Source organism: Conger conger, chromosome 18 (genome assembly GCF_963514075.1).
Source record: "Conger conger chromosome 18, fConCon1.1, whole genome shotgun sequence".
NCBI lineage: Eukaryota > Metazoa > Chordata > Actinopteri > Anguilliformes > Congridae > Conger > Conger conger.
In genome coordinates, this window is record NC_083777.1 from 13,709,817 (window position 1) to 13,781,905 (window position 72,089).

Consider the following 72,089-nt stretch of genomic DNA (forward strand, 5'->3'; position numbering starts at 1 on the left):
GCTTAAACAGAGGAGTTCATCTCAAGTGGCTGTGGTTATCATTTTAGTCTTTGGGTTTGTCAATCCTCTGCCTCCTTCTATGACTTCCTAAATATTTAACCTTAAACTAACTGCTTTTTTCAAAGTTAAAACAATGATTGTGGGATTAATAGTTGTGGGAGATAGAAATGATAACAGCCAAGATAATGTCTCCGACATTCAGTTCTTCACTGAAACTGAAACTTACTGAACATACTCTGAATAGGCTACATATTGGCAACACAAAGACAACAGATTTGTGTGTGGCCCCTGTTTTTTCTGTGGAATTGATTAGTTATGCCAGATTTACACCAAGAGCAGCATCCCACAACAGTCTGGTCAGAAGTCACTGGCAGTGGTATGACTCACTAGTTACTTTTTTCTTTTCTTTTTGTTACATCTGCAGCAACCAATCAATTTGGAGGAGGGTCCTCTCAACACAACAAGTCATTTCCATTCAAAATGGAGGAGATAAATTCCCAGCGCAGTCAGGAATTCATGTTGCTGCACGTATACAGAGAGAAAATGCAAAATGAAGGAATACAAGTGAAATTGTGGGCTTATTTTTTAAATATTTCATAGCTACTATCATTTGTGGCTTGTCATAATCACTTTGTGTTATGCAGGGGAGAACAGAGGACCCAGAAGCAGACAGGGGTGCAGAAAAATGGCGATTTAATATCAAAAGGGGGCAGACAGAGCAGAGTCGAAAAACTTGCCAGGGTCGAAACCAGGGGGTCCGTGCAAAAAGGCAGAGGTACAAAAATCCAAAAAGCAAAGAAGAGTCCAGGGAAGCAGGCAGGGGTCAAAACCAGAAAACCAAATAAACTAGGGCAAGGACTCAGGGGCAGGGGCAGGGGCAGGGGCAGGGGCAGGGGCAGGGGCAGGGGCAGGGGCAACAAGGAGGCTAGAACTAGGGGATGGAATCAAGGGCTCGGGAACAGAAACAGGACAAGACGAACTAGCCGCATGCAACTGAAAAGGACAGGTATAAATACACAGGGGAATGAGACAAACTAGGCGGGGCATGGGAGTGAGGGCGGTCTAACAAATAAACATCAGGTGAGACACATGAAAGGGTAATAGGACAATAACGAGGGGGAAACGAAAACGCGGACTGGATTCACAATGACACATGTAATACAAACGGCTCCGGACTAGAGAGTAGACAATTGCAGAGAATCAGGAGATGCAGAGATAGAGAGAGACAGGTGCGAATACTTCGCTGAAACTAAGCAAGTCATCAGCGATAGAATAGGGAGGCGGAGTTACAGAACAGAATTGAAACTGGAGATGCGTTAGTAAGTTAGTTAAGTGATTTAAATTACAAATACCCAAAACTAGTGAATGTTAGTTTGTTAGTTTGACAAACATATTAGTGTGTTAGTATAATTAGTACTGTACAAATTCTATGTTAGTTGGGATTAGTATATTAGTGCTATGTACAAACATGAAATGGAGAGAAAGCAGGAAGTAAGGAATGTAAGATTGGAAGGAAGACTGAACCCCGGAACTACCGTAAACACCCGAATAGTGGGGCACGCAGACAAGGGAGTGACTGGGCTAGAAAATATTCAGACTCAGACATCACAGGGGAAGACAAGTGCAAAGACTAACGAATCTAAACAGAACACCAGACATGAATGTGAAAAATAATAAATTACAAGAATGATGATAATAAACAATGATAAACGGACACACAGAACACAGGAACATAACACTTTGGCTATTAAATCATCCCTAAGTTCATTTGCAATTTATGTTTTGTCTTGCATTGCTAGCAACCTAAACAAGCTAAAACCAGTTTTACCCAGCTTGCTATCATGGTAGCTATTTAGCTGGTTAACTACTGTAACTAGTCAGCCTTTGGCTAGATATTTTCCCTCAATAATTTGCTCAATAGGCAAAGATATATTATGTGCCACATTCAACTCCATCGCTAACAGCTCACATTGGAAGCTAACTGACTGGTGAGCTAGATATTTAGCTAGGTAGTTAAACATCCTATCCGATACATTACAAACATTACATTACATTACATTATTGGCATTACATCTTATCCAGAGCGACGTAAAACAAAGTGCATACCCATAACCAGGGATAAGTTTGCTGAAAGACCCTAGTGGGAAGTACAATTTCAACTCTACCTGTACAACAAAGATAAGGTTAAGGGCAATTTATTTATTTTTTGAACAAAGAAACAAACAACAGAGCAAAAGTAACCAAAGTTAACTATCCAAACACTGCTTGCAAACGTACAAACGTACACTACTTACAGATGCATTTAGGTTAATCTTTGTATTGTCTCATTTTGTATGTTTTTTTTTATTATTGAGAGGAAGATTGTGGGAAATTTGATCCATTTAGTTTGCCAAAAATGCATTTTGAATACAAATGGATGCGATTTAGATCTAACAATGCCAGCTACCAGATTCATTGCTTCTCTGCAAAGTATTTTTTAAGGTAGGAACAAAAATTGTTAGCTAACGTTTGTGGCAAACAGTAAAAAGTTTGAATATGTTCACTAACATTTGCGATCTTGAACGCACCCTTGATCACACCATGACAAGATACTAGTTAAGTAGTTATATCCTTAATCTACGATCGGAACAAGTTCACATAACAGTCTCTAGTTCGTTTGGCTCTCTCCCTAAGCTCTGAGATCTGCCCGCCCAGCTCCCCCATCAGCCAAAGACAGTGATTTTAGTGACTTACTCAGTGTCTAATGGCTACTTATCAGGCCAGCATTGTGTGAAGGCTGATAGGCTTACCGAAATGCCAATCAAACAACCACAAATGAATGACCGTATGTACCTACATCAGCGAGTCGTGAAGCCATAGTGAGCCGGTGAACAAAAAGTGACCGAAAGGAGTGAACAAACGAAAGAGCCACTGAGCCGGTGAACTAGTTTGTGACTGAAAGGACCAAGTGAACGAAGAGCCAAATGAGCCATTGAATGACTGAACGAATGAGCCATGAGCTGGTGTTGAACTGAAAGTACAGCACAGTTGAGCCATAAGATGTAACGTTAATGCCGTGAGCAGGCATTCAACGGACCAGCTGAACAGTTAGGATATCACAGATAATACATCGCAAAATCTGTAAGGGAGCGGGTGTGGGAGAGTGACTGGATGGGATCACAAAGTTATCCACGATAAGTCGGATAACCGCTGATATGATCTAGGAACCCCTCACTTTTGTGGAGCCACTAGAGGAGAGGGGAAAAACAGAAAACCTGAAAGAAACTCCCCGGTGAAACGCCAACTGAAACAAAACCGTAAACTCAGCCAAACGGTATCTACAGACTAGCCTGGAATTCCTGAAAAAACAGGCAAGTCTTGTTAGAAAAAATAACTGAAAAGGGAACCAAAACTCTGGCGTTTCACCAACAGAAAATCAACATATGCAAGAATTTAGGTCAAGGATACAAAAGATTCCTTCGAAGCAGCGGAAGAATCTCAATAAGGCTATCTCTGGGTTCTTCCCGAGACGCGGAGGAAAACCCCCAGAGGCTAATTCTGCCTCTCGCTCCTCTAATGTGAGCAGTGTTTATGAAACCAAAGTAAATAATCTCCAGGTGAACTGTCTGGGTGCAATCCAAAAAATGAAAATATTGTGTTAGTTTTATTATCCTCGGATTGATAGGCTAGGCTACAACAGGGCAATAAGTAGTGTCAACGAATGCTGCCTAAAAGAGGGGTAATGATTATGGTTATTTAACCAATTACACTTTGGTTGTGGTTTACACGTTATACTAAATTATTATTAAAAGGGGGAATGTTAAATCAATTCTCCAACTACACTGGGTGATATTCCGAGGGAGCCACACGCAGGCGGCTTTTTACCAATTCAATTAAATGCTACGAATGAACGATGAACTGAGTAACATATGAGACTCATGTAGGTACTTTCCGGGAGTACAAATGAACGAACAAGTGAACCAGAGGAACAAATATTTTGAACGAGAAAAGCCATAATATCCGGTTCACCTAAATAAACAAACGTTCCCATCACTAGAAAATAGCAGCAGGCAGTCATTTTTACTCATCTAAGGGGCGAGGTACCAGGGAGGAACTGGCCTATCATGAAACTGTTAACTTTGCTATGCATTTGTCACTGATGTACAGCTACAGAAGCCAACATAAAAAAATAAAAATAAAAATAAAGCAGGCCAATTCTCTGATCACGGATAATGATCCAATTAGTCGTACCAACATTCATGATCGGAAAAAAGTAAATAATCATTATGGGTACACCATTATGGGATCATTACGGATCACCCCTATATCTTACAATCTTATATAAAGTGTGACTCGCTAAAAATGACTTGCTTCTGTTATACAAATTAGATAAATGAGACCACTGACTTATCTTGTTTATATAACATAAGTAAGTCATTTTTACAATTTCTTGTTTATACAAGACAGTAAGTCGTGTTCTCATTGATATGAGATAGGAAGGCATTTTTGCGAGTTTTTTGTTTAAGATTCAGTTTGGTGGCCAATTGTACTCTGTTTATTTAAATTGCCTGTGCATATTGAGGAAACACTGCTATAACCCTGCCCACGGCGACGGGGAAGAGACATGCCAGATCATGATTCCAGGGCAATCTGGGGCACTCGTGTGCACCAAACCTCCCCAACGAGTACTTCCTCTCACCCTCAGAGCAGCAGGCCAATTCTGCCGCTCCCTCATGCTTCAGTCATACTCAGGTCTGGCAGGACCAACCCTGGTCCTCAGTGTGCAACTGCATCGAACAAAAGTCCAAAGCTGAGTACTAGTTCTCAGTCATAAGTCATTGTTACAAGCTATTGTTTATACAAGGTAGGAAGTCATTTGTAAGAGTTACTTTTCTCATTCGTGCAGGAAAACTAACTCTTTATACAAGGTAGTATGTCGTTTTCAGAAGCCATGTGCTTCAAATAAGCTACAGTACAGAGCTGACTTTAGACATAAATGACCCAGGATTCAAAATGCCTAAGTTAATTGTACGGACAGAGGATGCAGTCACGATTTAGTGAACATGGACATTATTTTAGCTAGAGGTAAGGTAGTACATTTAGTCAATTTCACTTCTTTCTGGTGGTGCTGGTTTTGTTATTTAGTTATTCACTTTTAAACATGTTTACTAGTCAGTTAGCTGGGTACTGGGATAGTTCTGTGACATGTGTGGGCAATTGCCATAGGCTTGATTTATTTGTCGAAGTTGTTCACCATGATGTTGCGGTGGATTTTTTTGATTGCTGTTAATGTAGCTAGCTAGCTAACAAGCTTTTTTCTAACAGTTGCTGTACTATAACGCTAAACGCTTATCCTGTTGTTTCTACATGCATATATAGTATTTTAACTACAGTATCTGCTGTAGCTAGCTTGCTAGCAATCTGAACTGGTGGTATTTGAGAAAGCAGGATTACTGCGCTGAATAAACCCATAACGCCCCAAATATTTCAAAGCATGAATGGTGGCACTTTGTATGGATTGAGCTTTCGACCTGGGTCAGATTTACTGCATTCTCCGGTTGGAGTTGTTAAAGAGTACAGCGTTTTAATGTTCATGTTAATGAATACATTTTCAGCTCTTAAAATGGCAGGTGAATTGAAATAAGCCAGTTTATTGTAACGTTAACCTTAGGTGGTGGTTGATAGCCTAGCCGGCTACTTTAGGCTTACTGTACTGTAGTCTACGCCAAACATCACCCGATAGCAAGGTATGGGACAGTTTAGTTCCGACATTACTTATTTTGAAACGTACCGAGCCCAATGTATTGTTGAACATTAACTGAAGCTCCAGACCCATATCTACATGATTGTGTGCATTGCACTGCCGCCACACAATTGGCTGATTAGATAATCGCATGAATATGTAGGAGTAATAAAGTAAATGTTCCTAATTCCTAATAGTTCCATAGTGTGTCACATTTCTTTTACATTATTTCTTAATCGGATGTCAATGTTTCATCTTAAACCTTCGTAAACATCTTAAGGGGAAGATGTAGAGTATATACTTCATAATGGACATTTATAATTGAGTGGTTTTTGGACCCCTAGATTTTCAGACTTTATGCTGATAAAAAGATAGTAATCACCAGTTGGGAATTATGCAAAAGTGAGTTGCATAAGTCAAAACAGTTATCTAAACATTTTATTATTTACAGCAATGCACAGCATTGTTTTTGATAGATTTGGAGATACCAAGGGACAGCACGTTACACTTCTTACATTTTACTTCTAACAGTAGTTCTGCATATCACTCTCAGATTTTGCACACTTGTGGTCAAGGAGTTCACAATTCTCAAAATTTACTTTATAAGTTTATTTCCTTCCTTTTTTTTGATTCTAAGTATTTCATTGCAAAATAAAAGAGAACAAACTCTTACTTTAAGAAAGTATATTAATTCAATTTGAATTCTAAATAATGTGTTAGCTTTGCATCTTGAACTACTACAGTGTAGAGGAAAGCCACTCATCTTAGTAGAACTATACAATTGTGGTTTATGAAAAAGTTTGATAATTAATATTGTCAACTAGTTGTTTAAGCTATTTGTGTCCTTATTTCAAAATTAGACTCAAGAAATCTGCTGTTGTTCGAAGTTATTGTTAGAAATACATTTAATAATCAATTCCAACTAAACCAAACACATGGGTTATAGATTTTGTGTATGAAATATATCTTTTTAATACAAACTGCCTTTTTAAGTTCAAGGACTACTCCTGTTTGCTGTAGGCACCTGCCCCAATCAATAGGCATCCCCACCATTCCCCAGAGGTAGCTGTGTATGAGCTATCAAAATTTCACATTTAAGATTTACAGCGTACATAAAATGCGGCTTCCAAATACGAACACGGTTAGGGAGATAAACTGATACATAAATGTTGAATCAAGTGAATAAAAGCGCATAAATGCCCTGGAAGGGGTGGATAAATATCTGCGGAGGATGGAGTCTGAAAACCTTGCCCAGATATCAACAGCATGTGGGAGAAAATGTACCCTCAGCAAAAAAAAAAAAACCTCCAACCAATATGGAGTGGTTTTAAATGTCTCCCTCCTTATAATTAGGTTATTCACTGGCATGTCACTGGGTGCCACTGACATTTAAGTCATAAAGACCAGTGCCATAAAAAGCTGGATTTGACAATTTTGAGCCCTCTTCATGAATTATTTTGCTGATATAGGCCCTCGATTTAACTTTTTTCCCTTTTTTCCCGAGAGTTAATCAATTCCCATGGCCCTAACAACATGAGAGCATTTGATTCACCTCCTTTCCTAAGATTCAATCATTCCAGGGCATTACAACATATGCCACAAAACTACTTAGTATAATGATACTGAGGTGATTCTGCCCAAACATTCCACATTATTGGACAATTTGGAAAAGCCATTGTGGGGTCACATTCCTGTTCATTACATTTTTAGTTTGACTCGTCATGTACTGAATTTATGGAGTAATTTGGAAGACCCTGTGTACATTCATAATCATGGACATTGCTGTTTTGATATAGTGTTAAGTTAACATACAATCAGTAACTGATTATATATAATATATAGTAATGATTATATATAAATTATAACATCATATGAGTTCAATTGCATGCATTTTAAACTCTCATAGCAAATCTAATTGTGAAATGCCTCTCTTTCGCTCTCTTCCTTCTCTCTTGTTCCTCTGGATCGGTGGATGGAAGGACGGATGGTCAGTATGATAATGCCAGTGTTTAGAGTAGGTCATATAATGTACAAACAGTGAAACATTAATGATGGATTCATTAGAGAAAATGGTCTGAGTAACATTACCTTAAAATATGATCATTGGAAAAATATTCCTCAAAAGATCATTTTAACACATTTCTCTCAGATATGTGACTCCTTGACTGTTGAAATCAGAAAATTACTGACACCATTAACATGAAATGGTTTTCTATGGAAACTCAATATGGAATATTTCACAATATATGAATGCAAGGCAAATGCCCTTATTCATAAAATTACCTTTTCAAGTTCCAGGACAAGGGAATTAAAGAACTCTGAAATAGATTCTGAATCAATAAACCTCCCGTTGAAAAAAAGTTATGGCACATTGCGATAAGATCAACCATGAAGTGCATTGCAAAGGTAATGCGATTTTAAGAAAGATTCCGCCGCCATGTATATTTTCATTACCAAAAACATTGAGCCATTTATGCCTAGAAGTCAGGATAATTATTAATAGCAAAGAAATTTATGGTGCCAGATCTTAAACTAATGTGAATGATTCCAGGTGTTACTAATGGCTCCAGTGAAATGTGCCTATGCAGGAGGCCCCAGCTAAATCGGAGGTAATAGCCTTTCACTTAATCTCAACGGAAGAAGAGCAATTTAACTGACATGTGATTGGATTAATGACACCTTGCTTAAATGACAATGAATGGGGTGACTTGGAAGTCATTTATTTCGAATGCATTAAACCTACTTTTGAAACAGGGCCTAAATTGAAAAAAAGAAAAGAAAAAAAAACCAAGACTTACTCTGCTTGCTATTTTTTCATTCTTTTGTGGCGAACTTTACTTCATTCTGAGGTAGAGATCTTGGCAGGACGTCTTGCATTTAATGTTTCTAACAATTTGATTCTCCAAGTGAGCTTTCCTTTGCAAAGTATTTATTTGACTGTCTCAGGCTGTTCATTATTCACAATTAATAAATCATTCCTACGAATAAAGACGTGTAGTTAATTTAACACATCTGTCTTATATTTGGGCCATACGCTATGTAGAAAATCGGCTTTAATGTGGAAAAAAGGTTGTTACCTGTTCAGCCTGTACCATCATTGTACAAAGTCATCATTAATGAAATATGAAAAAAAATAAGTCTCTATATTCATAATGAATGCAAGCAGTTGACCATATCCTGGTGATGGTTTATGAATTAATTGAAAGAAAAGTAATTCAATGACCAGATTCAAAATTAATTCAGCAACCAGAAGCAATCAGTGGTATCACTCAGTCAAAAATAGCTATTTTCATTGGCAGGAACCTCTTAGTTTTGGTCATCATAACACAATACAGCAAACAAAGCAGACCCTATTGAGATAAGGAGTCAGATTAGTTTGGAACATTATTATTTTTGTTTTAATTGCATTTTACCCAAAGTACTGTATCTGGCCAAAATATGTTTTTACTATAAATATATTCAACCTACATATATTCCTCTGCTGTATTTCTAACAGCCTAACAGCCACTTCTCCTAATTAATGTTAATCTCCTAAGTGGCAACTTCAGATCAGGGGTTCATAGGAAAATAAGTGGTATAACGTGTGCTATGGCTCTGGTACAAACAAATCTGCAAGAGAAACACACTTCCTCCAGCCCTTCAACACACAGTGGCCTGTAGTCTTTGGAAATGGTGACTGGGGTAAAAATTGTGTTGTAGTGACTTTGGTGTGCCAACAATTACACAAGCCACAGATGAGGAATAAAAATGAGTTAAAACAAAGTTGCTGCAGTGCAGCATTCTACACACTCACTTCATTGCCTGGTTTATGGCACTTTGGCACTTAGGTATTATTTAACGATATTTCATATGTTCTTGTTTTGCATACATTTTGAGTAAAATGTCTTACAGTAAGCAAAAACAAACTTTGTCACCTGCAGCATCTTGGCTCTGTGTGTGTATGTGTGTGTGTGTATGTGTGTGTGTGTGTGTGGTTTTGTGAGCTCCGTAGCGGCCTGCTGCTTTGGCAGGACTGAGGGACAATTTGGGAGGTTGGACGAGATGAAAGACAACACAGGGAAAAGGGGATCAAAAGCTGCATGCATTTCTGTGCCTGTGTTAGTTCTCTGTCACATGCATACTGCATAGCATTTATATCAGGGTCTTTGTACAGGGAGACTTCCAACAGCACACTCCTTATTATTCTTTCTTCAATAACAAACTTTTTTTTCTTTCGTCCTTTTTTATCAAAGACCAAGGGATCACAAAGGTGAAAGTGTACAGTGGTGCCTCACGTACATTGCATGCGTCTTTCTGTGCCCATCATTTATAACAGAGGAAATGCTAATAATAATAATAATAATAAGAAGAATAATAAGTATTGTATCAGAAGATACATCCAGCAAAATTATGCAAAATCAGGAATCTATTTAAATAAAAACAGAATTACCCAAAACCCAGTGATCTCTAGAATGTAGGATGCACACACACACACATACACACACATGCGCACACACACACACACACACACGCGCGCACATGCACACACTCATCGTGGGTGGTCAGTTCAGCCACTCAGCCCTATTTGCAACACGCAGCACTTTGGGCTGGGAAATAATTGAATGACAATTTCAGGCGCGCTTTGATCATTTGAGATTCATAAGGCTGCTCGGCGTTCTGGCAGCCTGCGCTCCTGTAGCTGTTAAAGATATCACCTGAGCGCTTCCGGCCGTGTCCGTGGTAACCTATAAAAGCTAACGGCCCTGCCGTTTACCTGGAGGGGAGAGTGATTCAGGGCCGCCGACCGCGGCTGCCGCTGGGAGTGACAGGCCTACCCATCATGCTCCGGTAATAGGCTGTAACAGCTGGGCCGGGACCCCGCGTGCAGCCAGACCAGACGGAAGTGGCCCTTGCCGCAGACGCCGGCCGGGGCTGAAGGGATACGGCGGGGCCTGTTTATTACCGCTTGTTTCTGCCTTGGCGCAAACCCGTAACGATCTCCCGCCGTCGGATTGACAGCTCCCCTCTCCCACGTCCCCGCCGCTTTCCCAAAACGGACAAACGCCAAGCGCTCAGTCCGCTGACCCATCCCCCTAACCTTTGAAGACTTCCATTTTCTTCTCGTGACAAGCTAGCGATAAGTCCCCCTCCCCCACCGCCCAATGGTGCAACTGAGCTATACTGTTTTGAAGAGAACATAAAAGAAAATCACTAGTGGCAAATTTGATTCTGTGAAGTAAGCCCTGAAATCGAATGACATCTGTGCGCTTACACACAACACAGCCGATCAGCAATGCTAATCTGAACAAATGTGCGAATGCAAATTAACATCAATACTGTTTAAAGGTGTTTGCTTTCTCAATAAGTTAACAAAAGCATTTGCTTTAATTTATCGTATTTAGTGTCTCAGCTTCAGAAGTAACCAAGCCTTCTTCTCGTTCTTGTTTCAGCTTACTGAACTGTGTTAATGATTTCTCCTGCAGTGCTGTGCAATTTTGACAAGTGACATTACCAGATACCAGTGCTGGGGAAATGTCAGAATATGGGAGCCAATATGTCTGAAGTTAAAATAACAGTTTTTTTGTTGTCGTTGTTTGTTTCCAGTTGTCCTCCAATGTATACAGAGCATTTTCTCAGGATGCATTGTATGGAAATCGTGGTTTCAAGACATGGAAAGGGAATGCAGTGAGATATCAAAACATTCTGTTACATTCCAAGGAATTAGATCAAATATTATATACATATGTCAAACTTATTAGTATCCACATTGACTTGGAATAAGAAAATGTATATGCTTTGCTCTAAATGTGGTGTTACAATCTCAATGTGCACATACACTCACGTGTATGTGTTGCTGGCAGTCTAACAGTCAAGCAAGTAGCTAACCCAGCAGCTAATTTGGTAAGGTCGATCATCTGGGATATACAGTGTATCTAAAGATGAAATGGTTATGTCAGCTACTGTGTAACAGTAAGCAAGATTACTTTAGTGTAATTTTTTTATTTTCAAAATAATAAAAAAGGAAAATGGCCCAGTACAAAACTTTTGGAACTCTGTCATCATTGGAAAGCCTGTTCATTTCCCTTTACAATGATACAAAATTTCCCAATTTCAAACAGGGTATTCCAGTCCACGTCGGCTGACCTGCAACAAATCCTGGTTGCGGAATGCAATGCCATCCCACAGCAACGCTTGACCAGGCTGGTGACCAGCATGAGGAGGAGGTGCCAGGCTGTTGTGGCTGCGTATGGTTCTTCCACCCGCTACTGAGGCTCCTGACTGTTTGTTCAATTAATAAAGCATAAAATTACCGATATGTCTTATTTGTTCCTTGTTACTGATAGAGAGTTCAATCATCCAATCCCCCTAACAACTCAAAAAAATAGTCAATACCAACAGGAGAATACACTGTTTGACATTGTCAGGTCAATTTGGCACATTTCACTTGGGACCCCACCCACATAATCAGCTGCACTGCTCATTACACAAATGCTTTCCAATGATATCAGATAAAATGTTAATAATACAGGCACAGCAGAGATATGATCGATCAAACTTTTTTTGAGGAGTTTATATCAGCTTGTAAACACGTCCTCTGGCCAGTCTTTCAATTTTCGCTTTTGGAATTCTTCTCCATTCTTCCTGGGAGAACACCTCTAGCTCAGAAATATTCTTCGGCCTCCTTGCATGTATGGCATGTTTGAGATCTCTCCACAGATTTTCAATAATATTCAAGTCTAGGGACTGTGATGACCATTCCAAAACCTTCATCCGTCTTTCCTGGAGGTACTTCATACTTAATTTTGAGGTATGCTTGGGATCATTGTCTTGATGTCAACTTCAATGTCTGGACTGACCTTTGAACATTAGCCTCAAGAATTTCTTGATATTTGGTGGAATCTACTTGCACAATAGTTTTTAAAAAATTAAAATAAAATGTGCAGAAAGGTCTCATGATTAACTTAATATTTAAACCAGAGGTGCCCAAATGTTTGAGCCCCACTGTAATCACACAATAAAAACATCTGTCAATCTCTATCAATTATTCTTCATTAATTATTTGCTACTGATGTTTCTGTACCTATATCAACAAAAACTTGGACAACTTTTAACCATAATGGTATTCAGTAAAGAATGATAACATCAGATAAGAGATGATCATATTAAATTTTATTTACAATGTCCTTATTCTCAATGTTTGTGAAATGCTAACTGAAAAACTAGACAGTGAACTTTTCATCCAACATTTTTTCAAGATATTACCAGTTATTACCAACATTACCAGTTAAACGAAGCATCTAAAAACATTGTTCTTCAGTCTTTTATTATCAGAATCAGAAGCCCTATATCTGACTCAAAGTTGCTGGCTGAACTCACGTAAAAAAAAACAAAAAAAACAACAACTTACAGACTCTGAAATCAGAGCGCACATTCCTTTACCTTCGGAAGGTTGCACCTGATTCATTTGAATTCTTCTTTGTTTGCTGAACACCTACAAATAATCCCTAAAGGCATATTCGAGCGCAAAGCTGGGTTGCGTTTTGCTCTGTCATGTTACTCCCGGGGCTCTCGTGAAAAAAAAACTCTTCTGTCTCTCCCCCAGGGGAGCGGGAGACCCCCCCCCCCCCCCCCGTTCTTTGGGGAACTGAGTGCTCCGACCAATCACAGCACTGCTGTTCCTCAGCCCCGCCCTCTTTGGGAATTTGTCTCAAAAGACGGGAAATTGCCATTGATTTATTCTCAGAAAACAGCGAGCGTGCTCTCGGGAGACGCCTGGGACGAGAGGGAAACAGCGCTAGACTTCCACACAAAGCTCTTTTTAGAGCAGGTCTCAAAACCATCTGAATTATAATGTCACATACTTTTTCTTCTACAGTACTACTGCACTGGCTGTTCGCATTGCTTTTCATAACTGTCAGTAGGGGTTTCTTTACCTTCACCAAGCCTTTTTCACTATGAAATATCATTTTTAGTTATTATTAATGCTCAAGTATCAATCATTATTAATTATTATTATTATTATTATTATTATTATTATTATTATTATTATTCTATTCATAATAATCATAATAATAACAACAATAGTCATCATCATCATCTTTGCAGTGAGAGAGAGAGAAAGAGAGAGACAATAGAATTGCAATTAACCTATCTAAATCTGTGTTAATCCTGGGTTTGAGGTAGGCTACTCTATATCAGAACAACACTCTCCATGATTATGAATCCAAACGGTGTCTAATTGCTCCATCGATTAAATACATGACTTGTCAAAGTGAAAATGTAAGGAATAGAAACATGCAGTGACCCCTGAACATGCAGAGCGTTGGGGTGGGAGTTTCTGAGAATGTCTTGGGGCAGCTGTGGCCCACAGGAGTGCAGGTCTGCTACCCAGGGCCGGGGCTTCCCCCCGACCCCAGCCTCCTGCACAGGGAGGCCCCGTAGAGAGTTCCTACAAAGCCCCTCCTGAGATGAGGAGTTATGAGGAGGGGCCAGGGTCAAACATCTGTCTCGTCCATTACAAAAGAGAAAAAAGAAAACATGGACCCATCCAAACATCAGGCTTAACCCACAAAGAACAGCTTCTGTCCCAAGAAGAGAAGAGAGTGTCCTTGGTGCATAAAATAAACCTAAAACCTCTGTATTACACTTATGCTATGCTATTTTAGTTTACTGAGATGACCTTGCCACAATGCACGATGCCAATGGCGATGACAATGCACAGGGAAGATGAATTTATGCACGGTCTTATTTTTTGCCTCTTATTGTAGATAACCATCATGACTCAACCCTCTTACTGTGTCTTCATTTTTCATCCACAGAGGATCTTTTTCCTAAATCCATTATATTTCATATTGTCACAATTTTGGTGAATTCATATTAAGAAAATATTCAGTGAATTGTGTGTACATGATGGCCAAAAAAAGAAAAAAGGTTTCTATGCCAAAAATGGCTCCATAAGATCAACTTATTTCTCGTATTTGACAATAGTATACTCAGTGTTCAAAGCACACAGTCACAAGAGAAAAGAGCCTGCAGTTCTCTCTAGGAGATAGAGAGGAACACCGAGTATGGCAATAATTTAATATTTTATATTTGCTAGATTATTTATCCACAGAAAGACGTGTGTTTTTTGCTCATATAGCGAGATGCTGATATAAAAGGGGACTGTAAGCTGACGCTTTTAAAAAATTCACATGTACGCATCAATGTTTAAAGGGGCTTTATATCTAATGAATTTAGATTTAATTTGGCATGGCACAAAATCCATTTGCACAGGTTTTAATTAAGAATGCAGTCCATGCAATTAGAATTAAGGGTAGAGCCTTCATCAGCATGTCCTGGGAGAACCGCAGTCGAAAAAATTATGTTAATGCCTTACACCTTAGCAGTGCACCCTGAATGCTGAAAACACTCGCGGAGGACATTTTTTGTGTTCTTCAGCAGACAATGGAGACAGTTACAAAACCTCTCATCTTAATCCAATTTCGTTGCGATTTGAAGCTCTTTCGTTCCTTTGTTTACAAAGTGCTGTGATGCGCGGAACACATGTCAGGCTTGTTTATAAACGTGACGGTGAAAATCACGTTAATTCAACTTTGTGCCGCCTCGTAAAAGCGCAGTGTTGCTAAGGTTACGCACATGCCATTTACTCTCAAATTAAGCACTTTGGTTTCTTATCCCGAGCTTGATCCCACTCAGTAGGCAAGCTATCATTTCACCTAATTTCTTTGTAAATTTCTTTCCCAGATTAAGCTACTTGGAAACACTCTATAGAGCATCTGTCTGAAATGGCTTACTCTCTTGCATGTGGGAGGGGGGGTTCCCTCGCGCATGGAAATCCGTGGAAACTGACATGAAAATGCCTGCATGGAACTGAGCCAGGTCTTTGTCATTGATGTTATCAATGTATTTACGGCAGTTTAATCTGTAACCTTTTCAAACGGGCTTCAACTACCGACAGGAAACGACTCTAAGATTCCACCAGAGCAGTATTTTGAGCTTAGTATTTCATCAGTTATAACAAGTCTGCACTTTAAATCGGGATTATATAGTATCACCAAGACCTTTAATGGTTTTACATGTGTAAGGTTTAGCTCCCTTTTACAGATCACACTTCTTATGAAAGATACGACAGTATTATTCAACTCAGATGGCAGGCTGGCTGATTATGAATGATTATAAAACACATGTTCTCATTTTCCGTCGCTGTGATTTGCCAACTTCGGAATACATGTCTAAGAATTGGGAAAGGTCAGAGACAATTCTCTCGGCAAGTATTAATCTCCCAAGCAATATTGAATTAATAACAGGTTTCACAAGTTAATTTGGTTTCTTGATGTATCTATCTCTGTGGACCTCATTATGAAAGCTCAGAGGCAATATTACACAGAGATATTAAATTTAATATACTGTACACATGCTCAGTGACACCATGCCACTGTGTCTAAATTTAATTCCATCCATGCATCTTTGTATTTGCTGGCTGTGACATGCATCGGAAGCAGCATAGCCTTGATTGCCATGCAAAGCTCACGATTTGTCAGTTTAAAGGCCTCGGTATCATTAGAGCTGTTCCCCACAGAATTCTCCTTCTGTTGTTACTATGGAGCTGGGCACTGAGCACGCTTTTATTTTCGCGAGATTTCTCCTCATTGCTTTTGGTCCTGCGGATGCCAGTACCCTTTGCAGAAATGCCGTTATAGTCCTTGGAACAGATATTTATTGAATAAGTACATCATTTCTTTACCAATTCATTTATATTTGTGCTTGTGTTCTGGCTCCTCTACAGCGTTCCTGCTACCTTCCTGCATATAAAAGGAAAACAATGTTTCAGCAGTAATAATTTGTCCATGTTTGTATGTAATAATTAATAAATGAATCTACAGTAATTATGTTGCCTAATAAACGGAATGATATAATTTTGGATAAGGCCGTCTGATTTGTATAACAGTGTGTGCGTTTCTACATTTTGACTGACGCACATGCTTAATGATTTTAGACAAAGGTGTAAACCACACTGTTTATAATACGTAAACTATCATTTGTTGAATGTCTGTAGGTTATTACTCCATTATATATTTTCTTTTTTGTTTTATATTAGCATTCAGATTTCTTATTCATTTTTCATGTCACTTACTTGCATATCATTGTAACCTGTGAAGAGAAGGGAAGGAAGAAGAGTGCAGTTATCATTTATAAGACTGCAATAACAGCTTTTACTGAGGTCACATGTCTCGTGTACTTTAGTTTTTGTTGGCGAGCAGTGTGCACTTGTTTTGTTGGCGAGCAGTAAACACTTTTGTCTAACGTTTGAATAGAACGACACCGGACTCAGAATCCCACTGTCTGTTTCCATATGATAAACGTCAACAAAGGATTACAGAGAAAAAAGCCCAACTGGAAATCTGGACCCATCACAAACACTGCTCCCCCTATGGGGGTACTAATACTTTACAGACAAATGTACAGGATTTACAGCGCGTGAACATCAAATACAAACATTTACTGCCCTTCTCATTTGGATCAAATTGACACATTTTGAATTCCTTTTAGCCAAATGAAACCCTTTCATTCTGCATTATGTTATAAAATTACTTTACATAAGATTTATGACATCGTTCAGGTGAGGGGAAGTGGGATTATTTGCTATTACGTGGCACAGTCCTGATTCCCCCAACCGCTCTCCTAAAGAATAAGTACTGCTTACTGTTTGCTGAATGTACAAGCGTTATCTCTGACTGTCCTCATCTATCTATTTGTCAAATGAAGTTAGTCTTACTCTGAGTTATTCTACGCTCTGCATCAATACAGCAAGGGTGAGCTGTTCAGTTATCGCCACCGCGGACAAAAGCCTGAGAGCTAGAGGAATCGGCTGACACTATTAGTGTAAAGCACTGTTAAACATGGGCTTGCGCTATACGTACGCACACATGCAAACTTGCATACAAACACATACACAGAAAAACACACATGCAGATACCCACACGGGCCCCATGAAATGATCTCACATTGGGGCACACCAGGCTGTAATTACTGTAACTACTCCATATTTTTTGAGGGCCCCTGTCAGTCAGGCCCTTTGAGTCATCCTTCTCCTCCAAAACCAAACCCCCCCCCCCCCCCCCCCCCCCCATTGAGATGTTCTTGCCAGAATGTTCTAGGTGTGGAAACCCCGTACTATAACAGCAGTTTTACATGCATGTCCTCCAGTGTGTGCTAAGGCACATTTCTGACTGCTGCCTGAAACAACAGCCTACAGGTCACATGTGAGATATTTACAGATATTTACTTACTGTATTCACTTAGAAATGTATAACCATGACACGGCATTTGTTTTTTTTTTAAATGATTTAGTAATGGGGCCATCACTACATTATCTATGGGACTTTCAATTATAGTACTTATTTGTATATTGATATGACATGTGTATGTAAATATGTTTTAACTTTTACGTGTCTTTATTCATGACAGGGATGTGTGGGTTGTGGTTTTATAGAATATTCTATTTGGCAGTTGAAAACTTTATTTTTTTCTTTTCACCCCAAGATGAATCTGTTTTCTAAAAACACAAATTACTTGTTTCCATGAAGAGACTAGATTGCAGGAATTAGCAAACACGATGCTCAGTGTTCATCAGGGCTGGTTTCCACACCTAAGTCTGATGTGATTCACAGTAAAGCAATCACTGAAGCAATCATCATGCAATGGCGAACCTAATATTAATTTTCAACTGATTTGCTCATGTTGAATCTCACACACTGTAGTAAAACTTGATTAAGAAGCCCATAGTTGTGTACGTGAAACTATTCATGATTGCAAACAGACCCAAGTTCCAGTAATTGGAATCAGCAATGGACTAACTACTGTTTATGTATGCAGCAAAACATTAACAACTACTTGCGCTTGTTTTCTATGTCATTCCCAAGGTATAATAATTAGTGAATATTCATTATTCCAGTTGTGCAAGCTGCCCTGCTTCCGTTTCTGATATTTCATACTAAAGGTATTTTATTTTACTTCTAGGAAAATGTACATGTAAGGTCAAGAGCAAACAAATATTTGTATCAGGTACAGTCATGTTCATAATGATACATTCCAAAAAATGTCACTTGATGTAGAGATGTATTTTATGGTTGACAGCCTTTAGATGCTCATCGTAACTTGGTTCGCAATGTGTCCCTGTGTGTCTCATGGCTGGAGACTTTGTTCATATTTATTGCATTTACATATTATTTGCATGTCTTGCATTTAATTCATTTTACATGTGATGCATGTTGATAAATTCTTCTTCTAGTCTAGCTGTTAAAAATGTTTACCATTTACATTGCATTGCAGGGTGCTACTTGCAGAGGATTCAATATTCAGTAATTAATGCCTAATTAATGTCTCTTTAAGAATGGACACACAATTTAATAAGAAAAATGAGAATGTGAATTTTTGTTTGTTGCTTGTTATAAGACGACGGAGCCACACAGTGTTAAAGAATGTGTCACTGAAAGGAGGAAATTGGTTTGTTTGTATCTGTAACCTTGATAAATAAACCTCTCTTTTTTCACTAACTTCTCAAGTCAGGGTATGTTTTTTTCTTGAACAATGGAAGTTTCTCTTTATCATGTGCATTGAAACACAGGACACTCACAGGGTTCTTTAAGTATGTTGGATATGGTCAGTAAACAATGGTGCATGTGTAATTCAAAATACAGTAATACTTATTTGTAATTGATTATTTGCAGTACTGATGGAAATATTTTGCACTCCGGTACTCTTGCTAATGGTCTCAAAATAGTTAAATCTGTTTTCAGGAGACCCTTAGGTCCATCTAGAATTGTACAGTATCTTTGTCTGTGGTGATGTTTCACTTGGGCTGCAATACCACTGATCTGTATAAGCAAAATTGACCCAGCTGACACGAAATGTTCTCACAATGTTTACTGGAATGTTTTGTGAATGTTATAGCACTGCTACAATATGGTAGCAACATTGTTAAAATTTTTCGGCGCACAGAGCATAGCCAGTGTTTAATATACCAAAAAGTGAACATTTAGTTAAGAACTTAAGTATTGCTTTGCTTGACACTGGGTGTAATCTGAAAATGTTACATATCATGTCAAAGTAAATATCACTTTTTGGGTGTTTAATGTCCTAAAAAAAAAAAAAAAAAAAAAAAAGAACACTAAGTTAATGTCTAAGAACATAATTATTGCGTTTCCTGATGCAGACTGTCATCTGAAAACTTGTACATATCAAGTGCCTTAACGACTTAAGGACTTTAAGAACATGTTATAATATGTATAATAACACTTGCACTGTCATATCACCCATTGATGCATTTATATGTTGCATAAATTTCCTCACAGAATTGGGAAGGTCTGACTGTAAGCCTAACTGAGTCGAACTACAAAATCCACAGCAACACAGCGATTACACAGTGTACACTAGCCACAGGAGTAGTGAGTGGATTAATACAGCCCCCCTCCATGGACCAGCACCAGCACTCCAGAGAAGATGCCGGAATCCCTACCGTTCCCAGCAGGGTCCCGTCCTCTTCCTAGGGAGGGTTTCTTGACACCAGATTTTCTCATGTTGAGAAACAAATGTCACAGAGGGGAGTGAAGATGAACATCCACCCAACTGGCCAATCTTCAAATACACTGCACTGTAATTCCACCATATTTACACATGTGGAATTCTATATATGAGTCCTTATTATTTCTATTCAGCTATGAATGGGAACTGTATTGTGCTTTGAGAAAACTTGTATTACTTCTGCAGGGTCATTGCACGGAATCACAATCCATTCCATTTGTGTTTAGGAGATAAAGTACTCTCAGTGACCACTATATTCGGTAGACCTGTACACCAGCTTGTTAATGCAAATATTTAATTACCCAATCATGTGGCAGCAACTAAATGTATAAAAGCATGCAGATGTGGTCAATAGGTTTATCTCTTTTTCAGAGCAAATCAGAATGGGGAAGAAATGTGATCTAAGTGACTTTGACCATGATTGTTGGTGCCGGACAGGGTGGATTGAGCAGTGAGCATCAGTTCTACGGGCAGAAACGCGCTGTTAATGAGAGTTGAAAGGGCCAGACTGGTCCAAGCTGACAGGAAGGTGACAGTAACGCAAATAACCACATATTACAACAGTGGTATGCAGAAGAGCATCTATGAACACACAACGCTTCAAACCTCTAAACGGATATGCAACAGCAGCAGAAGTCTAAAAAAGAAGTCTAATAAATACCTAATAAAGTGCTCACTGAGTATATGTCCAACAAGCTGGCTGGACTGACTCAATGAAGAGAGATGTTCAAACAAGAAAAAAAGGATACATGACTATTTGAATAGGCAGCTTTCTTAAAATATTAATGGTAAATGAAATCATGGAGTTCAACGTTAACAGCCATGAGATTGCGAAAACCATATTAGCTATGAAACAGCCTCTCTGTAACAAGTGTATGATGAAATTTTTAGTGGTTTTTGTCTGCAATCTAAAGTGGTGGGCCAGCCAGCTATTAGAAGAGACTAGGCTAGTCTAATGTAGCGACAATTCAGGCATGTATGGACAACCTGTCCCTAAAATCTCATTTAAATAAAGTCATTTAAATAAAAGCATTTTTTTATTAAATGCCCCTGCCTTTCATTGAATATAACATCTGTGCACAAATTATTTATGTAACCGGCTAAATAAAATATGACTGGGCATAGTACAGTGATGTTGTTTTACTATGAAAAGCATTACAGAAACGTGCACATGAATAGGTTCTGGAAGGGACGATTATCTCCATTGATTGTGCTTTTCTTCAGCATGACTTGAGGTTCAGCGCTTTCCAGAAACAATTCCGCCCACGTCTCTTTGTCAAATGTTGTTGAATAGCATACTCGTGTCACACTTTATGACCCAACCAGCATTGTGCCTGTGTGGACCAAACATACAGGTGAGTTAGTTTCAAAGTATGTTTGGCCTTTTTTGTAAAACACCTACTTTTTAGTGTGGGATCATGGATGCTAAAGCAGCATAATTCTACTTCAAATACTAAGCATGCATTTCCCTAAGAACAAGTATGCATGTCCCCAAGAACTAGTATTTCCTTTAATTTAGTGAGATGCAGTGAATGCATGATCACGCAGTGCAGAAATTAAAGCCAGGAAATGTGAGCATTTTCATAAAACAAGCACACTTTGAAAAGTGGCACACTTTTCTGTTTGGACAAATGTGTCCATCACATGTAGGATACTGGACACATACTGTATATATTACTGTATATCTTGTGACAGCTGGGATGTTTGCCCTCAAAAAAGCATTTCATCTGACATTGAAGATGGAAAAATGAAGGGGTGTACCAGTTTAATCAAAACGGTGGTTGGTCAAGTGTCCCTCAGGAACATTTGTTTTCAATTCTTAGCCAATATGTTGAACTTCATTTCAATTACCAGATATTGTCATTTGAAGCTGAGAAAGATACACCATATCATAATGCAATATGAAGGGTGAAAGTCATAGCAGCTGTATCATATCCTCCCCAGGGCTTCGTTGGACAGGGACTCTGGACAGGGGGAAGTCAGTGAGTACCCTCGAATCCACCTTTGACCCATTCTTTTTGGCTTTTGGTTTTAATATCAGTCTCTCAGTGTAGTGCTAGTAAATCAGTGTTATAAATAAAATTAACTTTGAACCCCCCACTTCCCCCTGGTGTACAGCTACCCAGAAGACAATCTGTGTTTGGACCCCTCACTTCACCTCTGAAAAGATTACCTCTTGCCTGTGGATAGTTGTTTTTCTTGTTTTTTGGCCACGGACAAAAAATTTGAAACATTATCACGATGCAATATTGAACTCATCACCTGTGTTCCACCCTTTTTCAATGCCTGACAGGTGTGTGTGGACCAGGACTGTGTGGTTGGAAATGCATTGGTTGTTGAATGTACCATGAGAGCTCCAGGGGATTGGCCTCATGGTAATCAATGGCTGTACTGTACCATGCCTTAGCCAATGGCAGAGCCAAAGAGCTGACAAATCACAATCTTCCACATTTGTGGTGTGTTGAAATACAATGGAGTAAAGTGAGTGAAACTGAACTCTGTTTAAGTCATTGCAATCGAAGTGGAGCCTTTTAACCGACGCCTAACACATACACACACACCACACAAACACACACTATAGCTTTCCATGTGCCTCTGACCACCCACCCTCTCACATAGACAGAGCTGAATTTGCTGTCACTCAACAGAAAGGGCACCCTAGAGTTACATTATTGACAGCGAGACAGAGAAACTGATTGCATTAGGAATTGTACAGTTGAACAGCCTTTCTCCTATGCCCCTCCAGCCATAAAATGTTGGTATTAATTCAACTTTGGATCATTAAAATAAGAAAGGTTACGGGCTGAGGTGGGGAAAACCTGCTTCTTTGCTAATGAATACCTACCTTGCTTCTTCCCCAGTGTCCTTGGACTGTCATCGCCAACCTTTTGAAGCTGTATCTGATTATCCAGGCAGCAATTAATCATAATTAAGCAGGCCGGAGACTTGGAGAGGTGGATGGAAGGTGGCTACAGACCTGGCATTCGTCCTGAGCAGCTCCTCTCTCTTTCAGCTGCCGGACGGTTAGAGTAAAGAAATAAGACGCAGGGGGAAGAAGGAAATGGGGAGATGTATGGGGGCAGGAAGTGTACAAGGGGACATATTTCCCCATTCACCCACACCCCCTCAAACTTCCCAACCCCCTCTGGACCTCTTCTGTAACATTTTCTCTACTCAGATCCAGCACACGTGGATGTTTGTTTTCATTTGAAAGGGATATCAGTAACAAATGAAATAATACTTTTAAAATATATGTCATACGCTCTGTGACTCCCCTGGGAGGGAAATGCGGCTCTTCCAGGTTTGTCGCCATTCTTTGCCACATGCAGAGAGACAGCGCCCCCACACCAACACAAAATAAATCTTTGCCCTTCCCCCTCATGGGTTCCAGTCAAAAATAACAAACCAACATAATAAATTAAAATAATAAAGGCAAAAGAAAGCAAAACCGAGTGACAGCTTTTCAGACTGCTGCTCTGGCCAGATTTTCAGCAGCGTGGTCCTGCTTTTGCTGCACTCTGAAGAACAAACTAAATAAAATAAAATCCAGAAACCTGGCTCTCTCTGAGTGTGCTCCTGGTCTTGGCCCCGTACTGTGGCGATGAGCAGAACTTTAAGCACCTGGGCTGATTATTTAACGCAACCCAGGTGCGTGTTATCTCCACCAGGAGGTGGGGCAGAGATGATCATTACATTACATTATTGGCATTTGGCAGACGCTCTTATCCAGAGCGATGTACAGTTGATTAGACTAAGCAGGAGACAATCCTCCCCTGGTGCAATGCAGGGTTAAGGGCCTTGCTCAGGGGCCCAACAGCTGTGCAGATCTTATTGTGACTACACCGGGAATCGAACCACTGACCTTGCGTGTCCCAGTCATTTACCTTAACCATGATTGGGTCATTTACCGGTTTCAAACACAGCCAATGTGATTTGTGTTTGTTTTTCTTTGCATTCAGGGTTAGCTGTGACTTACACATTGGTGCAATGGAGCAGTGCATCGTCCGTCTGCTTCGTGTTTAACTCCCTCTGGTGCTGCTAAGCTCTAAACAGAACAGAACAGTGAATTAATTATTTCCTCTTCACTCTTACATGTTCTTGTTTTTTTACAGCAAATCAAAATCAAAACTTTTCAGCCACACAGAGCAGCCTGCATTCTGACTACGACTGCAAGGACTGGACTGTGGCTACTGGATATATATCCAATTCGATGATGTACAGTGGTGTGAAAAAGTGTTTGCCCCCCTTCCTGATTTCTTTTTTTTTTTTTTTGTCACACTTAAATGTTTCAGATCATCAAACAAATTTAAATATTAGTCAAAGACAACACAAGTAAACACAAAATGCAGTTTTTAAATGAAGGTTTTTATTATTAAGGGAGAAAAAAAAATCCAAACCTACATGGCCCTGTGTGAAAAAGTGATTGCCCCCCCTGTTAAAACATAACTTAACTGTGGTTTATCAAACCTGAGTTCAATTTCTCTAGCCACACCGAGGCCTGATTACTGCCACACCTGTTCTCAATCAAGAAATCACTTAAATAGGACCTGCCTGACAAAGTGAAGTAGACCAAATGATCCTCAAAAGCTAGACATCATGCCGAGATCTAAAGAAATTCAGGAACAAATGAGAAAGAAAGTAATTGAGATCTATCAGTCTAGAAAAGGTTATAAAGCCATTTCTAAAGCTTTGGGACTCCAGCGAACCACAGTGAGAGCCATTATCCACAAATGGCGAAAACATGGAACAGTGGTGAACCTTCCCAGGAGTGGCCGGCCGACCAAAATTACCCCAAGAGCGCAGCGACGACTCATCCAAGAGGTCACAAAAGACCCCACAACAACATCCAAAGAACTGCAGGCCTCACTTGTCTCAGTTAAGGTCAGTGTTCATGACTCCACCATAAGAAAGAGACTGGGCAAAAATGGCCTGCATGGCAGAGTTCCAAGATGCCAGAAAACATCTTGATGTTCCCCAAGACTTTTGGGAAAATACTCTGTGGTCTGACAAGACAAAGGTTGAACTTTTTGGAAGGTGTGTGTCCCATTACATCTGGCGTAAAAGTAACACCGCATTTCAGAAAAAGAACATCACACCAACAGTAAAATATGGTGGTGGTAGTGTGATGGTCTGGGGCTGTTTTGCTGCTTCAGGACCTGGAAGACTTGCTGTGATAAATGGAACCATGAATTCTGCTGTCTACCAATAAATCCTGAAGGAGAATGTCCAGCCATCTGTTCGTGACCTCAAGCTGAAACAAACTTGGGTTCTGCAGCAGGACAATGATCCAAAACACACCAGCAAGTCCACCTCTGAATGGCTGAAGAAAAACAAAATGAAGACTTTGGAGTGACCTAGTCAAAGTCCTGACCTGAATCCTATTGAGATGCTGTTGCATGACCTTAAAAAGGTGGTTCATGCTCAAAAACCCTCCAATGTGGCTGAATTACAACAATTCTGCAAAGATGAGTGGGCCAAAATTCCTCCACAGCGCTGTAAGAGACTCATTACAAGTTATCGCAAACGCTTGATTGCAGTTGTTGCTGCTAAGGGTGGCCCAGCCAGTTATTAGGTTTAGGGGGCAATCACTTTTTCACACAGGGCCATGGATTTTTTTTCTCCCATAATAATAAAAACCTTCATTTAAAAACTGCATTTTGTGTTTACTTGTGTTGTCTTTGACTAATTTAAATTTGTTTGATCTGAAACATTTAAGTGTGACAAACCTGCAAAAAAATAAGAAATCAGGAAGGGGGCAAACACTTTTTCACACCACTGTAGCTGGCTCAACCCTAGTCTTTAGGAATGACTGATCAGAAGCCTCTGCCAGGCCGGTCTCTGGACCTCTGTCCTTCACAACAATGACGTCTTGAAACGTCTTGAAACGACTCCAAACCGGAGATTAATGACGGGGTCAGCAACTTCTCTGACCAGCAGGGGGTCAGCAACTCTTCTCGATTGGGTTTGAAATACTGCCAACCACTGACAGAGGTCATCTTCACTGTAGTTTTTTAAACAGTTTTCAAATAGTGATGTCTTTGCATGACAAGGTTTGGAATGGTTTTAAAAATGAATTCCCACTTTTTGCAAACGGTTTCCCACTGTTGTAACTATCGGTCTGCACTTGACATATTGAAATCTGATGCAGTAATTCAGATTCAAACTTTTTTCTTTTTATTTGCTGTTTTAACGACAGATGGAGCACTTCTGAATTGTTGCTAGGTTACGAGTATGTGATATCTCTGATACAATGAATCAGCCAAACGTAAACAGTTCATTTCTTCAGCACCATTCCCAGTGTTGGTTGCCAGTCCACTCAGACTGTCCTGCTCTGCCCAAGCATGACCCGAGGACACCTTTGTTCGAACAACAAGGACAGCAAATTAATGAGGAGGCCCTGCCCATTCCCTCGCCTGACTGGGGATGGACCCGGAGACATGTGCCGTAATTAGCCTGATTATTACAACCCCTTCCTCAGAATATAAAGGCCTCATTATCGGCCTTCTTAAATTGTTCATTATGATTTCTGTTTTTTTTCCCCTGCTGCCAAGCCTGAAGCCTTTTCAAACATTAGAAAAATGATCTGGGGTGTACTTATGGCTCACTTGTGGTTAGTGGTTATTGGTTCACAGATTCAGATCCCCCTTGTTAAACCCCAGTAGTATTGCAACATATATCCAAATATGCTCATGTACTATAATTTCAGTGCAAAGCACATACATACTGCATATGTCAAACAAGTATGACTGCATGACAATAAAGTAAAAACAATAAAAAAATAATCAGAATCCCATCTTACTGCCATTTCATGGGACTTGGATTGACTGTTAGTGCTTCATGTATTTATAACAATGGAAAAATACATATTTCTTCACCTATATTTTCATATCCAACAGCACTGTATGGATTGAAGAAACTGGCAGTTTCTCTGTCTGCAATTCCACTGAGACATTGCCTGTCCACACGCACTGCCATGACAAAGTACACTACAATGACTACTATGAAACTCATTTTCGACTGGACTAAGATTTTGGACACCTTCCCTTTACTGGAAAGCACTCTGCTGATGCCTACAGCACCTGCCATGACTGCGGCCGTTTGCTCAGGTGCCAAAATAATAAAGTTCCGACTGCATGGCAGGTTATGAAAGAATATTAACTGTGGGAATTACCAGCTGAGACTTCTCAGCTGCATACATGATCAAATGAGCCCTCTTTCAAAAGAAGTGTTCCAGGTAGATACGTTATATTGGCTAGGGACATGTCTCCAGAGTCATACCATCTCAATCATTATTGTTTGAAGTGAGAGGGGTCACAGCTGTAATGGGTTTGGACAGATGTGGATTGACCTCGGCCTTTTTCTTTTCTTTTTTTACCCTCCATTGCTTTTTTCAAGCCATTTAACATTCATTGCCGGTAGTGCCTTTAACAGTTATGGAAACAGGGACCTTTTTCCTCATTCACTACCTGAGTCAAACACACACACACCGCATTTAAGTGAATAACTATTCTCTGTGGTTTACTACGACGAGGATGGATCTTGGGTTTGTTTTCATGAAGATTGCAAATGGCGAGACGCTGTCAATCGGCAGGGGAACTGCAGACGTCGCGGTACTTCAGGTGCTTTCCCCGTGCCTGTTCTAAACTTCGGCAACCCACTGAGTTGTTAGGTGGGGCGTCTCGGCGGAGTCCGAGAGGAACTAGCAGTACCGCTAGCACTGCTCGTTTGTCCGTAGCTTTATTTTTCCTGTGCTAATGCCGTGTCACATTATCATCTTGTCACCGCATTACTTATTCATCCAGTGATGACATTTTTTCTTTCAACTTCGCATTAAATATGTAGTCACACACCATGAAGCAACATTATCTCTGCTTTAATATCTATCACCCTGTTGTTTCGAAGACGCATAATGGGGTGACCACATAAGGTAACTCGCCGGAAAGTGTAGCGGGGTACAACCTGGTGAAAGCAAGGCAGTGGTCGTTATTTTACCTGATGGCTGGTATTTGGGTGCATATGTCAGTAGCTTGTGCAAGATTGCCACCATTTCCCATTATAGCTCAAGTAGGCTGCACTGACCCACTGAATATTTTCCAATTATATAAACTCTTTTGCATTCCCCAGTCATAACGCCGGAGCTGCATGATGTATGAGTGTAAAAATATGCTAATGTTAGCGTCTCAAGAGAGGCGCTAGTGACCCCCGTAGGTGGCTACTTGGCGGTCAGGTTTTGAACTGTAACTTTGCTCTTGTTTGAACATTGAAGGGAGCCAGGGGGGGTCACACCACCAGCACAGAGGGTCACATCGCGAGCAGAAATCATAACCGCCAAGGGCCACACTGCCCACAAATCTATTAGACCACTTTCAGGAGTCAGAAACGCAGCTCGATGTTCATACAGTAGCAACATAAACACCAAGATACATCACGCTCTGTGAACTTTTTTATGAAAATTATAATAAGAAAATGCAATAAATCACGACATCACGTTATCATCATCTACTGTTTTTATTTTCTTCTCTATACAAACTGTTAAATTTCCATACCATATATGATTTGTATTTCTCCATGCCATTTCCATCTCTTCCTCATTAATTGTTCCCTCTTTTCCTTTCTTATGAAAAAAATATATAAAATGTATTAATATGTCTAGCTCATTCCCCCAGGTTTCACTGTCAAATTGTGATAGCAAATGATTTCCAAGATGTTAAAATTAAAAGGACAGTTCATTAGTCTAAATCGGCCTGGATATTTTAAATAAGCATTCCCTTTTACAGCCATATCAAGGCACTAAATGTTAATATCCCATGAAATATACTGTTTTAAAAACTCATAATTTTCTCATCAGCATACTGTACACACCTGTTAGCCAAACAAGATTCAGTCTGTATTAACTGGCTTTGTATGTACCTGTACGCAACTCAATGCAAATTCTGAGTCTCTCAGAAAACAAAACAATTTCACCAGCCTTTGAGAAGAAAATAAATCTCTGATAACATGTGAAATATCAAGCTGTGTGAGTCTTAAAAGTTAGGTTTAAGAGTGAATGTATTTTCATCAACCAATTCCAACCAATTTTTGTAAGAAGTGTATTAAAATATGTCAGGTTACATCAAAGCAGACTCTGGAAATCAGTGGTTAAAGTGCATGAAAACTCTACTACAGTTCTAATTCAAATGCTAGTTTTTAACATTCACAGCCGATAAGATCTTATACTTATTTTAATAATTAATTCTGAGTGGCCCACTCTGCTTGCCAATCAGTTGTATTGCTTGCTGGAAATATCTTGTTAACGAGATGGGATTTTTCAAACTCTGTATTTTAGTCTAATCACAAGGACACAGATAAAAGACGTTATTCAGATATGAAACATGATTATTAATTATTAGGGCCCATGTTTTATCTTTCCCGTCAGCCTGATTTTCAAAAGTGAAGGAAAAATGTCAAGAAATTACATGTCTCCTCCTTTTGCCTGACAAAGATTTCCATGTTATTTCTTCCAAGGCCTTGGAGCCTTGGTGTTCTAGCTTTAGAAGTGTCAGTGTATTAAATCACATCTGCAATGAGCTCCAAAATGTTTGGGCCAAAAAGTCATATTTTTGTCTAGATATGACTTTCTACTCCACAATTTTAGATTGTAATCAAGCAATCCACATGTGGTTAAAATGCAGATTCTCAGCTTTGTTTTGTACATTTTGGTTTCACCATTACAGCATTACAGCACATTACAAAATTACAGCACATAGCCTCATTTCAGGGCACCATAATGCTTGGGAGAAATGGCTTCAGAGGTGTTTCTGGTTAGTCAGGTGTGCTCACTTGCTTCCTTATTGCAGGTCTAAGAGAGCTTTCAGTAGCTGATCTTGATTCTATTAAATTAATTTCAATTTATTTTCGTATAGTGCTTTTCACAGAAGACTGTCACAAAGAGACTTTACAGAGTAACACAGAAGAGAATTAAACATATCAGCCCTAAGCCCCCAGGCTTTGCTAGGTTTTTTTGTTGCCTTTGGAATCTGTTATTGGTGTTTGTCACCACAGTTGTCCCAAGAAAAGGCGAGAAAGTCATTTTGAGGCAGGGATGTCAGAAAGAACACTCTTCAGGAGGCAGGCGTGTAGGCAATGACTACTTGCCACAGAACTCTTCATAAACGCACATACAGAGGCTATACTGCAAGATGCAATTCACTAGTTAGCCACAACAATGGGTTTGCACAACAAAGCCAAGTTACTGTTTGCAAAGGAGTAGCTTAAAAGCCCTGCAGAAATCTGGAAAAGGAGTTGCCAGATGAGCCCAAGATTGACTTGTAGGAGTGATGGTAAAAGCAAAGTGTGGAGGCCAAAAGGAACTGCCCAAGATTCAAATCACCCTGGTAGGAAGCAGGAGCTGAAGATGGCAGCAGTACAGGCCTGGCAGAGCAACACCAGAGAAGATACACAGTGATGTCTATGCATCTCAGAATTCAAGCAGTCATTGGATGCAGCGAATATGTAATACAATATTAAGCATGCATAATTTCTACAAAGTGAAACCAGAATGTGCACTTTACATTACATTACATTAATGGCATTTGGCAGATGCCAGATACAGTTGATTAGACTAAGCAGGAGACAATCCTCCCCTGGGGCAATGCAGGGTTAAGGGCCTTGCTCAAGGACCCAACGGCTGTGTGGATCTTATTGTGGCTACCGGGATTAGAACCACCGACCATGCGGGTCCCAGTCATGTACCTTAACCACTACGCTACAGGCCGACCACTTTAACCACATGTGAATTGTTTCATTACACATATTTGATCCAAATCTTTAATAAGTGTTTATCCCAAACATTATGGGTCTCACTGTACACTATGTAAAAAAAAACAGGGATTCAGCACAATTTTTGTTTTTAGTCTCTCCCTAAGTTATCCCGGCACTATTAGCAAACATACATTAATCATGAAATGAAAACTGTGAGCAGCTCGGCTCTACTGACGATACAGGAGACTTATGAGTGTGCAACTTAAATACACAAACTGCCCCAAGGGTATCAGACACAGAACCCTGGGTGGTCGGTGAGTCTTGCGAAACTCTCCACTGAGAGGGGCGGTTCTCCAACGACCGTGTAATTACAATTTGTGAGAAACATCATAACAGACATACACTAAGACTGAAATATGTACAGTGTGCTTCTTGGGTCCACTGACAATGCGGGAGACTTAGGAGCAAGCAAGATAAATACACAAACAGCCACATGGCTCTCTAACATAGAACTCCAGGCTATCGGAGGTTCGCAAATTAGTTTGTATTTAACCTTAGTGTAATACTTATGCCATGAAGAGCATAAGTATCTTGGGCAGGAGACTTATGCGAAAGTAACCTACGTACACAACCCGCCACAATGATCTCCAACGCTGATCCCCGGACTATCGTGGTGCACAAAACTCTCTCTGATAAGGGTGTTTTCTCCGACAGCGGCACATTCAGACAGCACCAAGGGCCATTTCCACATACGGATAGGCTGAACAGTAACAGTGTCTTATTCTTTACACTTGATCAAAGCTGTAGGGAGTCTGAGCCAGTCTTAATTACAACAGGGCCTTATCGTAGAGCTCCTTCCTTCCTAAAGGTAGCTTTTAAATAAGGTAGAAACAAACTACGTGGATGAACAGTAAATGAGAGCAAGTGTGTCTGACATTTGTGCACAAGATAAAATGTGAAGGTGAAAGTGTGACACAATCATCACTACCCTAAGGTGACGAAGGGTTGCTGCGTGTTCAGCTCCCGTACCCTTCACCACAACAGGTAAATGAGTATCGTCAGACAAATATCTCACATAGTGCACAAATGAAAATAAAAGACAGAAATGTGCAATGGAAAATAGAGAAATAACACACAAGCCCAGAGTCAAAGAAATGCAGGGTTTAAATAGAAAGACACGCAGCAAAAAGGTAGTGCCTGGAAATTAATCAGAATAGATACACAGAACCTTCACAAAAGTATCAAATTGTACCAGATGTATTCTGAATTTTCTTTAAAGTAGCACATTTTCTTTCTTTCAGTTTATTATGCAATGGGGAAAATAAATAAATAAAATCTAACTGCCACAAAGAAATGTACTTTGTGAATATCTCTGGCTCGGCTGTGCAAACACATTTTATGTTCTGGGTATTTATATTGTTGTATGTAGACAATACGCTACATTTTGTTTTGGGGTGAATGTTATTTCCGCTTTAAGTCTGCAGTTTAAGTTTTGTACTGTGGATTTTTGTCCTCTGGAACAGCTATTAGTGCTCTTCCAAAAAAAAGAAAAAAAAGAAAAGTGTGAACAATAAAGTTTAAATTATGCACTTTTTAATTAAAAACCATCCCAAATGCATTGAATCTAGGTAGCCCAGTTTTGGGCTGTCATTCTTAGAAGCAGCGTGTTCGGTGCATGCGCTGTACTGTGCGTTCCGTACCTTCTCATTTGAGTGTTCCCAATTCTGAAGCCCACGTTCCATATTGCTTGGAGCCAGGGGACGAACAGCAGCGAATTAAGAAACACTACAAGACCAGCTTTTCCAGCTTGTTAAAGTGAGAAAATAGACTTCAAGACATCTGTATCTGGGTTCAGTTATGTACGATTCCCACAGCATGGCATCTGTGTTTTTATTGCTTGGATCTTTTCTTCTTACTGTTTATGAACAATACAGATATAGAGTTCTTCATAACCCATATTTACAGGTTTATGAGGAACATTTCTCAATTATTCATATCATTAATATTTTATGTATTTATTTTTTTTGTGATGTGTACACTGCAAAACCAAACAGATCTGTTTTATTTGGAGCAAGTTTTAGTAGGCTCCACCTCTAACATGTGACCGCTTAACTTCCTCCTTCCGGCTCTTTTCGGCGCTGTCGCAGGCAGTTACTGCACCTTTGTCGATTGCCCTCAATTGCAGTTTGCTAAAATATAATGCAATATTATTTTAAGGCAATATAGGCCTTTTATACATAAATGGATATTGTATTTGTAATTATATTTCTAAAACTGTTCTGCCTTTCTGAGAGATTGGAACTCTCTTTGACAACATAGGAGAGACAATGTTGGAGGTGATTTTCACTGGAGAAGAGCTTCTCAAAGAATCAACCCTTAATTGAGAGCTCCAAAGACCATTATTTTGGAGAGATGTTCATACCACCCCTACTAGGCCAGGAGAGATTAAACGAGTGCTGTAAAGGCCATTATTTTGGAGAGATGTATACCAGCCCTTACTGGCCAGGTGAGATTCATTTCCGACAGGCAACATACCCACCCAGCTTAAATATACATAAAATATTGAAGACAAAATATGGAGTAAAATGTGAAGAAAACCCTACATTACATAAACACTGCATTCATGAAATGTGATGACATTCTTTAAATTGCATTTGCAAAAGATGTTATTTTTGCACAGGCTCACAGGGGGGAAAATGCACCTCTAGACTGGGCTTTAAAAATCTGGCAGCATTTTGTTTCCACGATTTCCAGTCCTTTTGAGCTGAGGATTGTCCTTATGCCCAGCTAGATTGAATGCAGCTTGTTTGTTCGAATACCCATATCGTGTCTAAGTGAGTTTTTCCCATTTAAAGAATCTGTGTCTTTAGCAGCAATTGGTTATACATCTTGAATAATTAGGAGATATGGTAATCCACCCTTATCTATAGCACTAATAAATTCATGCATTACAGTCCCCATCTGCCTCCAGTGACAACTTGTGTGGGTTTTCAGCTTGGTCTTCTGTTGTAATTTGTTTTCTCTTTTTTAAGGAAGTAGCATGCAAGTACCGTCAGCTGAGAGACAAAAAAAAATAAGAACGAAGTCCCTTGAAAACCCGGAAAAGTAAAGTAATCTCCTTTAAACGGTCAGGCCTTCTGGCTTTGTTCTGAAGTGTTGAAAGGACAGGTCTTTAGCAGTCGGTACAGGGGGCTTTACCATGAAAACTATTTACCCTGGCTCAAAAAGAGCAGGTTTAGATAAGTGGTGTGAGGTGGAGGATTACCCCTCTAATCCCCTCTGGTCACCACCTCAAAGCCAGGCAGGCCGATTGAAGCCAGTTCATCTGTAAGTGGACCCCGGTTAGATCCTGTACTTGACACTCGTTTCTCTAATGGGATTTGATATCTCTTTTTTATTCATCTTTATGGGTGGCTACAAAGAGGAGGAACCACAGATTCTCAGAGTCAATGTACAGTTATGCTGAAATGGGACATAATGCATCTTCACCTTATTGTTTTGGCGTCCTGGGTTCCTTAACTTTCATTGGCTCTGGTCCTCATGCTTACAAATGCCAGGAACTGTCTCTGAAGGCACTAAGGAAACAATTGAATACGCCCGACTAATCAGAAACAGCTGAGAAGCCAATTGTCCAATTACTTTTGGTCCCCTAAAATATAGCGACTACGTATTAAAATATATGTAATTCCTACACAGATTTATTTTTATATTAAATACCCTCAAATTAAACATGACAGTCTGCACTTTGACCTTGGATTCATTGCTTCATTTCAAATCCAGTGTGCTGGAGTACAAAGCCAAAAGAACGGAAATGTCCAAATACTTATTGCACTGTACATGCAAGTGTGTGTGGGCGTGCGTGTGTGTGCGCATGTGTGTGCGTGTGTGTCTGCATGTATGAGCATGTCTGTGCGTGTAAAACCTGTTTAAGATCTACATGACCGGGGCTTTGACCTGCTGTAGTTCCAGGGCTGCACAGTTTGCTGGTAACCAGGGCGGTCAGTGTCATCCAGGGTGAAAAAGAGGGTGTTGCTGAGCTCCTTAACAACCTTTCTGCCGTCCTGCAAATGAACCTGCGCTCATTAACGAAACGGCCTTCGCCATTTATCTTCTCCTTCCGAGAGCTTCCTTAAAGCCGCGCTGATATACAGAGCACCCTAATTGCCAGCAACGTACTGTACATTTGCCACGAATAATGAATAGAACTGCATTACAGATGCCTTTAAAGCAATTCATTATGTTTCAACACAAGACATGGCGCAAGGGGAGGGAAATCTATATTTTTGTGTGTTAAAACGCAGCGCAATTGAAATTCAAAAAGACACTCACCGCGACATAACAAATTACCCCGGACCCGGCATCGCATACTCAAGGACAGAGACCTTGAAAAAGAAGGTACCCGTGTGCTTTTTATAGAACGTGCTGGAAAAAGAGTGTTTACCACGTGGAAGTGCTCTTTATTTCCTCTGACAAACTTTTCTTAGCCCATTCTGCGGAAGGCAGCGATTCTCTGGTGGCAGTTCCGTAATACCGCCTCCGGCGAAAAATCTTCCACAGACATCCGAGAGACACACCTCTCGCGTCTAAACCCTGGGGTTTGAGGCAGAACCCATGGTAAGAGAATCTTCTCATGATCCTGAGTTCACAGGTGTGTAAGAAGCAGGGACGTGGCAGTTGTCTCGGCATGTAGCTTTGTTACTTAGTTGCATAATTACATACGATGGCACACGGCTTTACAGCATCTCTTAGCATGTAGGATCGCTTCCAGGTGAGAAAGGTTAAGCGTTAAAATGTAATTAACGGGATGACACATATAAATCTTTCACACTTAAATAATTTACGGGTTGGAATGTGAATTTGTTTAAGAAATGTGCTGGGAAACAATATGTTATGGAATTAATATCATGCTATGGAGAATTGTTTTACACAAATGTCTTTATGCTTTATAAAAGTTTGCCATCTTTATTAGGTTATTTCCTGAAGTGTCAAAAGCTGGAAGTTTTTTGTAAAGTTTGCCATATCACTTGGCCTCATGAGGATTGGAGAAATATGTTGCCTGGTGCATGCAGCATCCTGAATAATGACAAATAATGCACATAGATATATCTGCTGTATTTCATTATACTCATAATACCTTTTATATTCATCCAATATGTCTATCAGTCATTTGCAACAGTTTTACATGAAGCCTAAAGATTAAAAAAAACTATGTGGTTTCTCCAGATGTGAGTATATGGCTTCTCTAGCTACAAATGTATGGTTTCTCTAATATGAGAGTCACTGTGAGTGTGCTTTCTCTTGTTGTGAATGTAGTCTCTCTTATATGAGTGTTACATTACATTACATTACATTACATTACATTACATTACTGGCATTTGGCAGACGCTCTTATCCAGAGCGACGTACAACAAAGTGCATACCCATAACCAGGGATAAGTTCGCTGAAACATCCTAGAGGGAAGTACAATTTCAACTGCTACCTGTACAACAAAGATTTTTTTTGAGAACAAAGAAACAAACAAACAGAGCAAAAGTGACCAAAGTTAACTATCCAAACACTGCTTACCTAGCCAACTAAAAATACCGATACACAAAGCAAGTCACAGAGACAACAATTAAGGTTCACAGGGAGGTAGGGAGGGATGGGGAGAGGTGCTGCTTGAAGAGGTGTTCAGCTTGCGCTTGAAGGTGGGGAGAGATTCTACAGTTCTGACCTCAACGGGGAGTTCGTTCCACCACCGTGGAGCCAGAACAGACAGTAGTCGTGAGCATGAGGTGGAGGTTCGGAGAGGGGGAGGTGCCAAGCGGCCTGTGGAGGCTGAACGAAGAGGTCTGGCAGGGGTGTAGGGTCTGATGATTTTTTGTAGATAAGCTGGGGAAGACCCTTTAACTGCTTGGAAGGCTAGCACCAATGTTTTGAATTTGATGCGAGCCATGACAGGCAGCCAGTGGAGGGAAGTAAGCAGGGGGGTGACGTGTGAGTATTGTGTGGTTTTCCTGGCTGTGACTGTGGTTTCTGTGGCTGTGACTGTGTAGTTTCTCTAGTAATGAGTGTGGTTTCTCTGGTTGTGACGGTGTAGTTTCTCTGGTTCCGAGTGTGGTATCTGGTTGTGAGTGTGTTATTTCTCTGGTTGTGAGTTTGTGATTTCACTGGCTGTGAGTGTCCGGTTTCTCTGGTTGTGAGTGTGTGGTTGTATTCACACATGGGCTTCAGCAGCTCAGGGAAAGGATGGGCTTTAGTTTCCTCACACACTCTTATTTACAGTCACATTAACAACACAAACAACATACATGTCTCCTTGCTGACCCTTCCCTATTCCCTAGGTTTCCATGTGTCCTCCATGTTCTCCCTGTAGGTGGAGATGTGGGTGGTGCACAGCACGGTATATGCTGCCTTAGGAGCTCCGGAGGCCCCTCTGTCGGTTTTCCTGTCACCTTGTGGGGCTGATGGTCTTCCAGCCCAGCAATGTGCAGAGTTACCCATCCTTAAAGACTGTGATAGATTGAAAGGGATTCCTCTGTACATTTCCATAGCCTGCTAGGGTGTCCAACAGAGGCCTGAGAAGGCCTACAGCAGAGCTACCCCCACTCTCCTTCAACCCCCCGCCTCCCCAAACCCAACCCCCCCACTCCTCCTCATGCCTACACCCCCTCCGCTCCACTTATTATGGAGACTAATAACAGCGGGCACTGTATTAATATGTAAAAGATCAAGAGATTATTGATTAGAATCACTTGCCTAATATCCCCTTGTCTGTCATGTAGTTCAGCAGGCCTTTCATGATTTATTATTTCTTTTGCGCTCTTTATGTGTGTCAGTCTATTTAAATATTCATGGCCGAGCCGCTTTGTGCCTCCGCAGCTGAATTTCTAATTAAACTGTCAAAAGAAATACAATATGGCCCTAAGCTCGGCTATCACAGGGGTCAGTCGTAACGCACAGGGGCTGACTAGGCCGAAGGGTAATTAAAGGTAACTATGCAGTGTTTACCTAGGCTGGTACCTGGGGTCTGAAACAGGGGCTTCTTGGACTCGGAGCAGTCCAGCCCGGTCTTTGAAGCACAGAGAAGTGCCAGGCTGTATCATAATGATGAGGAGGGAGCGAGGAGCCAGCGCTGTGTAATAACACAATCAGCAATTATAGCCGGGAAACGGGCGAGCAGCCGGGATTTTAGCTCATTAAAAACGAGCCGCGAAGAAAGTTTTTTTTTTTTTCTCTTCCTCCTTTCCCTCTTTCTCCGTTCCTGTCACTGGCTCTTGTCTTTTGAATTCAAATAGTTTTTGCTGTAAAAGGTGAGGGGTGTGGGGGGGAGGTGTCTTGAAATTTAATTCAGGAGCGGAGAAGCTAGCCCTAATTAGCGGTGCGCCACGGCTAAGATGTGAATGACATTTGCCGTAGCGTGCGGCTAATGGAGAGGAGAGGGAGTGAGGCCTTAAGTTTATCATTGCTCTGTCATTTCATTTCCTGTCCTTACCATTAGCTTAGTTCTTCTGTCAAAGTGTGGCTGCCAACTTCTCTTCTTTTTTATTTTGCATTTTTGTATATGAGGGCACTTAATGAGAGGTGTATGATGAAGTCAAAAACTGAAAATGAAAAATTGAATTGTCCCATCTAGAGAATCTGTCAGAAAGAAACTACTAATAAACCATCCTGATTCCCAATTTCTCTCAGACTCCCTCTTGCTTTACACCACACACATTGTACCAGTAGTTTATTTCCCATTTCTTTTATGTCACATTTTTATATTGTGAAAGGACTCATAAACTACAAAATAAATGTTTAATTTCACATTTGTGAATGTTTATCCACAGAAAATAACTAATACTGTAAGAAACAAATTTTGCAGTCTTTTCTCTGGACATGGCAGCATGTAAGTGCCAGTGACAGGCAACACAAACATGGCTCAGGCAGTAAGAGCAGTCGTCTGGCAGTCGGAGGGTTGCCGGTTCGATCCCCCGCCCAGGCTGTGTCGAAGTGTCCCTGAGCAAGACACCTAACCCCCAAATGCTCCTGACGAGCTGGTTGGTACCTTGCATGGCAGCCAATCGCCGTTGATGTCTGAGTGTGTGCATGAATGAATGGGTGAATGAGAAGCATCAATTGTACAGTGCTTTGGGTAAAGGCGCTATATAAATGCCAACCATTTACCAAAAGGAAACTTGCCTCAACATGTAAAACACTCAGGTTTGTAAATCAATGGAGATGCAGTTTAAGAATAAACTCCATTTTATCAGGGACGCAGGGGTACATTTCGTTATGCTAATGAGAAGGAAGGTAAAAAGCCAGGATAGGTTTCTCCACTGGTGTGGGAAGGTCAGAGCTGTGGGGATTGGATGTTGCAGTGATGGTAGTGGGGGTTACTAGGGAGAGCAGAACTGGGACAGGGCCCTCTGCAGCTACGAGGGCATGCTGGGTAATTGGGAAGCATCCTGGCTGTGGGAGCCATTGGGGATGAAATTAAAGTTTATTTGTATAGTGCTTTTTACAGAGACACTGTCACAAAAATACTTTACAGGGAAACAGGACATCAGAAAATGAGGCCAAAATCTGACCCATCTGTCAGCAAGTGGGGTTTAAAAAAAAAACTCCCAGGAGTGCAAGAAAAACACTGAAACAGCGGTAAGAATAAACTCCCCGGTTGGAAGAATTTCTCAAGAGGAGACCAGCTTAGAACCCGTCTTCTGCTGGCCAGCCTGGTGTCAGTAGTTAAAGTTAGGATAAATGGCAACAGGGAATCTGCAGAGCAAATAATGTTTCTGCTTGAGCAAATTATAGCCTGAGGTATTAACCTAGCTGGCATGGGCTTGACCCAGGACAAGGCTGGGTCTGGAGTCTGTGGCCTCAGTGGGGGAAAGGAGCTGAACACAACCCCAGGAAAGAGAACAGAATTGGATATGAAACCTGATGATTAAAATGTTAAGCAGATACTTACCTGAGTGTATTTTGGTAAAAACTTTTTTCCAATCCATTTTTTTATTTTTATTTTTTTTTAGTTTAGCATGAGCCATTAGCCTTGGGTTTGACATAAATTAATGGCACATAATGAAATAAATGAGACATGTAGCATGTCAAATAGAATACCTTTCCCCATGTGCATCTATTATTTGACAATACATATTATTAATTAATTTTACAGGCAGCAGGCATGATTCAGGTATAAATAAAAATGTTATTATTAGCGATGAGGAATCCAGATTAAATCCACCAGGTAGAGGGTAACCAATATGTTTTTCCTTAAATTATTAAATAAAATATTATTATTTATTTAAAGGTGATATTCAAATGTCCTTCAGAAGTACCTACTGAAAGTTTGTTGACGATTTGGTGGGGTTCCTACGAAAGTAACTGTGAGGATAACAATGAAAACCATTAGCACAATTTCTGAAGTCGTACCATTCGCAAATATTTACATATCAAGAAAGCACTGAATTATTAAGGAGTCAAACACTCGGCCTTGTTACCTCAACGAAAGAACACACACAGCTTGAAAACTAATACAGCCCTCACCACACTACAGAGGGATGTACTTTCCTGCCCTCGCTGTGACCCTCTCTACGGCTGCCATGCTTAAACAGGTGCTAATAAGTACAGTGTAGTCATGTAATTGGTGAGCTCTACCTCAAGGGAGTTGGAATGTGTGCAATGCCAGGTATTAGACCCTCAGCATGAGGTAACGTCTCTAGTGCAGTCTCCCGTCCAGATCAGTGGGAGGGTATGCTGATCCCGAGACCACAGATTTCCATCGCATTAGCATTTACGTGTAGGTGTTTAGCAGAAGCACTTATTCGTAACGACTTACAAAAGCACAAACATAAAATGTTCAGTAACAATCAGAGTTCTCATTGTCACGGATGACAGTACGAGTGATTGGTCGGCTAAATAGCCTGCTAAATGTTTAAAAGTCAATGTAAATGTAGTCATTACATAAACCTACAGCATATAAAGTTAAGTAGGTGCAAGATGGAGACAGATCATGGTGCAGTAGCAAATGGGTTTTATGGTATAGCGTTAGATGTAGCACAGGTGGGTGAGGCTAATGAACCTGTGATAAGTGCTCTGAGTTCAGTGATGGTTGAGCAAACATTCAATGTAAAGAGGTGTCCCTGCTGAAAATTCTAGCTAAGGCCAGCAGGGATTCTAATCAGGGATTAAAAGTGGTTTTGGATGTATTTTCAATTAAAATAGTTGAAAACACAGCATAAACCACCTTGACCAGATTAAGCTGGGTTAAGATGGAATTTTGTGTGTCAGACTTAAACTTGGCTGGTTTACGCACCTCTATCATTTTTTTATTGGCTGTTGTATTCAGGGTATTCTAGCTGCCAACTATGGTATGCTAGTTTGAAAGTTGATTGTACTCTTCAAGGGTTCTGATTATCTGTGTTTACTCGGAACTGTACTGTCCTCTCAGGTCCTCTTAGCACTCATACTTGTGTTTGATTTGCACTTCATTGTACGTCGCTCTGGATAAGAGCGTCTGCTAAATGCCATGTAATGTAATGTATGCATTTGTAACTGCCCTCCATAGGAGTATTAACACAACGTTCCCACCCTCGCCCACGTTTAACTCGAGTGTCCGCAGATTGAGGGTGTGCAGAGATGGCCCAAGCCCTTGTGTGAGGGGAACACAGGCTAAATGTCCACAGGAAAACCAGGTCAGTTGTTAGCATGGTAAAGTCAGTGCCAAGACTGAGCTCCACTGCCTATCCAGACATTAAAAAGAATTTCAGATTTCTGAGTCTGCTTTGAGGACACACTTCCTTTGAGTTGGGATTTCTTTTGAGCATATCCAAAGTATTTTTTTCTGTTCTTTTTTCATATGAAGACAGCCTCAACATAAATTAATCCTGTGTGCATGCAATATAAACATGTATCCCCTCTGACAAAAGTACAGGGGACATGCAAAACTGAACTGAAGTAGTTTCAACAGTAGCCTTCACCACGTTAACTAAGCCTAGCACCCATTTTGAATGTTTACTGCAGGACACAAAACATTAAATATAGCTCTGTTTCAGATGTGAACTGGACATTTTCTCATGTGTTAATGACCGAATTTTCACTTGTGATGTGAAATCCAATAAAATTGCACTTGTGGAAAAAAACTTGAAATAGCATAGGCTACAAAAGTTTCATTGCTTCGTGTAGCCAGCTTTGGCGGTGGCCAAAAAGTTTAATTTTGGTTGTGTCAGTCCAAAACACATTGCTCCAAAAGGCTTTCTGGCAACTCTGCCGTGTAGGTCTGTTGTTTAAAGTATGTTGTATTGTTGTCCTGTGAACAGCTAGACTAAAGCAATACAATGAATAGCAATCTTGGTTTAAAATGTGCAGAAAGGTCTTGTGTTTAACTCTGTACCAGTTAGAGTTCAGGTTTGCTTTTAGTACAGATTCATTATAACAGACATTTAAACCAGGGGTGCCCAAATACCCCACTATACCTTTTCCCCTTCTCAGCTTATAAGTGTGATTTTTTTATAGTTCACATGTGTTATCTTCACCATGTGTGTTCACATGGTTTTTGTGGAAAAATAAAGCATAATATGTAGCAAGCAAGAACAGAAGTACAAGCAAAAATAAGCTTTGCTTTATAAACACTAAAACAACCACAAAAATGAGACAAATTAATTGCATTTAACAGACTGGTAAATGGTCAGCAGGTTAAAATTCATAGCAAATGTTCTCCGCAGCACTTATTCATTCTGGATTTTTCTTATTATTATCAGTCTTATTTCTATTTATTAAGAATAGCATCTTTTTAATCTGAGATGGAATTATAGCAGGAAGGAGAGAAATAGAGGGGAAGGTGGTGGTGATCTGGGCCTGCTAATGTTTGCACACAGCGTGTCTCTGTGGTGTCGGTGAAAGACAGGAGTGGACAGGGCGCAGGGCTCATTTCAAAAGCCTGTGTGGTGAGAAGCCCGCGTGGTGATGAAAATCCTGCGGTAATTAGCGGCGGAAATGCGCCGTTCTCACCCGAGCTCCACAGCACGTAACCCAGCCGCCTCTATTCCTCAGTGGCTTATCAAAGGCTCTCCCTTTTAATATGAAGATTACACTTATGTACTTGTCTCTACTTGAAAGGCATTTTCCTAATTTACTTATTAATGAGATGTAAATCTATTTATACAGGAGCCCTCAAGTTTGAGAAAATGGAGCGATTGAGAAAGCTGTAAATCCCACAATCTGAGAAGGAGGGGGAGAGAGAGAAAAATTCCCTCTGAGCTTCCTCTTGTTCTGTTAAAAATTGATATAGTCCATGTTAAATTTATTAATATTGCTGGCTGTCATTCAGTTCCCGGCTCTAAGTGAAATATGCCTTGACAGCAGCCACATTAAAGATGTATGCCATTGTATTCAACAAAGATTAATAAAGCCCAGTAAGAATGTCTGTGCAGTCAGAAGTGGTAGGAATGGAAAAATCAGCAAATGGAATGAAGGCTTTCAGACCTGGGTTTAAAATACACTGGAATCCGTGGGAGGCATTTCCCTTATCAGGCATACAGTATATGTGTGACTATTTAACACTGAATGCATCCCATTAATGTTTTAGAACATAATTACTTCTGAAATAAACAATAATAATAATAATAATTGTTGTTGACTTTTTATATTTATAGATATTTATTTTCTATTTTATGGTCAAGTCTTTAAAGTTTTAAAAGTGATGAGAAATTCTATGTTTTCTGTGCGCTTACTACCGTATTGTACCTGATTAAAAAACAGAACACAAAGCAATGTGGCATCAGAGTGCCCCCAGCAAGCTGCAGTTTATTACGGCCCCGCTCACTTTGGAGGCGAAATGACACTTTTCTGCAGCGCTCTGAAATACGGGCGGCGCGCGGCGTTGGCAGAATGGGTCCCTGAGCGCTGAGAGCCACGGCAGCTCTCTTCGTTAAGCGGGAGTTCCTCGCCAAAGACGGTGCGGCCCTGTCAGGGCCCGGCCGTCACCGCCCGGGAAATGTGTTGAGCCTGCACTTCTCAGAGCTATCAAACGGAAGGGTCCTCTGATGTGGCACGGGTCTTCTGGGCCCGGTGCGAAAGGACCGGCGCTCGCGACCTTTAACCCCGATGGCTCTCGGATGGGGATTGAGGGAACAGAGGGCCTTCTGTGCCGAGACATCTGGATCCCAACATAAAAAATATGACACGGCCAGGGCTGAGGACAGCCACACAGGGAGTCTAATTCATTTAGCCTCAGAGTCCACAGTGCTTTCTACAGGCAACACTCGGTTTCTTCTGCTCTACTGCAAATATTAACTTCATATGACAAGCTTAGGTTTTTATAAAAGACACATTTGTCGGCCAAAATTGAAGAGTTAAACTGTATTGCAGCCATGATATATAATATAACCTTTAATACTGAAAATACTATTAAATACTTAAATTATGTCCTTACTTATGGTACATTTAAATCTTCTGAAACCATCTGATATATTAGTATCCTTCATACTGAAATATTATACCCAGTCAGTTTGCATTTGCACAATACTATTCAGCCAACAGTTTTCTTGCTAATGGCTTGTCACAAATTAGTTTTCTTTTCATGCACCCACTTGCCCTAGATTTTCAGAACGAGTGTACATTTTTGTTTTTTTTGTCGTTAAGGACTAATGTTCATTGAATTAACATCAGATGCACACACAACTTTACTGTATAGTCTTTTGTCAGTACAAGAATCTGGTTCCCCGTCAGCTCACACGTATCCAAGCAATGGGAATAAATATAAAACTCTATGCATCCAAGTTTGATATATTATTTATAAGTATACATAAACTCACTGTGTAACTATTGTGTTAATCCCTCAGAAATAATTAACAGCCTAAACTCTGAGTGAGCAGGGAGGTGAGGTCAGCCACTCTGAATCACAGAGTGTTATGGAGGTGATGTACAATGCAAAGGGGGAATCCTTAAGCACTTTATTAGATTTATTTTTTAGACTTAAGTCTTCTGCTGTTGTAGCCTATCCACTTTGAGGTTTGACGCATTGTGTGTTCAGAGATGCTCTTCTGCATACCACTGTTGTAATGTGTGGTTGCTGTCACCTTCCTGTCAGCTTTGACCAGTCTGGCCATTCTCCTCTGACATCTCTCATGTGTTTTTGCCGGCAGAACTGCTGCTCACTGGATGCACCATTCTCTGCAAACCCTAGAGACTGTTGTGAGTGAAAATCCCAGGAGATCAGCAGTTTCTGAGATACTCAAACCACCCTGTCTGGCACCAACAATCTTCCTTCGGTCAAAGTCACTTAGAGCACATTTTTTCCCCCCTTCTGATAGTGGATGTGAACATTACCTGAATCTCCTGACCTGTCTGTATGAATTGTATGCATTGCACTGCCCAAACAATTGGCTGATTAGAAAACGGCATGAATATGTAGGTGTACAGATGTTCTTAATAAAGTGCTCAGTGAGTGTAGGGCCAAATGCCTGGGGTTTCAGTCCAGGTGACACAAGAAGGGCTTCTGTAACTTTTCTTGAAACTGTGTACACACACACACACACACATACACACATATATTTGAATAAACAAGTATTAATACAATACATTCTCCTTTGGGAGAAAGACAGAGAGACAAAGAGAGAGCGATCAAAATGATTGGATAGATGCCGTAGATGGAGCACTTAAACAGATAATGTACTATAACAAAATAATACGTATTCTAAAATCTAATTTTACAGTGCATGTTATGGAAAAACATTGGACTGTAGTAACAGCATCACAATGAATGGCAATTGTGCAAGTTAGCTTTTAAATAAATAAAAAATAGCATTATAACTCCGGTTCATGAACTGAGATGAACAGCAAGCCCATTAGCAGAGAGTGAGATATTCAGCAGGACTGTGGGAGTTATCTTTCAGGATGGAGGTCTCCCTCTTCCAACCTCAGGTGCATGATTAATATCAATTAAATCACTCCTCTGGTGTCAGCAGCGAGATTCTCCTGACAAATTAAATTATGCCCGAGAAAAAAGAGGCATGCCTCGCTCTCCCCTGCCCTGTTTCAGCATCACTCACCTCCGCAAATGAGATTAAAATGTGCAGCTCGGGGATTTCAAAGGGATACTTTCCGTCAGAACGCGAAAAATCCGATGTAAAGCCCTCCGGTGGAAAGCCCTGTCAGCCAGAGTGGCAGTGAGAGCTAAAAGAAATAAATAAATAAGTATTGTTTAACCCTTTTGTAGGCACGTAAAATAAAGGGGTTTTATTTTCTTACATTTGCTACCCAACCTAGGACTGTATATGTCCGTTTGCCACCCTAATCTGGAATGTCACCACAGCCTGGTTCCATTTTGTGAACCACACTGATTCGGGAGACCCCAGGCATCTTCCTTGCACCAATGAGCCAACCAGCACCCTATGGTCTATGTTCTTAAAGGTCTCCTGGGACCCTAAGGATTTTTCAAAATGTTCCGTCATTACACAGTTTTCCATTATATACATGTACAAGGTAGCTCCATAACGTTTGGGACAAAGACATTTGGTTTCTCGTTTTGGCTCTGAACTCAACATTTTTGTATTTGTAAAAATCTAATACATACATATGTGGTTAATGTACACATCCTCAGCTTTTATTGGTTTGGCATTTTTTTTCACCATCTAAAAATGGCCCTCCATTTTAACTGTGTTCACTTGCTTCCTTGGTGTGGGTAAAATGAAAATGGTATGTAGTTTTGATTCTAGGCTTTTGAATACCTTTGGGTGCTGTTATGGCATTTGGAACCTGACAACAGAGTTGTCCCAATGAAACTCAAGGAAGGAATATGTATATAAATGATATATATGATATATCATTACCTGAATTTTACTTGAAATTCTTTATAAAATGTTCATGTGCAGTGATTTAAACAGAAAAGTTTAATGCCCAAGCAGAAGCTCAGCAGAATGGGGAAAAACGTTCTCTTGGTCCCCATCACAGCATTATTTGTCAGTTAAGAAAAAAAAATCTAATATAGTTTCATTTGTTTGAGATAAAAGCAGTGTGTGGCACTGAACAGCTCTACAGCCCAGGTCTGAATGGATTATATATAATGTATATTGCTGAAGGACGTTAGCTGTGGGCTGAGCTGTAAAGACTGCTCTGTTCTGTGTTGAGTGATTTCCGAGTCACAGACGGGCGTAGTCATTTCCAGCCCATTTTATCCTCACTTAGAGAGTCCGTAGGAGAACTGAACTGACTGCTGACAGGACTTGACGCATGATATGATTTGCGGCCACCTTTGCGATCACATTTGGCCGTTTCGGAAATGATAAATGCACATAAAAAGCATGTAAAACTGTCCTAACAAGGCCCTGTCAGGAAGAGCAGGAGCTATGTTACCTTTAAAATGGACTCAATCCCATTTAAAGCTTCCCTGTCCTCCTTGATGCCTTATTATGTGGAAATATTGTACAAATCTTAGTTCCAAATGTTCTTGGCTCCTGAAAAATGTACCTACTCTGCTAATAATGGCAAGACTCCAGATTTCTGTTCGATTCCTGAGAAATACGGCATTCCCCAGCCCTGCTGTGAGAAGCTGCTGAGAGCCAAAGCTTTAAAGAAAAGGAACTGATTCAGTGTCTTCTGCAGCCTTTTGAAAAGCCCATCTTTCAGTCTACGGTTTATTGCTATGCTGAATGACATCCAGTCATTTTTGTTTCCTCTATCCATCAGGGTTAAAACTACATGCACTCACAATCCCGCTGAAGTGAAATTGATAAAACTCCTATACATCTGTATTTTTACCTAGTGGAGATTCGAACAAAATAAAAAACCTGCCTTTTTTATTTACACGCCCTGGAGCATAATTTAGTTCTAAGGTGGTCATATTTTGCGTATAGACTGAACAAATATACAGTCAGTGAGCACTTTTAGATATTTATTAGACTTTTGCTGTTGTAGCCTATCCACTTTGATGCATTGTGTGTTCAGAGATGCTCTTCTGCATACCACTGTTGTAATGTGTGGTCATTTGCATCACCTTCCTGTCCGCTTCGACCAGTCTGGTCCTTCTCCTCCTTCTCATTAACGAAGCACTTCTGTCTGCAGAACTGCTGCTCACTGGATGAAACTTGAGACTATTGTGCCTGAAAATGCCAGGAGATCAGCAGTTTATCAGATACTCAAACCTCAAAGTCACTTAGATCACATTTCCCCCCCATACTGATGGTTGATGTGAAAATTAACCAAAGCTCCTGACCTGTATCTGCATGATTGTATGCATTGCACTGCTGCCACACAATTGGCTGATTAGATAATCGCATGAATAAGTAGGTGTACAGGTGTTCCTAATAGTGAGTGTATATCCTATTGTAATTTCCTTGACACACAAAACAAAGGCTGAAAGAGCTTTCTTCTCAATTTGTTTATTTCAGACATAAATATTTAACTACATGAAAGGGAGACAATGTTTTCCCTTAATTGTTCATGATTAAAAATGCTAATTAAGGTCTGGAATATTAATGAAACACAGGGTGCTAAATGTTTTAATAATGCATCAGGGTCTGAATTTGAAAATAAGAGCACGATGAAATCATAAATAAAACAGAGGATGACCGTGGACAGAGAGGGTGGAGTTAATTATGGTGAAACTGCTGCTGTCACCTGTCAGCAAATTAGAACAAGATGGTGCGCATGACCACCAACCACCAGCTTAAATTAGAGCAAATATAATAACACATAATGTAAAAATGAGTGGTACAACACTAAGGGAATTGAGTCAGCAACACATTTAATCTGTATTTTTACAAAAATACGATTTAGTGTAAAGCTCTATACTGTATCCCAATTCATAAAATATTAAATATCCAAAGCTTACAATAAGTGCAAAATTCCCTCTTGTTTATTACATATTCCACTGCCCCTTTTCCACAGATTTCGTTATTTCTATAATTATAATTATAGCTTTTGTAAAATGGGAAGTCCGAAACAAGGAGTGGGGATGGAAACCACATTTCAGATTTCATTACCTCATGGTCATGCTTTTCTTATTTATTATACATTTTCTAAATAAGTGCATCATATATTTACCCTGAATTCCTGCATTTCTCTGGTTCTCAGATTTTACCTTTTACCTGATTTTCAGATTTTACCTGATCAAAACAGCTATCCAAAATGTAATGGACAATTCATAAAACCTGGTTTTTAATTTAAATTTCCATTAATGGAAAACATATCCCAAGATGAATTCTAATTTATCAAAAATAATGTTAGCTCTTGCAAGTGTTTGTTTAAGCAGCGTATTTTCAACATGTGTATAGTCACACAGTGCTGTTGTTGTCAGACCTATGGCCAGCATTTCTCAGCTGACACCTATGTTGGTCTAACTCTGACCACTGTAGTTTTCAGCACCATTGACAGCTCATATTATAGCTTCATTTCACAGTTGATCTAAATCATTTTTGGGAGCCTCTTAAAAATGAAGGGCCAACCCTGGTGGACACGTGGCCGCATCAGGGATCCATCCAATCACAGTGAAGCAATGTCTTTCCTAACAGTGCAGCTGATTTAAAAGGTCACAGTAAAATCTGAATATTTTTTCCACCAAGGATTGGCTGGGTTATTGCAACATCTGTCTTAACCAATTACATTCTATACAATACGATACAACCCCTATATTAGTTATGTCAATGAGACAAGCCCTGGGGGAGGAGCCCATATGATTCTGTTGGTCCTGATTGGCTCATGACATAGAGGCTGATTCCAAACTGGGAAGAAAAATAAAATAAAATAACAGTCAAAACAGAATGAAATCCATGGGAATAAATCCTCCGTATTTTCCATTAAATAAATGGCTCCACACATAAATACATATTTTAACACATTAATAAAGAGACAAAACAAAACAATCTTAATAGAATGTGAAAAAAAGCCAATTATATATCAATTTATTTGTTTTGAGAATGCCTTTTGGCTATTCGTCTGTGTGAAGGAGTCCTACATTTTTTCCTCTTGTTTTCTCAATACAGACACAGAGCCCAATTTCTACATTGCTTGAAGCTTATGGGACTAATAATGCAGAGGCCTCTACTTCTCTGTGTAGCCCCCTCAAGGGCCTGAAGCTGTTAGTTTGAGTGCAAACACTCGAGGGGCTCGGCGAGTATCAGCTAGCAATTATCTGGTGAATTTGTACACTTTATTACAGAATTTCCAGCGGGCAGATAGTGTCAGGACAGGGACAGGACCTCCTTCCTCAACTTTATTTATCTAATAAGAACAAATTAATTAGAGCGGGATTAGCATTGCAAAGCACTCACGAGTCAGGTAGCCCATTATGTACAATGTGGATCTCCATAATCCCAGGCTGTACTGTCATGTAGGGCTGCTTAAGACACATATATTGGTCCCTGAGTGTGCCGAGGATTGGCTGGAACAGGGTCCACATTGCTCAACAAACAAGGAATAATGAAACAATAAGGTGTCTCAAAAAGACAGCCATCCATATAATAATTATGTGGGTAGAACTACTTCTACTACCAATAATAACAATAATACTAGTAATAAATAATGAATATATGTCTTTACTTGTTTTCTTATGTGCACACGTTGCCCTTACATGTGATGAGTGTTGATGGTAGGCTGTATGCGTGTCTTATTTATGGGCTGGATTGAGATGGGGTGAAAGGCTGATCATTGGAATGTTTCATTTCAAAATGGCGACCTTCATCATCACCATTTTGTGCAGGCTCCTTGATCAGCAGGGTAGCTGATCACCCTAAACCTTCCTTTTTCAGAGGTCATAGGATACAACATGACTCTCGCCCATTGAAAGGTCTGGTGCTCATCAGACTTACGGTACATTCACATTACCCTCAAGATGGCAAAAACCCCTTTGTTGTGCATATACCATTGCCTGGGTCAGTGGGGTAATTCGTTTTTTTTTTTTTTTAAATGTCTAATGTAAAAACAAAATTAAAAACAAATGAACAAATATTATTGAAATGTGATTTATTATTTATTATTATTACTATTATTATTATTCATACTCACACACACACACACACACATCCCAATTTAGAATTCAGGTAGTTTTTTAAGCCCTACCATGCCTTAGAGAGTCTTACATATTTTCTGCAGAAGACATGTTCTCTTGTTTCAGATGTAGAATACCCCTCAAAAGGCTGTGATGATTATAGCACTGTTTAAAACTCAGAGTCATTTGGGGAAAACAGTGAAAGCAGTGAATGGCAGTACCCAAGGATTAACCATCACACAATGAAAGGGCTTCATTTGCAGGGGACTCCATTTTACCCTGGAAACATGTGACACGTATTCCCCTACCTATCTCACAACCTGCACTGGGGTTTCCAAAAAGAGGACAACAATAACAAGAGGAAAATGTTGCTGCTGTCTCTTCTGAATGTCTTTGCATAGTTATGAGTTTCAAATAATAAAATAAAAAAAAGAAATAAAGTTTTGGAAGAATGCAGGGGTGTTTGATATCAGGAGGGCTGGAATGAAATACTCTCGCAAGCTTAACGAAAACTTCAGTTCATGTTTCTCGATCATAACTTTCTCAAGAAATAAATTAACAATTTAAACAAAAAAATTAATAAATAAACTTGCCAAACATCTATATTTGCATTCCCAGTGCCCTGTGGGTTTTATGATCCAAAAAAAAAGACAATAACAATGAGCATTTTCAGTCTGAAAGACGGGTGAAGACATTTGGAGATTGAGGTCATGCAAGCAGCAATTAAAAGTACCTCTGGGGGAAGGAGATCTGATAAAGTGGGACAAGACTTGATGGGTGGTCAGATTGCCTTTCCTTCTTCCGAACTATCATGCATTTTTTCCCCACTTTCACTTTGGAATTAAGTCTTAACTTTTCAAAGACATGCATCTATATTCCAGAGTATATACTGTAGTATATACTTCTACTGGATTGGCATGATACAGTGAATTGATGTGGGCGTACAGACACGATGTCAGAGTTTAGATTACTTTAGGTAATGTGAGGATTCTATACAGTGGGCACCATAATTAATTAGACAGTGATACATTTTTTGTTATTTTTGTTCCATACTCTAGCACTTTGAGCTTGATATAATGACAATGAGGTCAAAGTGCAGACTCTATAATTTGAGTGTATTTTTATCCAGAATGGATGAACCGTTTAGAAATGACAGCACCTTTTGTACATGGTTCCCACATTTTAAGGTATAAGAAGTATTTGTTGAATTGGCTTCAGAGATGCGTTTCGTTAGGCAGGTGTATTCATTTGTGTCATTGTGAATGCAGAAGAGAGCTATTGATGTCTAGTCATGATTCTCGTCTTCTGGAAATTGTTGTTGAGGTGTGACAACATGAGGAAGACAGCAGTGTCAAATGAAAAACCCTAGCCCAAGCCCAAGTCAACAGGTTGGTTCATTATTAATTACAAAAAAAACAACTGGTGAACTCAATTATGTCAAAAGACCCAGTAGACCAAGGAACACTCTCCTGGATGCACGTGTAGATGTGTCAAAGCCTTCATTGTCTTCATCGATGATGTGGCTGCAGACAGAAGTAAACAATTAATTCTGAAATCTATATTATTATCTGCTCAGATAAAACCAAATGCCTCCAAACTTATTGGACAGCACTTCATTGTGTAACAAGGCAATTATCCAAAACATATTGCTTGAGCAATGAAGGGGTGGAAAATCCTTGAGTACCAGAGTCAGTTTCCGGATCTGAATGCAATTGAACATGCATTTGACATGCTGAAGAGGAGACTGAAGATAAAAAGCCCCTGAAACTAGCAGGAACTAAAGACGGCTGCCATACAGGTTTGGTAGAGCATCACCCAGCGTCTGGTGATATCTATGCATAGCAGACCTCAGGCAGTCATTGCATGCAAAGGATGTGTGACCAAATATTAGAAAGGATTACTTTACGCTATGTTAAACAGTCCAATATTTTTGATGAACTTCAACCTCATTGTCATTGTATCCTTTCAAACTCAAACTGATAGAATACAGAACCAAAATAACTAAAATTATGTCACTGTCCAATGAATTATGGTGCTCACAGTATGTTAGTCTTAACGGAAGTCCATTATTTTCAAGCTTTAGTGTTATCAGTGTATGGACTATGGACAGATTGAATAAAAAAATCCTTTGGTGTGTCAGTCGATGAGATGGTAGCTGTGGATAATGGTGTGGGAATGCAATGTAATGGATGATAACTATCCAGACAACCAGAATGTACTTAGAAGAAGGGCATTAGAAGAAGCTTTTCTGAAATATCAATAAAACAGCCACACTCAGGGTAGGGCCTGGGTTTGTAATTGCTTTCATCTCTGGGGTTCTGGGGTGGTGCGTGTGTGCGTATGAGGGTATTCTCCCTGGGACCAGGAGACCCAGATGAATTGACTGAGGCTTTGCTGCTCTAATTTTGGGGAACACAGATTAACCAGATTAAACACTGACTCCTTTCAAATGCCAAATTAGCTCCATCCAGAACTGTATCAGACAGTGCCACTGCACAGTAAACTTCTTCTTATCTGTAGCACAGTTACACTGCGCCACTGCATAGAAAGATCTCAAATTGAATGTGTTGCACTGTCACACTGTTACTGCACAGTAACCTGCCTATCTGTAACACAGTCACTCTATGGAGTCTGTATTATCAAAGATCCCCAAGTGCATATTATGCATACACATTCTCACATTATTAGTTAGAACATGTATTCTGCATGCTAATGGGTGTAAGTCCATTTAGGCAGCTATAGACTTGCCCATGGAGATGTCCAGTGGGATGGTGTCAGTGAGAGGCAATGTGAGTGTGTCCATCCAAGTGCAGATAATTACAGGTCCGTTTCATAACATGGAGCAGAATGCTATTTTTTGGCTTGCACACCTTCTGAATGAAGTGACCAGGAGCTTGGTCATTGCTGGAATTAAATGTGTGCAAGAGAGAGTGTGTGAGTGTGCGTGTGTGCATGTGAGAGAGTGTGAGTGTGTGTGCATGTGTGTGTGTGTGCGTGTGTGTGTGTGTGCGTGTGTGTGTGTGTGTGTGTGTGTGTGTGAGAGAGAGAGATAGAGAGAGAGAAATCTTCTCATTCTCATGTAGAGAGAGATGTATCTGATTGATCGGTGATGAAGCATCAAGAGAGTTTAGAGAAGAAAATGAAAAGTTAAGTAGGACACCGTTGGACAATCCCAGAGCACCAGTCGAGAAAAACGGTACAAATGAAAAAGAAAAAAGATAGGGTTTGGGAATTGAATAAAATATAATTAATAACTCAAATCTGGATCTTAACTGTGGAATGTGTGTAATAGAGGTGAAGAGTGTTCTGAGATACGTTGGGCAATCAGATAGCCTTGGGCTACTGAAATATTAACTACCGGTACACAACTTCCATTGTATTTTCAGTATCCCCCCTGGCTTTCTGACTCCGTTTGTTTTGTCCATCCCTCGGGGAGCCAGACGGGAGGAAATGTTAAATGTGCCTCAGACTCGCAGTTATTGCCATGGTTTGAAGAGAGAGGGGATTCAGTGTATGATCTGAAGACTGCGATGAGATCCAGCAAATGGCTGCCAAGCTTCTGGACACCTGCTGCATTCAACAAACGTGACATACCACACCAAGAGGGACAAGATGATCTCTTCTTTAAATAACTTAAGATATTTTAACTTCACTTTGACATGATAAATGTGATTATTAGGAAGAAAATGCCTAAGGTATGCACCAATCTGTATCTTGGTTTGCAGTAGCCTGCACCTGAACTCCCTGTGTCTGTGTCTCTACATCCTCAGAGATTTTTAAGATCCCTAAGCTGTAGCCTGAACCTGGAGAGATCCACACCAACAGACAACTGGTTGACAGCCGCAAGTTTTTGTTTTGTTTTGTTTTTGAATATGATGCTTGAGCTGTCATGGCAGGTAATGACACATCCTATTTCATGATTGTGGGTAGTATCATGTAAGCATTGTGGTGTATATTTGAAGTGTTGTCATATTGTTCTGCCCTGCTGAAAAAAACAAAACAAAAAAGAAATAGCTCAGGCTAGGTTTTGAAACAGCTGGTAGCTGGCTGACCAGTTCAGACTAGCTCCATACTCAAAATGGTTTGACCAGCTCAACCTAGGTTCTTGAAACAGCTGGTAGCAGCTTGAGCAGTTCAGACCAGCACTATACTCAACATGGATAACATGCCATGTTTGTTCTGCTACAGTTCAAGTATAGGATTAACCCACACTGTAAACAATGCAGCCAGACATGGTGTGAAGGGAACAGCCTGATTTAAATCAGTCTCAATTAAATCTCAGGATATTTAGAAGACATTGAGGACAAGCTACATACAAGACAAGTTTAGCAAGGAACAAAAAGTGTTATTCATCACATTAGTATTAGTAGTGGCAGCTGCCGTAGTACCACTGCAATTCCCATTTCTCTTAACGGCGGAACTTGTGCCTAACCTCTCTACTCCATACTTTCCAGCTCACAATGTGAGACAATGTGAATCTTCATACTTCTCCAAGACACTTATGCTGGTTGTCACAGATACATTCTGCAGATAAAGCAGTTAGGCCTTGCATTGCATTTGGCTGAGTTCCTGCAACAGGGTTCCTTTCAAGTAACAGGGTGACTTCACAATCCCTCATTGTCCCCTTTGTAGAGGGGGACTCAAGAGTTTCTCCCCTTCTGGTTTGCGTTTAGGCCAGAGAGGAGGAATCAGCTGAGATACTACACTTACTATTTTTGGTGGTAAAAATTCCCAACCCTTACTGACCCCCAAACCCACTTGCCAGTTGGTCAGTTGAGTTAATCAGGCAGGGGGAAAAGGTCCCAATTTCCCAGGAGAGATTTGGAAAGCAGATCACGGCGTCACACGGGTGAGGTTGGCTGTGATTGGCTAATCTCTGTTTCGGTGTTCAGAGGGGGTAGGCAGTGCCAGCTGTCAGATAGGAGCCTTCTATGAGCCCACCAACTTAAAAAACATTTTCAGTTCGTCCCAGCTGCGGGTCCTCTTCCTATTGGTAAGATGTTTGTAGACGTCATTACCTCATCGACAACCTCACCATCCCAAACGCTCCCCCACCTCACCCCTCCCTCTTTCCCCACAGGTTTGGACATAGCAGCCGAAGATAAATCCGGAGTGTCTCTCTCCTTCCGCGATGAGTTGGTGAGGTGTGATGGTGGTGACACAGAAAGGTGGAGACCCAGGTGTCAGTTGATGTCGGTGAGGCCACCTGCAAACAGCAGTGATGTTCCTGCGATGTGATGTTCCAGCGAGTGCAATGTATGAACGTGATCTCTTTTCTTTTCATATGAAAAATAAATACTTCAAATTGGGTTTAATCTTAAGGACAACCTTTGATTGAATTAATTGTCTGTCATTAAGAGGTAGGCGGACCTAAACACAGAGGCCTGCCAGTTGTGACGTACTCATACTTGCCAACATATTCAAACAAAACAACAAATCCTCTGAACTGTAGGAAATGTCATACAGTAAAGCCATAAGTGAATCACAGCTACAGTACAAATTTAAAACACAAAGACTTATTTGATAACTATTGTACTTCATTTTCCTGTGGTATTCGCATTTTTAACCCTTAGAAATAGCCAAATATGGTTTGCTATAACTAGCTAGTTGATTGCCAGCCTAGAATGTAAACAGTCTGGGAGTTCCTAACTTCTTAGCTCCTAGAAGGAACATTTAAGGGGTTGGAATGTTCTTAAAGATGGCGGACCTTGATCGATTTCCGGGTCAGGAGCAAGGAAAGGAAAACAGAGGAGAAAAATAAGCGATTGGAATGAGCCCATTTTCCCTGATGGGGATGGAGAAAATAAAACAAAAAGAAGGCTGGCAGGCGAGCTGAGGTAATGTGGAAGAGAGAAGCTGGAGGCCCCTCTGCCGCTGGCACCTGTTTTTCCCCAGCTGAGCTCCAGGCGGTGAGTTAATGGCGGTGTTTGGGACGGAGGAGGGGAGCGGTGCTGATTTCCCCCGCCGGCCCTCCCGTCCCTGTCGGCCGTGCCTCCAGACGAGCCACCTCCCCAGCTCTTCCTCTCTGTGGACACATTCATCTACGACTTCATTTTTCCCTTCATTCAGGAGTTTCTTTTTTCTGTCTTTGGTGTTGGCTAATGTTGCAGTCACAGACTCACTCAGTGAGCATTTCATTTTTTGTTAGATTTCATTGCATTTCATTCAGCAGATGCCTTTACCCAAAGCAACGTACACAAAAGTACATATCAAGGTCATCGAACAAACAGGACAGGGCAGAAAAGGTACAATTCAGATAAGATCGGTTATAAAGCCATGAACACAAAACTAGTACACAAGGTAGGACATCCCCAAGATCTGCCTTGCAGCATCCACCGCCATCTTCTATTCTATTCTCTGTCTTTGTTTACATTTCACATGCACGTTTATTACCATCGCTATAAAGGCCATGAATCTTCTACGATCCATATTTATATTCTCTCTTATCACACCCCCTTGTTGTTTCTCCACTGTCCCTACTTTTTCCTGTTCTTTATTCATCCCAATTCCCTTCTCTACTCTTACTCTCTTTGTTGCTTCTGCATATGATTAAATAATTAATTCACATGAATTATATGGCTTACTAAACTGATCTGAGCTATTTTCTTTAGAGTGGAAAATGTGCATTTGGGGGATTGCACACATTGCATATGCAACTTTCCCCTTGTTTATTTGCATGACACAAATATTTGTGCTTGATTGTAGGCTAGCAATCAATGTAGCCTGCAGACAAAAAAAATAACCACTTCTTGTCGTTTATCACTCTCTTTTATATTGAACACAACTGGATGATGTTATATTAGCAAGGAAAATATGCTTGGACACTAATTCACTAATTCACTAATTCACTAATTCACTAATTCACTAATTCACTAATTCACTAATTCACTAATTCACTAAATGCATGCAGCTTGCACACACCCAACTGTCCCTCAACCAAAAAACTCAGGCCTCTTGTAGCCCTCATAACGAGATAACTGGCCACAGCTACAGTGATTGCAATGAATCACAGCTGTGGCCATTCCTCCATGAAGGGCCATTGCTACCCCCTGGTGGCCGGAACCCCAATTTGTCTTCCTGGCACCACAGAGCCAACAAAGAAATTGTTGCAAAACATGGCAAAGTTTACAAAAGCAGTCTAGCCATAATGTGTCACTAGACCTACTGTAGCTATCATTTTAACTACTGTCATGCAATTAAAATGAATAGATTGTTCAAGTTGCATTATGCCATTCTTTTCATTAGACAGAAAAAGACAGTACACCAGGGATTATAGTCTAGTATGACAATAGCCATAAAAAATGTAAAACAGAAATAAATACAAGAACTAAAGTGATAAAGAAAAAACCTCTGAAAAATAAATGCAATCCAATACATTTTTCTTGCTTATAGGACTTATAGCAAAGAAAAACTGAACAGCATCCATGATCCAAAGACAATGACTCGAAGATGCACAAAAACTGTTAATTGTATTTTGAGTAGACGAATCATGTGTGCAGTGAAAGGCCCAAAATTATGAATATGCCATAAACTGGGCTGTGACACACACCATGCAAGTTGCAAAAGGGTGAAATGCGGATCTATCTGACCGGAAAATTGCAATAAGCTACACCAAAATGGCAACGAGCTGGTCGCTCTTGATTGACACACTCCAACTTCGGTGCATGGCGAGTCCAGAAATGACCAGAGGCATCTGGATAATCTCAAAAATGTGAAATCGACGGCATGCCAGCTCGCAACATGCCAGGCAAAGTACAGTACAAATTATATTTATAGTATTTACTTAGCTGTGATTGCCTCTTGTGCAGCTCTTCTCACTGGAATAGCATGCGTCTTAAATACCGGCAGGGCATTTAAATAAACTTGCTGTGGATGCGCTCATTTACATAACCAGTCTTAGTAAATACCCCGCTAAAACATGCATTGAGATAATTTTGCAGCACTGGTGGTAATTTGCAGCATCTTAAGTAAATATGGTCCTGTGTTTCCTTGAAGTCAATAAATATTGTCCAACTGTCCTTCCCTTTGTACCACAGGATAGTGTGGAAAAACGACCTCTTATAATATGTATAATTACCATACTAGTTTAGTAAATGTAGGGAAACCCTCATTCAAGAAAAAAAAGAAAGAAAAAAAAGGTTTCTGGTGCATTGATTTAATGCAGAATATTAAAAAACAAAGATGTCTACACTCAAATTGGTATAATTTATCCACAGTAATTGTACTTGTTTCACCTGACACTGTCAAAGAATAATAAACATTGAATCTGATGATGACAGCTAGTTTACCTCACTCTACAGTGAAAACGATGTCTCCATCAATTCCATGCTACAATCTATTTATCTGACTTTGGACCACGTTGATCATTAAGTTATTCCAAACACACTTTTATTATGCCTCATACTAATTGTTGTTCCAGCGAAGTCCAGATCTTTTTAAGGTTTTGTTGGCAATGTTTCCCTGTTGTGATTGCAGTGATTGCTACGTACCCCTGGTCCAATCCAGATAATTCTCTGGGATGTCGCCGCAGATTAATTAGTTGTATAAGACCCTAGAGAGTAAGAGAGGATGTGTTATTACTAGGGAGCAAAATGTGCATTGAAAGTAAAAATTATACAGAGGCTGATAAATGAATTAATATGTTTCTGATTAAATGGCAGGAATGCAATCTAAATGCTTATTCTTTCACATGATCAATTTATTTGTCTACAGAGATGAATGTAAACAGTATTTTCTATTCACAGTACTGTGGAAGCGTTAGGCACCCTAGATTTTTTTAAATACATTTGCTCTTAGATGTCTATTTTTTGTTTTCTGCATTAGTGTGTCACTAGAAAATAAAGTTAACATTTCCAAACACACATTACTTAATTGTCGCATATTAAATAATAGACCACTTTTTACTTAACTTCACTGAGGCTTTCTGGGATTGTCTCAAGAGCCAGAAGCAAGCAAGACAGCCAAAGTCCACAGAAGAACTGTGGCAAGTTCTCCAATATCTTTGGACCAACCTACCAGCTGATTTTTTTTTTACTTTAAGGCAGTGCAACAAACATAATTGATGCCAATTTAAAGGCAATGGGTGAACACAAATATTAATTTTATTTCGTTTTTTTACCATTTAGGAAAATGTTTTATTAAAGAAAGTTTTAATTTCATTATTTTTGAAACCATCTCTCACTTTTACATGTGCCTTTTGCATAGTATTGTGTATGTATAGGATACACTTGGCAATACCATAAATAGTCACTGTCTGTGGCTTTTCGTTTTCCTTTTGACAGCCCTACTTTCGGTCTTCCTCTTGTCTCTTTGGTGATACTGCTGTCCACCATCATTCAACAATGCATTTTGTGTTAGGGTGACCCAATATCTTCATTTATTTTCTTGCCATCAAGTCTATCTACACTGTGCGTACACAAGCATGGTGTGTACTGTGTCTCCGTAAAGTTAGCTTCTAGGCCTCACCAGAAATCACGCACACCCCCTCGCCCACCCCCCTCCCAGCGAGTGCGTAAGACAGTCCGTGCAAACTTTAACTTGTCAGCCAAACACGTCCAATTCCTCAATGAATACCATGCGGGCTCACTTCCCCGACACGTTTTTAATAACAATCATTTTGTAAATTGTGAATGCACCATCCTCTCGGATGGCGTCTGCATTTCAATTGCCACCTCCGGCTGGTATTAATTAAACAGCCGCGCCGACACCACATCTTCCCAAGCAGGGCGGCGTGAGGTGAGACTATTCTGGAAGCCGCGGTGTGAACTTTCCCCTCCACCCGCTTTTCTTCTTTCGCGACGTACCTCAGAATCTGGGCTTTCTGAGAGTGGAGGGTCCACATTTCCTTTCTTTTTCGTTTTCTCACCTGTTCGCTCTGTGGTGCCAGACAACGTGTCAAAGAGGACACGGAGCACTGTTTCTGCCTGAAAAATGTGAAAATGTACAGTAAATGGAATACGTGATAGAAAATTCATTTTTATTCAAATTGCTGTCATCATGAATTACCACTCATAAACATGCTGTCTGAGTTGCAGAGCATGATTACTCTTTGCCAGATAACACTATTAAGCTATTAATGTGTCACCTCCTGGCTTACTGCTGCATAATATGATGTGATCAGTGGCCTGTATCACAAGCAGGGTTACGGAGTTGATATCTGTGTAAAACTCAGAACAGCTCTTTTTACTCCAGGCCAAGTTATATATTTGGGAGTGTTCAATGTTTTCCTCAGTACAGTTTAGTCCAGAAAGCAAGCACCAGAAAGGGAAAAATGGATTCGGGCCTGACAAGTGAAGACAGCTGACGTGTTCAGAGCAGCAAACTGTTTGCAGCAAACTGTTGAACGATTTTTTATGAACATTTAGTTCGCCACCAATGCCTTTTTAATACAAATAGATGTGGCTGAGGTCCAACAATGCCAGTTAGCTTGCCTGTGATTTATTTTTAGGTAAGAAGGTAACAACAACTATTACATTAATTAGAGTTCGAAAGAATGGCCTTGGTGCGGCAGGTGACCAAGTAGCACTCCATCGATCAGGCCTTTATGGTAGAGTGGATAAACGGAATATTGGTCTGATGAGACAAAAATTTTACTCTTTGGGCAGAACTCAAAGCACTGTCTGGCAAACACCAGGCACTGCTCATCATCTGGCTATTACCATCCCTATGATGAAGCATGGTGGTGGCAGCATCATGCTATGGGTCTGGTCAGAAGTGAGGGAAGGATAAATGCAGCCAAATACAGAAACCTGCTCCAGTGTGCACTTCACCTCAGATTGGGGCGATGGTTCATCTTTCAGCACGACAATGACCCAAAGCATACAGCCAAGACAACGCTGGAGTGACTTTGTGACAAGTCTGACTGTCCTTGAGTGGTCCAGCCAAAGCCCAGACCTCATAGAACATGTGGAGAGCTTGAGAGGATCTGCCAGGATGAATGGGATAATCCAGGTGTGCAAAGCTTGTAGAGACTTACCCAAGAAGACTTTTGAAACTGTAGTGACCTTTGAAACCAGGGGTGACAGCAGTCAGAGGAAGACTCACCTCATCCCTTTTCAAAGTCAGACAGGAAGTCCTCCCAGCCGGGAGCACTGGGCACTTGCCAGGCTGGCCCTCAGCACTGCAGGCCCAGGCCTGGGAGGGAACAGTGGAAGCTGATAACCCCCCTCCCTCCCTGAGGTCTGTGACAGGATCATATTCCCTGAAGTGAAACAGGCTGCTTCTGATATTTAGAAATGTGTCAAGCTCTTTTTTCCTCTCAGACACGGTGAAATGCAACAGTGTCATAGGCAGGAAACACAACACTTTTCTGAAGTTCTGATTCCTTGCTTTTTGTTTTGTTTTTTGAGAAGCTGGGTTTTGAGAAGTTGCGTGGTGTCACTCACTGGACACACACACAGTTGTGGTGGAGAGAGTGCTTGCTTTGCTGCCCTCTAAAGCCAGTTTACTATAAATGATATGTACTGTACATACACACAAAACAGCTTTTTACATTGTTGAATATGTTTTTCCCACCTATGGGACAGCCACTGGTTTCCTTTCATTTCTATACTGTACAGAAATCTAATGTTACTTGCAGAGATAAGTAATGAGATAAGTAATGCATTATTGTGAAAATGACATCAATTATTTTTTGTTAAATGTATTTTATCCTGTTGCAGTTAGCTCTGTTGTTCTTCTATTCTTCTACTTTTCCTGTTAGGTCTGTTGTTTGACTGGGATTATCAGTTAATTGTGTTGTATTGTGTTGTATTGTTAACCATTGTTTGTATTGTTAATCTAGTTGTTACATTTATTTATTTCTTTATGGATAATTCATTGATCTGTTAACATAGCTATTTTATCCTGTTACAGGGGGAAATTACTAATTTGTTAGCCATCAGCTTTATGTTACATAACATGTATTGTAAGTCTGTTGTTCTACTTCATTATTATAATAGAAAAATGAGAACAATTACTGCTTTGATATCCCGATAAGAATATTTTAAAAAGATTATCAGGATTGTTCTTCCCTGTGAAGCCACACACACTTCCAGTTCAAATCATGCCCACAACTTCTTGCAAGCCTACCAGTCTGTGCTGTACAGCCACTACAACTCCTTTAGAACGCAGTTGCCAACTGGTCTTCAACTTTTCAAAGTTATTGGATGTCATTCCCCTACTGAGGTGACTCTATTGGCTGCCAGTGACCACCAGGGCCAGGTTCAAAGTTCTGAATCTTGCCTACACTGCAGTCAACAGGACATAATTCCTACCTACACTTCTTGCCTACAGGAAATAATTCAACCCAACACACCAGCTCAACCCCTCCACACTGTTGCAGCAGGGTGACTTGCACTTCCTGCCATCCATGTGAATGGTTATTGCTCATTCCGACCACAGAGCTTCTCCTTAGCTCCTGTGGTGGAACAAACTCCCCATTCCTTTACAAATTATTCAGTCGCTGGCCATTTGCCACTGTGGTCTGAAGACACATCTATTCCCATTGTGCCTAACTCTAACACTATCCTCTGCATGGTAACCCCAATCTACTGTGACTCATGTATCACTTATATCTTGATCCTCTGCACTTGTTTTTTCATCTAGCAGTTACATGTGGCACTTAATCTCAATGTTGTTTCTCTTATATCTGGGAATCATGCCTCATTTCTAGTTTATCATTTGCCATAACTTTACTGACTTAGCCTATGCTTACCATGTGAACTAGACTTGTTCATAGGTATCAATGATAACTGATACTGTAGAGGAATTGTGCCTTGTGACCTGAGTTCAAATACAAAACAAAATACAATATGTAATGCAATGCCATGTAACGTAAATCTACAATTGAAGGTGTGAGGACCAGTTCAGTATTTATATCTTTCCTATCCATCTCTGCTTGAGTACATATAGTTTTCACTGCAGAGACCAGTGGAGAGGAAAACAAAGCACAGTTTCTAGGAACAAGTAAGCGTAGTTCCTCCTCTAAAGACAAGGGAATAAGAATGCCAAGCCAGGTAAATGGATGCAAAAAGCAACAAATGTTTTTATAGTAAAGGAAAGTTCAAGCCAATTCTCTCGTAGCTCAGTTTTTATTTAATACAAGTGCAGCTCTGTGTGCATTTGAAACTGCTTTTTGAATTATATCTTGTATCTTGGTCATTTTCCAAGCAGTTTTGAAATCCTAAGCAAATTGAAATCCTTTAAAAAAACACTGAAGGAATTGTACTTCCAAATGTTTTATTTCCAAATGTCTGACTTCACTAGTATCATGGACCAGCATAAATATCAGGAACTGGAGATCAGCTACATTGATATATTGTATGTACACTAATGAATGTAATGGGACCACCATTATCTGATAATATTGTCTGGAAAAGCATAACATGCACTTCAGTTCCAGTACTGAAGAGTTAATTGTAAGGCAATTGCCAACAGAGCAATATGCTCTATTTGTTTCTTATTATATTTTCTTAAAATAGGGGTAGTAGTGCTACTTGTAACGGTGTAGCAGATACTGGGCATGTTTCTCACAAATACAAATGGTTGCCAACTCGTAAATAATCTCCATCACAACTAAATTGTCTGTTTCTCCTGAAAGTACTGCATGCCAGTATGTCATACCGAAATAACTTATGATCCAAAATAAATATGTAACAAATATGTCATTTCTGAGAAATGACACAGATTAAATAAATGGATTTAAATACCTCTAAATACAGCACATAAAATAAACAAAACAAATGCATTCTGGTAGAACGGGCACATTTATGACTGGTATAATTTACGGTCTGTATTCTCAGAGACCTGAAATTGTTTCCTATCTGCAATATCTGAGCCATGGCCCCAGGGAAGGTCTCATAATCATCTAACACAAAGTGAAAGACACTTCTTAATTTGACTGCTTTTGGCAAAAAAAGGAAGCTCAATCTGAGGTCACATGATTCCACAGGGACAGGTCACATGACTTCCACTCCAGCTGCCAATGCAGCTTCTACTACCACAGCACTCCTATTGGATGTATCTCTTTCAACCTGCTTTTAGCTTGGAACAATTAAGAAATAAAATAAAATTGTATTGTCACAAAAGAACCCAAATAGAACACTATTAACACTACAACTGCAACTACCACTACAAGTAACACAACTACTACCACCACCACCACCAGTAGTGCAACTACCAATACAAATAACACAACTACTACTACTACTACTACTATGACTACTACAAGTAACATTACAAATAATATGACTACAAGTAACACTACTACTACCACCACCACTACTACAACTACCAATAAATATAATACTACTACTGCAACTACCACTACAAGTAACACTACTAATGCAACTAACACTACCGCGATTAATGCTGCTACAGGGACTAATAATCAACAGCATTTATTGTAGGACTGCACGATATGAGGAAGATATGCCATATGCTTTAATTTTGTTGAATATTGCAATGACGATCTGACTTGTGAAAAATAAACAAATATCAAAGTGTGTACAGTTCTGTCTTTCTGCTTTAGGTACACAGCTAACATAGAACCCAGACAATGAATAGCCTACGCCCACTGAATAGAAATGGATAAATACATTATTTCCAACATGCTTTTATTGAACAAATTGCACATGAACAGCCAATTGATTTAACAAAAAATCAATTTAAATAAATAGTATTCATCGTAGTTCAAGCAGTCTTTAGCGATTGCGTATGTTCTTATCGTGATGATGATAGACAATATATTGTGCAGCTCTGATCTGATTCCTCAGATATGATCTTGTGTTGACAGAGGATGGAAGTACAGTATTGTCAGAGTTTAACTATGACAGAGCTACCATATCAGCACCTCTCTCAAACTTCAGAAGCTATGGATCCATCACAGCCCCTTCACCTTTGACCCTTTCCCTCACTCCAGTGTCTGTCAGGGACCTATGTCTGGGCCGGAGGTACCCACAATGCCCTGCTCTCCGTTTGAGAGCTGCGCTGCTTCAGCACCTCCTGCCATTGCAGCGGTCCTCCCCCCTGCACCATGGTAGGTCATGAAAATGAAACCGGCCGTGGGAGGGAAATTATGTGCTTTTAGAAAAGCACATCAATCTAAACCGGCCGCAAAACGATTACAGGACAGGGCGAGGAGTCAGACACTCAAATCTTGTGTGTGCACTGGCGCATGTGAAGAATTTATCTCACACACACTGCTACTCTAAAGCTCGCCGTATCCAAAGAGTCTCTGTGTTTCTGGTGCAGAGCTGTTATCCAGGACAGCAAGGTGAAAGAGCTACTGAATTTTCAAAATGCGCCATTGTTTTGTTATCAAATGTAGTGTCTTACAATTTGTTTGGCTACTCATTTCCCAAAAAAGTGTGATGCCCTCAATAAGAACTGAAAAAGATTATTAAAAGTTAACAGGTAAATGTGTAATGCAAGCATAATTGTTTTATTATGTTTTGGAGGGACTGACCAAATAAATAAAATCTAGTGTTTTGGATTTACTGTACATTACTGTCATTGCTTTTAATTGTAGCTACTGGTTTGGTGTACAGTAATTAATTATATTAGAAATTGCTTGCAAACAGTAATTAGACATTATTAACAAACAATAAATATTCTCAGATGAACACCAAAATATTAAATCAAATACAGTATGGCCATTCTATACTTCAACCTTTATATTCCTTAAATATGACCCTTCTTTAAACAAAAGTGATGCCACATTCCCTTCAACAATATTAAAGAACTAATACCTTAAATTTGGATGAAGAATTTATCTTGTATTAGATCTCTAGCTGTCCCTGTGTCAGTGTATTTTCTGTTTTTAGATGAATAAAGCATAATTCTTCTTCTTTGTCTAACTTGCGGTGCAATGACATAAACAGGCACAGATTCATGTTATCACTGGCATTGGAGTGCCACCACCTGGCAAAAAGAGGTACTGAAACTCCAAACTGACCTTTTACAAGACAGATAAGGTTATGCACAGAAAATTGAAGTTATTTACTTTGCAAAATAACCAATACGCTTCAAGCAACGCATGTGCTGTTAAGCATAACACACACAGTGTTTTTTTTTCCTTCTGTCTTTCTTTACTCTTAAACCCCGAAGATGTGGATCCTGTGGTATCCATCATAATGCAACTTTAATAACGTGGGCCAGGATCGCAGGAGAATCACAGCAGTAGCTCCGGGCTAAAGAGCTAAAATGAGGCGCTTCTCCTGATACACACCTAGAGCGCAGGGCATTGAGTATGCGTGAGAATAGGCTCACCAATCGATCGCCACAGTCAGTTGACGGCTGCTTGTCGACTTGATGGATACGACCGCACGGAAAAGTCCAGATTGGTTCACAGTGGACCTCGGAACATGTCAGCTATGACCCGAAGGGGGAGAGAAAAAAAGAGAATGCCAGCGGCTTCTGCGATTTATTGTTCCGTCTGCTTGGCTACACTAAGGACGAGTTTCCCCCAAACAGGTTGAACTAAGAACACTCCTACAAGCTCCCTGCTCCACTTTCTATGCTAGTGTCAATAGCAACCTACATGCTAAGCCATAGGAATACAGTACCAAATACCGCTGCCCCGTGTGCTAAAGTTTACGTGTGACTTCAAAATGGTCGCCTTTGTCAGCATGTATGTTTAAGTAATGCCAGGCTCACAGGACACGATTCTTAGCCCGATTTAGCCGTCGCCAATACATTTTTACAATCGGGCAGAAAATCGCTTGTCGGAAGCTTGATCAGTTAGTTCGGTCGGCCCGGATGACCTTGTAGTGTGACCCCGTCAACAACTCAATCGGGAGCCTCTCAACGTGATCATCAAGACGTCGGGGATGCCCCGATTATTTCAAACGTTTGATTTTATCAGAAGAACACTGCCGGAATCCTGTAGTGTGTGATCCCAGTTGTTGCCAAATCCTTAAATGTGCAAACGATTACCGAAAATCTGGACAGACAGTCATTAATGGGAGCTGCTCACCGATGTTAGGATATTAAAGGTTGTGCAGTGTGAGTCTGGCTTAAAATATGCATACTCAAATTCTGCCATTCTATTGTGCCCCCTTTGCCCCTCTAAATCATATGTCGCATGGCTTTGACCTTTGACCTTTGATCCAGGCTCTTTGGGTGAATGGGCCCCATCTTGCATGTGGAGCCATCCCACCTTCTCTGTCTGAACTTCATATCTCTTACTTGCTTCCTGAATCTGCAACAGTCCCTTCTAGGTGATGACAGGACGGTATGAAAATGCTGATGGGAAAGTATCCAAGAGATTAGAGACTCAGCTCGACCGGTGACATATAACATTAAGCAAATAACTCCCTGTCAAACAATTAACATGGTCAACAGTGGGGTTTGATGAAGTCCTACATCTAGCATTGGATTCAGGGATATTTATATCAACACTTACTAAATGGGTTTAATGTTTCCCAATTAATATACCAATCAATTCTACTGATGGAAAAATTCAATCATTACCGAGAGATTTTTTAAGCAGTTGACACCCCAAATACCATCCATAGGCAGTACATACGAGCTTCATAAGCACTCAGACATTCATGAATATATATTTTTTAATCTCTTGGCATATTGTGTGATAAGTCATTGCTGATGTAGAAAGTGACATTAGCATGACATACCAAGTGACACACACACTGTATTCCCTATTTGCATTCTCTGCCATAAAGCTTAGTCATATACAGTCATAGTGCTGTCTCTGTCTCTCACTCTTCTACACAGACCATTTGCACTTTGATTGACAGTTCAGTGGAAACCGTAGCAATGAACTGGAGGTGTCCATACAAGGCGACAAATGCCAATGATACCACTTTTTTAAAGCATGTTTTTTTGATATCCACCTTGTATTATTGCTGTACACTTTTTAAATATAATTTCATAAAAGATCTGTACTGCACAACTGCTTCCATAGCTTGTAGCTGCCAAAAGTATCTTCAGTTGATATCAATCTAAAAGGAAGCCATGTACAGGTGTTCCCTGTTCTCCTGATTTAATACTAACAGACGCACACGTTTTAGACCTGTCCGTAAAACTGGCTTCTCCGTGCCATCAACCCCGAGGCCAAGATATTTCCATTCAGTTCCCCGCTTGGTTCTGGCTCACGTTCGAAATGCCGAGCTAATGACAACCAATAAACAGGAACGTTCACGGCAGGAATGCTGAGGTTTACAGATGCGTTTGATTAAAAATAACTTTGCCCCCAGTCTATATGCATCTGTCACTCCAGCAAGATAGTGCTGTCTGTCACAAAGAACTGAAAGAGCATTCCCCCAGATTTGTGTGGTTTAATATGCCACTGCCCACTTAAATACAATCGTTTTTACGTCTTTCTTTGTATTATTACGATGAAACATTGAATAAAACTGTAATAATACGCCAGAATGATGCGTATTATGTCACGCTGGTATGATGTTTAATAAATCATTGGTGTTCAATAAAGAGAAACTGCAGTAATCAGTGCATTATAAAAAACAATATTTATGGTTTGTGTTTGAGTATTTTTAAAACCAGCCTCAGACAAACTATACTGTAGACTTACAGGACCGTATTATTAAACCATTTGAATTCTTTAGAAAGAGGGCTCATTCCATTATTATTACACAAAATGTGTAATTGATGAAATATTTACATTTGGATGCCTATTGCATTCGGCACAACACAATTCGACATTAAAAACATGGGATTCATCACTGTAATGGATCATTTTATCTTTGCACCTGGCAAACATCTAGCACTGAAATACGTTTATGTTCCACAGAGCTGATACAAGCTGTTTATGATGACAATAAACAATGATAGATAAGCTGCAATAAACTGATTACATGTAAGCAGAACACATCATTGCACTGTCTGCTCACAACATGTACAATACAAATCATTTATAGCAAGACTGGAGACAAAACCTTCCATTTCGTAATATACTGTAATAAGAGACATTCATTTGGCATGCCGTGTCACCATTTGCAAATGTTTACTTGTCTAAAGACAGCCATTTCCTAATATATAGGGCTGAAATTTGGATCTAAATGCTGGTGGCAGGAAATTAAGTCAATGATCAACTTAGCAAGTTTGCTTTGTCATAAATATTAGGACAGAAAATGAGAAAGAAATTAGATTGTAGCATTCATTGTAGCTTCTTACATATCATGAAGTCAGAAGGTAAATAGATTAAACACTTCTGTCCTGCACTGGAGGCAGACCTGGGTCACATATGTAATTATTTTGGATTCAAATACTTTTCTACACATTACTGAGCTTGTATGGTGTATTGGAACCTATGGAATACTCTCAAACCCTGCCTTCTGGTCCTCTTGGTTAGCTCAGTTGCATTAGGCAAGATCAATAGAGCACAGAAAAGTATTTAAATCCTAAAAAGATTCCCCTGAAGGATTTATTTTTACATGCCTTCAAAATATTAACACATTTCCTTGACCACACAATTACTTTTGAAATTGTGAAAATCAATAATTTGCTGTTGTTAATAAACACTCATGTGGATTATAAAGATACTATTTGTGTATCCTGTCCATTGAATGAAAAGGAAATGGCAAAGCAGTCACTAAAATGAAGGGAATAATGTAGTGATTTTGGCTATTTTTGCTGTTGGAAAACCTTCATGGCATGAATTCCTCAGTCAAAGAGGGAGTCTCACTCCAGTGGGCCTGCGTCACAAAACAGTAATACCTAGTTAGCTGCATAACAACCGCTGGACACAAGAAACAGGGGTGGACTAATCAAACTTTACAAGAAAAGGTAGATATGACTCATCATTATCATACAGGAAAAGAGAACAACATTTGGAATATTAAGGGCATGAACAATCCTATATAACAGGCAGCAGTGGTGACAACAAAACTGTTGTCATTTTTTCTTGGGAATTTTTAAAGTGCGAAGGTTTGATGATTTCACCCATGAGGACTGTTCCCTGTGCTGTCGAGCCCTGGGTGCACGTATACAAAAATAGTAGCCTTGCCATTTCACATTCATTAAGTGTGAACCTCAGAAATTAATAATGTAAAAATATGCTTTTTAATTAGTCTTACATTTTTGCCGGTGTACTTAAATGGGATCAGCCGCTCCCTGATGATTTTTGTCTTAATAAAGCATGAGCTGGGCTCATTGGGTTTGACAGGTAGGCCTACAATAAAACAGAAAGGGCTGCTAAGGTCCAATGTGCCTGATACCAAAATAGTACCTTTCCAATTAGATGTAATTAACATTCTTATATTGCGTGGAGCAAAGCCTTAAGATTGTGTTCTCGCTGTCCTTCATTTTCCCTTTATTGCATTGTGAGGTAATGATACTTTTAATTTGTATAGCCCATATATAACTGAAAATAACTAATAGTGTGTGTGCGTGTGTGTGTGTGTGTGTGTGTGTGTGTGTGTGTGTGTACGTGAGCTGGGATGGAGGGGGTATCAAGCAAAAGAAATAGTAAAAATGATGTTGCCTCACTGAAAGCTGGCGTTGCTCTCTTCGCCATATGGAATTACCCTGACAATATACAGTTGTGATTTATTGGCATCTTTTGATGGCAGGTTCAGTCGACGCATTGTCTATTCAAGTGGACTAAAGCAGTCTGTTTAAAAATGTATGTGTATTCGGTTTGGCTGTGTTTTTAATACAGCATCTCTCCACAAGATTGAAATACATAGCCAACCCCTCCACCCCCCACCTACAAATCATTACATTTGTGTACAAACACGCAGAGCTTTGACCATGATGACATATGGAATCCTCTTAATTTGATAAAGCGAGCTGATGTGTTTAATATTATGTTCAATAACTGTGAGACAATGCATAACATACATTTAAAAAATCCATAAAATAAGACAGCTTGAATAATCCAGAGACAAAGCAAATTCTTAGTTATGTGCATTCTCCATTGTTCATGAGAACAGTTTTATTGTGTGTAACAATGTAGACACCTGGGAGATATGGTGGTAATATACAGTATGTGACAGACAACTAAAGAAACTGACTCGGATAAACAGAGACTGCTTAGCAAATGAAATTATATTTACAAATTCCTGAATGCATTCAAGTTACAACCATGTACTGCAAGCACACTGAATTGGGGACAATTATTTTAACAGTACAGACAAAGACTACTTACTTGCTCACTC